This window comes from Mesoplodon densirostris, chromosome 3 (genome assembly GCF_025265405.1).
Source record: "Mesoplodon densirostris isolate mMesDen1 chromosome 3, mMesDen1 primary haplotype, whole genome shotgun sequence".
Classification (NCBI taxonomy): domain Eukaryota; kingdom Metazoa; phylum Chordata; class Mammalia; order Artiodactyla; family Ziphiidae; genus Mesoplodon; species Mesoplodon densirostris.
The window spans coordinates 152,100,439-152,168,569 of record NC_082663.1 but is presented as its reverse complement, the minus strand read 5'-3'; the positions used below and the strand labels follow the sequence as shown (position 1 = coordinate 152,168,569).

Here is a 68,131-nt window from a genome sequence, read left to right as displayed (position 1 = left end):
GGCCATCGCCTGTGTTGTATGGTTAGCGCGCAACCCACAAGGGCAAGCCTGTATGTGTGCACAGCACACACACTGGTGTGTGCACTGCAGGGTTCGCACACGCAGACACACGGGGTGTGTGTGCGTCCCCAGTGGCTCCCATGTGGGCATGTGCAGGCTGGGCCCAGCTCCTCCTTGGCACTGCCCGCCGGCCTCACCCCTCTGCCGAGAGTGCCCCGGGGCCAGGTGGAGCCAGGCAGGCCCGGAAACCTCTCGCAGCTGCTGTGCTCAGTTTCAGGGAAGCCACCCGCCGCCGGCGTGCTGCCCGCAGAGCCCACCTGCCTTTGCACCTGCCCCCTGGGCTTCCAGGAAGGCTCGGGGGAGGCCCTGTCCCCAGCCCTGCATGCCTGAGTCCATGGCCCAGACCCACCCGGTGGAGGGGGTGTGCAACCCCCTTTCTCTCGAACCTTCAGAGCCCCTCACAGCTGGGACCAGCAGAAGAGACTCAAGCAGAGAAGGGTCCCTCTCCAGGAGGGGAAACTGAGGCACACACAAAGCCTCCTTGCAGAGGGTCCCGGCTCTCAGTGGGTGCCCTCCACGCTGCTCCCACCCCAAATCTGCTGGCGTCAGGGGTCTGTACAGCAAACATTTGAACTTATAAAGAGTTTGCAGTCCTGGTGACCACACATGGTGCTGGCCAGTGCAGGTGTGCTGGTCTGAGGGTTTTTATCTGCTCGTGATACCTGCACAGACGCGGATATCTGAGGGTACAGACGTCTCCACTAACGGGCATCGGTGAGCGTGCATGTACCTCTGTACAGAACGATGCGGGCACAAGCTCAGGTGCCACACACGGTGGGTGTTTAATGTCAGCGTCTGCGTGCCCTGCGCGCTGGCACGCACGAAGGGATCCGCTCTCTGTAGGTGTTTGTAGGCAGGTGAGTGTCTGCACACAGTAGGCCTTGGCGCGCAGACAGGGGTCGGCCCACAGTAGCCTTTGCAGGAAGGAGAGGGGTCGGCCCTGCACGCAGATCAGACCCGGGCTGACCCAGTGGGCGTCTGCAGCCGGAGAGGAGCTCCCCACCGTAGGCCTCGTGCGCGCAGGCCCGCGCCGCCGCGGCCGGCTCCCCCCACCCCCCGCGCCCGGCTGGGCAGGTCAGGCGGCTCCGGCGGGGCGTGGGGCGGACGGCGGGGCGGGGAGGCTATTCCGGGCGCTGGCGCGGCGCCCGGCCCCTGCGCGCCAGGCCGCCCGGGGAAGGCGCCGCTCACAAAAGGAGGGTCTGTGCAGACGCCCCGCCCTCGGCCCGGCCGCCCGCCGCCAGGGGCTGGGAGGGGGGAGACGCCGCCGGGCCGCCGGGGCCGCCGGCGGCCTGGACACCACCCCTCCATGCCGGGGCGGCCGCAGACAGCGCGCCTGGCGGGCACCGCAGGGAGGCTGGCACCGCGGGGCACGGGAGGGGGTCGGCGGCCGGCGATGGGGGCTCCGATCGCGCACGGGCTGCGCGCCCAGGGCGCACCCTCAGGGGCGCCGGTGGGGGTCGGGACATGGGGAAACGAGGGGGACAGGCCCCTGCATTTCGCGCAGTCGGGGATTTCTGTCTCACACACCCGCCTCTGTCTCCAGTTACCCAATTTAAGGAACGAGGAAGCCGGCACTCCTGCCTGCTGGGGAGGGAGGGGCGTCTGGGGCCTGGGTCGGCGCCCCCCACCCCACCCCGAGTGGCTGGCGGGAGGGTGAGGTGGAGGGAAGGGGTAATAAAGGTCGCCCAGGCCCAGCGTTTTGCGAAGTGCTTTGGTGCATTCTCTGTTTTCGCCTCGCCACGTGGGAGGGCAGTTAGACTTTCCCTTTTGCAGAGGGGGAAACTGAGTCAAGCTTGCGCGCGCCGGTAGCCGGTTAACCGCTGAGACAAGATTCGAATCCAAAGCTCCGCGGCTGCCCCTCCGCGTCTGGCCTGAATTCTGCCCCTCCGCCACCCTGCCAGCCATCCCGGAGGCATTTATGGCGCAGCGGCACAAACACCGCTCCGCGCCTGCACGCCGGCGATTGCGCGCTCACGCCTGGGGCAGGCGCGCGCATGTGTGCAAAAGGGTCTTCGGCTGCCCCGCGATGCCCCTTACCCCGCCCCAGCCCAGCACAGCCCCGGACCTTGGGAACCCGGCGCCCGGGAGAAGGGGGTGGGTGGGAACCAGGAGGAACAACAGGGCAGGAAAGAATGGGGAGGTGCTGCGAAGGGACACCCCCCCCCCGCCCTCTTCCAGATGCAGCTGTGTGTGTGTGTGTGTGTGTGTTTGCGTGCGCCCGCTACTCCCCGGGCATCCTCGGCGGGGGTGTCACTCGGGTTGTGTGTCACTCTGGGTCTCTGGAGGTGGTCGCCGTGGGCCCCTGGGTATCTGTGCAAGGCTGTGGGTGACTGGCGAACTTGTCCATCTGGTGCCTCCCTCTCCACACTGGGGGGTGGGCTTGGGGGCGGCAGCAGGCAGGCCTCCCAGAATCTTTCGTGCACAACTCCAGGGGGCGTCATTCGCAGACTTTTCCCTTCCAGCTAAGACATGCTCCTCCAGCACTCCCCACCCGCCTGTGCCCAGGGCACCACTTCGACCCTGAAGATCTAACCGGGAGGCCACGGCCTCTGCCCGGCCCCTGTGGTCAGGGAGAGGGAAAAAAAGAGCAGGTGAGGCAATGGGGGAACGGGGGGGGTGGGGCACCGCCGGCGAAGGGACCACGGGCTGGTTTGCAGAGGGAAGGGGAAAGCTGAGGACAAGAGGGACAGGGCCAGAGGTCCCACCCCGACCCCGGGGAGTAAGCAGAGAAGCATTAAGTAGAAGCCCGTCCCAGAAAGCACGTGGTTTCCTTCTGCAGCTTCCTAGAAAGGGGGAGCCCCCGCTCCGGCAGACATGGGTACCCCCAGGGGCGCCATCTTACCTACTGAATGGGAGGAGCCAGAGATGTGAAGCTGAGCCGGGGGCTCCTGTGCACCCTGAGGTCTGAGAGCCACTCTTCCGAGATGCTAGCTACCCACGTCTCCTTAGCCACCCGAGGGTACAAGCCCCAACACCACATAGCTGTCCTGAGGCCTTTCCTGAACCCACTGTGTGCAGGCACGCAGTACCAGGGAGTCGAAGCCCCCAGGAACAGCCTGGAACAGGGAAGGTGAGGTTGGTGGATAAATAAATCCCGCCCACCACTTCCTCTCTGGCTCGTGTGTGTGTGTGTGTGTGTGTGTGTGTGTGTGTGTGTGTGTGTGTGTGTGTGTGTGTGTGTGTGTGTGTGCGCTGGAGGCTGCGTGGTCCTTTATCTGTGTGTCTGAGGGCAGTGGCCCAGGATTGTGTTTTCATTCGTTCAGGGTTACTTGGGCCGCCGCTGGGACTAAGTTGGGAAACCTGAGCAGACAAGACACAGAGAGGTGTCAGTTGCATGTGAGCCTAGGGGTCTCACGTGTCCACATGTGTGACTGGGAATTCAGGTTTGGGTAATATTGGGGGGTTATGGGTTGAATCGTGTCCCCTCGAAAGATGCGCAAGTCCCGACCCCCAGTACCTGGGAACGGGAACTAATCTGAAAATAGGATCGTTGCAGATAATCAGGTTAAGATGAAGTCCCCAGGGTGGCCCTGATCCATCGTGACTGGTTTCCTTATAAGAAGGGGATATTTTTGGGGAATTCCCTGGCAGTCCAGTGGTTAGGACTTTGCACTTTCACTGCCGAGGGCGCCGGTTCGATCCCTGGTCAGGGAACTAAGATCTCGCAAGCCACGTGGCACGGCCAAAAATAAATAAATTAAAAAGAAGGGGACATCTGGACACAGGGACACACATAGAAGGAAGAGATGTGAAGATACAGGAGAAAAACATCTAAGAGGCAAGGAACACCTGAGGCCACCAGAAGCAAGGGAAGCCTGGAGAGATCTGCCCCACAGCCCCAGAAGGAACCAGCCTGGCTGACACCTTTTCTCAGATTTCTGGCCTCAGGAAGTGGGAGCCAATAAATCATGCAATAATCATGGCACCCCAGTTAGTCAGGAGCTCTGGGTCCCAGGCTCACTCCGGGGACTCCAGGACCATGAGGCCCGGCCCCATGTGCATGTGAACTTCAGGGACGCCATGTAGCGACACAGATCCAACCACCCAAACACGTAGCCACGCAGTTTCAGAGACCAAGCCCTACTCACAGGGACACAGGCAGAGAGGCAGATGCTGCCATGCACAGGTAGAAGGAATCAAATAGTCGCATACCAACCAACCCTTCTGGATGGCTCTCCCTTCTGCTCTAAGTGCCTTACATATCTTCACTCATTTAACACTCAGGACGCCTGAGAGATGGGCACTCCGATTAGTATGCCCATTGTACAGATAAGGAAACTGAGCCCAAAGAGGTGAAGCAATTTGCCTAAGAGCGCAGGGCTGGCAGCCTCCACGCCAGGTTCCAGCTTCCCTGGAGAGGTGGTGTCACTGCGTCTGGCCAGGACCCAGCACTTGGCTGGTCAGTGTGTCTCTTAGGGACAAAACAGTCTGTTCCAGGGAAAGAGGTGACTGATTGGGTCAATCTCTGGTTATATGTAACTCCGGATCCGGGCTTGAATCTTCGGGCCACAGCATTGAGGAAGTGCCAAGTGGGTCCCAAGAGGGGCTTGGCCACGAGGGGCCTGGAAGCTAAGAAAAACACATTTCTCCCAACCCTCTTGAATCTGCAGCCTAACACAGGAGACGGATAAGGAGCAAAGGATGGCAGGATGAAGTTGTCATTACAAACAGGGCGGGGCAGGGGAAATGGGCAGAGCCAGGAGGCAGGCTCTCAGGGGTCTTATCTGGAGGGCTCCCTGAGGAGGACATCTGAGGTGAGGACAAGAGGGTGCCGGGTGTTAGCTTGCGGAAAGGGAGGGACGAAGGGTTCTGGGCAGAGGTTAGAGGGCCAGGTGTGCAAGCAGCGTCTAGGCCCAGGGTGTGTGTGCCATGCCGCATGCCAGGGGTGGGGTGGGATGAGGGTGCGGTGCCTTCCCAGATCCTGGGCTACAGGGAAGTGCTAGTGCTGCTGGGATTCCAGGTACACACACTGGGGCCCACAGACGCAGGGCGGGCACTACGAGCCCAAACTTTGGTAGTGACACACCCTGCAAAGTGGATGAGCCCCCAGATGTCATGCAGGTGAGAAAAGCCAGACACAGAAGGCCACAGAGTGTGTGCTTCCACCTGTATGAAACGTCCAGAACAGGGAAATCCACAGAGATAGAGAGTGGATTCGTGGTCGTCAGGGGCTGGGAGAGGATGGGGGTGACTGCTCATGGGCTCATGGGGACTGGGCTTCTTTTTGGGGTGATGGAATGTTCTGGAACTAGATCACGGTGATGATTGCACAACTGGGTGAATATACTAAAAACCACTGAATTATACTTTAAAGGGGGTGAATTTTATGATATGTGAATTATATCTCAAATATACATATATATGTATATATATGTGTGTGTATATATATATAAGTTCTAACTGAATTACTACCTGTAAAAAGCAGAGAATAACAGTACCTACCTCGTGGGGTTGTTTTCAGAAGGATAAGAGATGGCAGGGCTGAGGGGCTGGCCCAGTGCAATGTCAGCTACTATCATATCACCTCTCCCAGTATTGCTGCCCTATGTGACTGTCTCACTCCTGGCCCCCCAGCCCAGTCCCCAAGTCCAGCGGGACATTATGGGCTTCATGACTTGCTCACAAGGCCAGCCCCCTTTCCCGGGCAGGGAGTGTTCAAGGAAATAGCGGGAAGCGTACATACCATTGAGGCCTGGGGACAGGGAGCACATCTGTATTTACATATGTCCACATGCGTGTGATTCTGTGGTCGTGTCCACTGTGGCGTGTGTGTGCACAGGCCCACGTGGGGATAGACGCTTGACGGAGGCGGCATGTTTAGGGGACAGACTTGGAAAGGGAGCTCAGAGAAGCCATGTGTCTAAGGGGATGGGGTGAAGCTGGAGTCTGAGCCCTCCACGCAGAAGTGCTGGGGGGACCCATGTGGGCAACAGTGTGTATGAGGTCTGGGGAGCTGTGTGTGCGTCTCCAGGTGTGCCTGCGTGTGTGTGTGTGTCTCAGGCCCGAGGGTGCAGGTGTGGATGGAGGTGAGCGTGGGTGCCCTGAGAGGAGGGCCATGCACACCCAGCTGGAGAATAGCGTCTTCCTGCACTGTCCTGCTCCTGGCACCCAGCCCCCAGCAGTGGCAGCCCCGGGGAGGGGGCACCTGCAGCAGTGACCGAGCCTTTGTGACCTGTGGCCACTCCTCCCTGAACTCTGGCGGTGTGGGGGGGAGTGTATTGGGGTGCAGCCTGCCCCCTCTCCCTGTCCCCCTGGGTTTTCAAGACTCCTGACCAAGCCGTGGCTCCTCCAGTCTGGACCTCAGGCTCCTCTTCTGGAAAATGGGACAACGGCATCGTCCTCAGTGGACAGTGGTCAAGTTAAGGGTGTCAGCACCCAGCGACGACCGAATCAGCCGAGCTGCTGTTATTACCTCCTCCGAACAGCCGTTGGATTCTGGGTTCGGTCAGGAAGACTCAATGCTTTTATTAACGACAGCAACAACAACAGCAAGAGTAGTAATAACGTTAATGAGAATAATGGGAGAACTGATATCAGAACGTAAGAGCCATGACCCTGCAAGTTCGCATGTTCGCGCGGTGGCAGCGGCGAGAGCTGGAATTCACCTCTCCTGGGAAGCCACGCCCCCTCTGAGAAGCCACGCCCCGTCGGCGTCGTCAGTTAACCCCTAACCCTAACCTGCAAAGTAAATGAGCCAAATATCGAAGTTGAAATCAAGACAGGGTCAGGAACGGTGCCCGCAGAGAGGCAAAGGGACAAATCGGCTAATCCTATCTTGATTTACAGTTTTGGTCCCCAAGGGATATTCTCTCTCTGTCTCTCTCTCGTTTTTTTCTTAGGTTTGCATTCGAGTTAGAAATATATTGCTTGAAAATATTCTTTATCTTGCCCACTGAGTTTTTGGTCTCCTGCTGTCTTAAATTTTGCACGGAAGGCGTGTCCCTCTCGCCTCACCCTAGTCTCGGCTCTGCTAATTCGCAGGGTGGCTGTGAGGATTAAAGGAGATGCTTCTGGAAATTCAGGGGACAGTAATAGTGCTGATAATAGTTGTAGTTGTAATAATGGCTAATCCTTTTTATACATTCTGAGTCAGAGGAGCTAATCTAAGGAATATAGGTTTCATTTAACCTCAACAATCTATGAGGTAGGTAGCATTATTATCCCTATTTTTCAGAAGGAGCAACTGAAGGCACAGAAAGGTTAAGGTACCAGCTCAGGGTCGCACAGCTGGGGTCCCACCCATGCCCAGTATCTCCTTGGACCCCAGGGGCCTGGGGTCTTGCCCCCACTGCACCGGGGACTTAGGGAGGAGAGAGTCAGAGGTCATGTGGCCCTTTTGTCTGGCCAAGGTCAGGATGGGGACAGAGTAGCCCACACCCGCGGGCGGAGCCGGCCGGGAGCTTCTCCTGGGTGCCCCGCCTGCCTCGACAGGGGGAAGTCCAGGTCACCGTTGGAACAATGGGCTCAGCCCTGTCCACCTCAGTCCTTCCCCATTGATGCCCCCCACTGAGGTCCCTCAGCCTCTGCTCCCCTTCCCCTCTCTGGGCCCCATCTCAGGGATCCTCCCCATCTACCCCCTACCCCCTCGCAGTCCCTTCTCCACCCCTCGGGGCTTCAGTCCCCTCACCTCCCAACTCCAGCAGGATCCCCTCTCTCCCCTCAGACTCCTCCCTTCTCTCCTGGAGCTCGTCTCCTCACTCCCTTCCCCCCCACCCCTACAGGGATTCCTTCGGCCCTTCTCCCCCTCCCGCTCAGGGTTCCCCCTTGCCCCACCCCCATCCCTAAACCCCTCCTCTTCAAACTCCCACCTCCCCCCCTCAGGGCTCCGGTCTCTCCACTTAGAATCTCCCCTCCCCCAAATCCCTGCAGAGATTCCTTCCAACCCCCTTTAGACCCTCTGAGTTCCCCTTTCCCCGCTCCACCCCGCGGGGCTCGGGAATCTCCTCTTAGCATCTCCCCTCCCCCGCCCGCAGAGGGATTCCGCTCCCCGGGGCTGGCGGGGGCGTTGTCCCTACTCCAGGCTGCATCTCATTTTCCTCCCTCCCCACTCCCGATCTCCCCTCAGGAGGGATTCCCGCCCCTCCCCCCTCGTCTCCCTCTGGGATTTCCCCCTTTCTCCTTCCCTCCCCCATCCTCCCCCGCTGGGGCTCCCCCCAGCCCCGTGACTCCCCGGGGGCCGTCGGGGTTTTCCTCACTCGCCCACGTGGGGCTCCGTGGAAAGGTCGCGGCCTACGTCTGGCCCCTGGGTTACCTCCCCACCCGGTTCCCAGGCCCCGGGGTGCGGGGCAGAGGGGAGGGGTGTTGCACGGGCTCCGCGAGTCCACCCCGCAGACTCGGCGCGGGAAGACTGAGGCCGGAGTTCGGGCTGGGCCGCGCTCCCAGTTCCCTGCCCTGGGCCAGGGGAGTCACCGCGCCTGCGAGTTCAGGGGAAAAGGAGGTGGCCGGCCAGGCCTCACAGTTTCGGTTTAGAGGCAAAACGCAGCAGCGTGCCAAGCCCAGCTGGGCCGGGAGCACGACTTCCTGGGGTATTTTTCTGCTTGTTGATTTTAGTTTGGGGAAAGAAAAAAAAATTCTTTTTTTTCTTTAGTGCAGTGCAGAGGCCCACCGTGGGAGGGAGAAGGCCTGGGTGGGGGGTTGCTCTCTGGGGGATCCCCAAAGCTCTTCCTGCAACGCCCAAGCCCAGGGGCAGCTCTGAGCTCCAAGCCCACCTCGCTGTGTGGTCGAGGTGGCCCCTTGACCTCTCTGGACCTGGGCTGCGGTGGCAGCCGGGCGGGCAGGGGCTGCAGCCAGCCCCCAGGGGTGCGTCTATATGTGCCCAGAGTTTGGGGTTGGCTCAGCGAGTAACAGCGGCGGCACGGCGGCCAGGTTTCGTAATAAACCGGTCTTTTAATTGCTCCGGGGCAGGAGGAGGGGAGAAGAAAAAAAAAAAAGAGGCAAAGATTTGTTGGACTTGGGTGGCGCCGGCTGCAGAGAGAAGAGGCACTGTTTTTGCAAGGAGCCTGGAGCAGCTAACTCGGACTTAAGTAACACTTCCTGGTGAGCCTGCAGGAGGTGGTGTGGGCGGCGCCAGTGCTGTTGGAGCGCAGGGGAGGTGGAGGTCCTGGTCCCGCACTGAGGCCGGCGGTAAATACACAAGAACCCAGAAGATTTAACAATTTATTACAAGGCCATTATAGTAGAAGTAAAAATATATGTATCTGTAAGCTTCCCATCTTTCTTTCACCGATTCAAGTAACAAGTGCAAGTAACAAAATAAATTGTCTATTTAGTTTGCAGACTGGGAGTTCCCCGGTACAGAGCAACATCAGCCCCGGCTCCCAAGTCCCAAAGTACTGTCCTGGCCAGGGTGCGGACCCTCGGCCCACCAAGGCCCGTTTGCACATGTCAGCTCTGGTCTCAAGGAGGGGGGCGGGTACTATCAGTCCCACCCCACACCTGAAGTGTGGAGTCTCGGCCCTCCTGTGTGGGGGGGGACAGCTCCCCCACTCCAGCTTCTGCTCTGTCGCCAGGCCTGAGCTCCAGGGTCCCCTCTCTTGCTGGCCTGGGTCCCATCTTCTCCTCACACGGTGGCCGCTGCTGGCGCTGTTCCAGCCCCGGCGCCCTGGGGTGGCCGCGCACTCCCTCTCCTGTCTTCAGCCTCCAACGATCCTGCCCCCGATGGTCTCATAGGTTGGGTTGTTTGGGGGGGGTTCTGGGAGGGAGGGGGGATCAAATATTTATTTTATCGTGTTTTTTGGCAGCAACAGGTTCTGACGCCGGGCAGGGTCTCAGCGCTCCTGAAGGGGGATGTAGGGGACCCACTGGTTGTTCTCCCTGCTCTCTTCGCAGTAACTGGCAACCTCCACCAGGCCGTGGCTTTTCCAGGCGTCTGTGTGAGGGTTCTGTGGGAAGGCGAGAAGACGGGGTTCAGTGGGAGCCCCAGGAGTGGCTGGGGAGCCCCCCTCTCCCAGGGCCCCTTTGTGGAAAGCAGGCTGGCTCAAAATAGCTCGCTGGGTGACTAAGGCCCCGAGACCCAGCCGGCTGCCCACGGGGACCTGCCGAGCATGGCTGAGCGCTGAGCTGGTGCAGACCCGCCAGCTCGACTTTGTTGACAAACACGGGCCCAGGTGCCGGGGTGGGGAGGGTGCGGGGCGGGGCCGAGGCCCAGCTCACCGTGACCAGGAGGCAGTGCAGGTCCCGGGCCTCGGTGGTGCCCTGGGTCTCGGCCGGCTCGCCCAGCAGCTGTGCCAGGCGCTGCATTCCTGACACCCGCACGATGTCAATGTCGTTGTCACAGCAAAAGGACTGGATGAGCGTGAAGTGTATCTGCAGGGCGATGTCGTCCTCCTCCTCCTCGTCAATAGCCAGGAGGCACAGGACCACGCTGTCAGGGTCCCTGAGGAGCGAGAGTGGGATGGTGGGTCAGCTGGGGACTGGGGAGGGGCCACCGTTATGGCGGGGAGTTTGCAAAACCAAAGAGAAACTGCAGGTGCGCAAGGGATCGCGTCTGCAAGCAGACAGATGGTGGGGGAGAAGACATTCGGTTCAAAGGATGGCGGGGTAAGGCAGGGGCACAGACGGGGTGACTGCCTGCAAATGATGCAGCACCGGGATACTGCAGCCTCGACCCACAGTAGGGACACGGGGGTGTCCCAGCCCCATGCAAGAGAGGGATGCAGCACGGAGCGTGCAGAGCGGAGGAGGTCCCCACCCGCGCCCAGCCGGAGGCCGGGGTCTCACTCACACATTCATCAGCTTGGCCGACTCGTACACCCCCACGGTGAGGCGGTCCTGGCGCTGCGCAGCCACCAGCAGCTCCTCCACCGCGGCGCTCACCGTCTGCATCCTGGGGCCAAGGGAGACGGGGGTCAGCGCCGGGCCGGCCACGGGGCGCTCCGGTCCCCGCCCGGCCCGGCCGACCTCAGGCGGCGGGGGCCCCGCTACTTACTTCTGCGCCGCGTTGTCGCACGCCACGAGCTCTTCCAGTGTCATGTTGCAATTATAATCCACAGTGGAAAACAGCCCCACGACCGTTCCAAGGGAGAAAATGCAAAGTCCGAGGCCGGAGAGCCCAAAGTCTTCCTACGGAGCCCAAGCGTTCGTCAAGACCTTCGGAAGGCAGCGAAATCCTTCCCAAATAAGGCGGAAAAAAATTGCAAGTGCCTCAGCAAGAATAATCCAGGGAGCTGCAAAGGAAAGTCTGACGTTCTCAGCTTCAGCGACCTTAGCGCGCGGCTGCCGGCGCCGCAATTTATAGACTTGTACAAACAGGGGCGTGGCCCCGGTGGTTCATCCGCCCCTCCTATTGGAGAAAAAACAAAGGCGAGAGAAACCCGCGCTGCGGTTGGCCAGCGGCGGGGAGGGGGCGGGGCGCCGCGAGGGGGCGCCCCACGTGGGGGCGAGAGCCGGGAGGAGGGCGCTGGGCGGGGGGTGGGGAGCCGGGGGAGCTTGAGTGCCAGAAAAGAAAAAAAAAAAAGCAGAAGTTTTCTCCTGATTTCCCGGCAGCCGCGCCGCGTTTCGGGGCGCGCGCGGGATTTCCAGCGCGCGAGGCGGCCCGGACTTTCGGGGGGGCCTGGAAACCCCGGAGAGTCCCCGGCCCGCGCCTTTCCAGGTTCTGCTGGGGTTTTGCACGGAGAGGGAGTACGGTTTGCAGCCTGATCCTTTCTAGGTGGTGGTGGCGGGAATCTCCCCGGGCTTCAGGGACCCCAGACCCTGGGTGACTTTACTTTCTGGGCCTCTGTGTCCCTATCTGTCCAATGGGAATGCAGCGCTGGCCTCTTTGGATTGCAGTGAGTCCTAAATAAAATGAGGGGTGCACGGTAAACATTTAACAAGAGGTGGTGGTCGCTGGAGGCCGCCTCGAGGTACCCAGAAACGGGGGCTGCAAAGCCTAGGGCCGAGACCGGGCGCCCCCTCCCCACCCGCGTCGAGTTTCAGGGTGGGGCGCGCGTGGGAGGCGCAGGTGTCTCGGCCTCGCTGGCTCCGCGCCCCCTGCAGGCGCCTCGCGTTGCAAGGTCTGACCGCACGTCCGCCTCGCACCTGACCGTAGGGGGGAAATCGAGGCCCGGGAGAAGCGAGGGGAACCGGTTCCTGCGTGCGTCGCGCGCTGCCACCTGGGCGCGCTTGCAATGGTGGTCGCCGCCTTTATTTCCTCCCTCCGGAGCGGGCGCTGAATGTACCTAGCGCTCACTGGGCACCAGGCTCCCCGTATCACGGTTCATTTAACCCTCAAGGACGCGGGAAGCAGGCGCTACTCTCATCTGCAGGATGCAAAAGGGAAAACTGAGGCTTGGTGAGGCCTCCACTCCCCCAAGCCCCCGGTTAGTTCGTGCTGGAGCCACACGTGTGCGCCAGCCACGGCCGCACGCTGGGACGGCCGCCAGCCTCGCCATCTCCCCTGGAAAGCAGTTCACGAGCCAGGCGGGCAGGCCCGCGTGGGACTGGCTACTACTGCCGAACGGGGGCTCCCGATGACTCACAGCTGCGCCCCCTCCCCCGCCAGCCTGGGGTCTGGCCTCCGCCCCGCGGCTCCGTTCCCCCAGCTCCGCTGTCCGGCTGACGCATCGCGCCGCCTCCGCGCCGCCCACCGTGGGGGCGCGAAATGTCCCGGGGGCTGAGGGGCGCAGCGGCGCCACCTGGTGGCCGCGCGCGGTCCCTGCGCCCCCAGCGCCGGAAGGGACAGACCGGCGGGGGCGGGATGAGGGGGAGGAGGACTAGGACTGGGGTGGCAATTGCAATATTTTAAATACGCAATATTTTATATGTGAAACATGTATTTAATAACTTTATAGTTGCAATATTTTTTAAAAATCAAACTACTGCCCAGGGGCGCCTGCTTTTGTTTTTTTGTTTTTTAAATTTGGTTGTGCTGGGTCTTAGTTGCAGCTCAAGGGCTCCTTAGTTGCGGCTCCAGGGCTCCCTAGTGGCAACACGTGGTCTCCCCAGTTGCTGCATGCGAACTCTTAGGGATCCAGTTCCCTGACCAGGGATTGAATTCAGGCCCCCTGCACTGAGAGCGTGGACACCCAGCCACCAGGGAAGTCCCCTGGGTTTTTTTTTTAATGGTAAAATATGCACGATATTCATCATTTCGATCACTTGTAAGTATACCGGTCAGTGGAATTAAATACATTCACGATGCTGGGTAACAATCATCGTGATCTTGACCCAAAACTTTTCTATCATCCCCAGAGTAAACTCTTGGGAATTAGACATGAATTGCCCCCAACTCCTGACACCCACCATTCTACTTTCTGTCTCTATAAATTTGATCCTTTAGAGACCTCCTATAAATGAAATCATACTGTATTTATCCTTTGGCGTGTTATTTTACTGAACATAATGTCCTCAAGTTTCATCCATGTTGTTCATCCATGTGTGTTTCTGCATTGCCTTCTTTTTGAGGCTGAATAACATTAGACTGTAGGGAGGGGCCACATTTAGTTTATCCATTCATCCGTTGATGGACACATGGGTTGTTTCCACCATTTGGCTGTTGTGGACGCCGGTTTTTGTCAACAAAGTTTTATTGGAACAAAGGGCAGGGTATAGGATGAGGGGAGTGAGGTATTCACCTCAGACACAAATTTTAAGGGAATGCCACAAAACTCAGTCATCAAGATAAACAGTATTATAAAGACTTCCCTGGCGGTCCAGTGGTTAGGACTCTGAGCTTCCACTGCAGGGGCCGCAGGTTTGATCCCTGGTCAGGGAACTAAGATACCACAAGCTGCATGGTGTGGCCAAAAAAAAAAAAAAAGGATATTTTTTATTTTAAAAATTTATGCCAAAATATCCCCACCCATGATGAGCAAAAATCAAGGTTTTGTATACAGACACCATCTGACAGGGTGGGGGGTGGAGGGCAGGGAGGTGAGTTGTGCACATGCAAGGTCAGATCCTGTCTTTATTTGCAGTTTTGAACTTTTATTCATCATGGATTTTTTGGTATTGATTTTGAGGATTGAGTTCTGGGCATCCCCTTAAATTTTGCTCCTTAGGTGAGTGCAGCCCTGAGAATGTCCCTGTCTGCTCCTAGGAGAGAGAGGTGACCCTGTTCACAGGGGAACCCTCACCACCCTCATGGAGAACATGTGAGTTGGCGACTTCCCCAGCCAGGAAACCGGGCATATCTGCACCTGCATTGCAAATGAGATCCCTTGTCTCTAGAATTGATAAACCTAAGCGCTTTAAAATGTAATTTTGCACTGCATTCAAGATAGGCTTAACAGCAAACTTTTCTTGAGCATTTACTACGTGCTCAGCCTTTTGTAAGCAGTTTCTCCTTTGATGCCCATGAAGCAGCACTTGTGTGATGGTTGCAAGTTTATAGGGGGTGGAATAGAGACTCGGGAAGATGGTGCTGTTCATCCAAAGGCATGGAGCTCAGAGTTGTCCAGGGATATTCCAAGATACTCCAGCTATTCCAAAAGGCAGGGGTTAGGATGGGATGTTTGGAGTCTAGAGGGAAAGTGAGGGAAATTGGGGGGTGCAAAATTTAAAGGGGCACCAAAACCTTGCTCATCAATATAATCTTTTTCTCTCATTTTTTATCAAGCTAGAAATCACATACCATAAAATCCACCTTTTAAAAAAATATTTATTTATTTATTTTTGGCTGCATTGGGCCCTTGTCACCGTGCGCAGGTGCTCTCCAGTTGTGGCGAGCAGGGGCCACTCTTAGCCACGGTGTGAGGGCCTCTCACTGCAGTGGCCTCCCCCGTTGCGGAGCACCAGCTCCAGGTGCGCAGGCCTCAGTAGTTGTGGCATGGGGGCTCAGTAGCTGTGGCTTGCAGGCTCTAGAGCACAGGCTCAGTCGTTGTGGCACACAGGCCCAGTTGCTCTGCGGCACACGGGATCCTCCTGGACCAGGGCTCGAACCCGTGTCCCCTGCATTGGCAGGCGGACTCCCAACCACTGTGCCAACAGGGAAGTCCCAAATCCACCCTTTTAGAGGATCTAGTTCAGTGGGTTTCTGTAGAGTCACAAGTTTGTGCAACCATCACCACTAATCCCGAATGAGATAAATATATTTTTTCCTTTTCTTTTTTTTGGCTGAGCCATGTGGCTGGTGGGATCTTAGTTCCCCGACCAGGGATTGAACATGGGCCCTCAGCAGTGAAAGCACAGAGTCCTAACCACTGGACCGCCAGGGAATTCCCGAGGTAAATTTTTTTTAATGTGATAGTTTAAATCATAATGCACACCAAAACACCCATGATGAATGGAATATTAAAATTTCCCATCAAGACAGGGTCAGTGACAGTCCCTTACCAAGCCATATTGGAGCCCCAGATGAAAGGAGAACAGTATGATTGATCCTGTCTTGATTTCAAATTTTGATAATGTAGTCAGCATGGATTTTTTTGCATTTAAAAATTTTTAAAAAAATATTGCATTGAAATATGATTTTTCATTGTGACTGAGCTTTGGCCTCACCCTCGTTCTGGCCCTGCCTCTTGGGACCCTGCCTTTAACCCCCACCCCAAGCAAACCTGGGAGACAGGAGTGATGTTACCAGTGGACAGAGGGGAAACCAAGTGTCTAGGAGGTTGGGGCATTGGTTTTGCCTTGGGGGGGTGGATCAAGGTTCTCTCCCAGCATGGCAGCTGGAATGCTGCAGGGTTAGGAGTCCCAGGGCTGGGGAAGGACATTTGAGAGGTGAGTTCAGAGCTGGAGGCCCCTTTGCATCATAGGAGGTGTTATGGACCAAAAGTTTATGTCCCCCAAAATCCATATGCTGAAGCCCTAACCCCCATAGGATGGTGTTTGGAGGTGGGGCCTTTGGGAGGGGATGAGGGTTAGGTGAGGTCATGAGGGTGCCCCCCCGCTGCCACCCCGTAGGATTCGTGCCCTTGTAAAGAGAGGAAGAGAGACCAGAGCTCTCTCTGCCATGTGAGCTCACAGGGAGACCAGGAAGCAGGCCCTCACCAGGAACTGGCCACTCCAGCACCCTGATCGTGGGCCTCCCACTTCCAGGGCGGTGAGGAATCATGTCTGTGGTTTAAGCCCCAGACTGTGGTGTTCTGTTACGGTTACTCAAGCCAGCTAAGACAGGAGGGGTGTGAGGGGCAGGGATGAGGAGAACGGGGGCTCAGGGCAGGGGTCGGGGGTGACCAAGGAGACTTCTGACTGCCTAGCTTTGAATCCCCTCCTGACCAGCTACATGAACTTGGGCATGGCATCCCGCGCACGAGACCCCTGTGCCTCAGTTTCCCCCTCTGCAAAATGGAAATAATAGCGTTATCTAGGAATGTTCTGAGCACAAAATGCATTCAATCTGGTCCACACTTAGGAGAGGTCTCTGTGCGTGGTAACTGCCCTCTAAATGGGGGAATTAGGGACTTCCCTGGCAGTCCATTGGTTAAGACTCTGAGCTCCCAACGCAGGGGGCACAGGTTTGATTCCTAGTTGGGGGAGTAAGATCCCGCATGCTGCACGGCATGGCCAAAAGATAAAATAAAATAAAAAACAAAACTTTAAAAATAAATAAATAGGGAATTCAGGCGTTGATTGAAGGCCTACTGGGTGCTGATTCAGCACTGGGCGGGTGGTAACGCAACTACTTCAGGTGGAGTGGTCAGGGTGGGCTTCTCTGAGGAGGTGATATTTGAGCTGAGACCTGAGTGATATAAAGAAACCAGACCGAGAGGAGATCAGGAAGGTGGGCTTTGGGGGCTGCAGGTGGGGTCTGGATTCGACCCGGGGTCAAAATAGCAAAGGAAGCCCTTGGCAAGCTTGAAGCAGGGGAGGGACTGGCCTCTGACATCATTTTTCTTTTTTTTCGAAGATGAACAAGACATGATTCCGGTCCCCAAGGAGAGGCTTCCGGGTTGAGGTGAGTCATCATCTGAACTTCTAGACGTTGGAAAGACAGGATGGGCTGGGAGGAGGTGGAAACAACACACACCAGGTGGCAGAGATATCAAGGGCAAAGGTGAGGAGGCGGGGAGGCCGGGGTCACATCTGGGGATACTGAGGAGGATGGCGGTGGGTCAGGAGTGGGGGAAGCAGCCACAGCAGGAGGAGGCCGGGATGTCTGTGACTGTGACATCTGGGGGAAGGGCTTGGTAGGGGCATCTCTGCTCTGAGGTCAAGCTCTCCTGGTTCAAATCCCACTCCATCCCTCACAAGCTGTGTGTCCTTGGATTGGTGACCTAACCTCTCTGAAGCTCCCTCCTTTCCTGGGAAAATCAGGTTGTCGAAAGGCTTACAAAAACCCACGACTGAGGCTGGACTTGACCTGTAGAAAGTGCTCCATACACCTCCCGTACAGCACTTACCTTGAAAGCCCCTTGAAGCCACGCCCTCCCTCCCCAGACGTCAGTCAGTGCCCCCCATAGCCGGCTCTCCCTGCAGTACCCAGAGGGCTCCCTCCAAAACCATCTGCTCACCCTCCAAACAAAGCCCCAGGGGAAACCCATTCCCGCTGTTCTCTGAATGTGCCCGCGTGGTCTTACCCCAAGGCCTCTGCCCTTGCCAGTTCCTCTCCCTGAGCACCCTCCCCTGCCCGTGCCAGCTTGCCATATCCCCCTCTCAGTGCCACCTCCCCTGGCCACCTGTGAAATGTTTCACGCCCCCACCCACACTTCGACTCCCTCTTTTTTCCTTAGCACACAACACCGTCTAACATACTATGCATGTTCTTATTCATCCGAATCATTCCGTGCCTTCACTCAAATGTTGGCTTCACCAAGCAGGAGTTGCCATCTGTTTTGCTCGGCATGGTGTTCCTAGTATACAGTAGGTGCTCAATAAATAGGTTCTGGTCGAATGACTGAATGAGACCCCAGCAACAGGCTGAGGGGCTCAGCATTACGTTAAAAGATGCATTTTGGGGCTTCCCTGGTGGCACAGTGGTTGAGAATCTGCCTGCTAATGCAGGGGACACGGGTTCGAGCCCTGGTCTGGGAGGATCCCACATGCCGCGGAGCAACTAAGCCTGTGCGCCACAACTACTGAGCCTGCGCGTCTGGAGCCTGTGCTCCGCAACAAGAGAGGCCGCGATAGTGAGAGGCCTGTGCACTGCGATGAAGAGTGGCCCCCGCTTGCCACAACTAGAGAAAGCCCTCGCACAGAAATGAAGACCCAACACAGCCCCACCCAAAAAAAAAAAAAAAAAAACGATGCATTTTGGGGAGTTCCCTGGTGGCCTACTGGTTAGGATTCCGGGCTCTCACTGCCATGGCCCGGGTTCAATCCCTGGTTGGGAAACAGATCCCTCAAGCCGCACAGAGCAGCCAAAAAAATGCATTTTTTAAAAAAGGAAAAAGCATGATTCTCACATGAATATCCAATCGATGTGCGTCAGAGATTGCATGGAACTCGTAAATAGTGAAGAGACATGTAAGATGTCTTCTAGGCCATCCGGTGGCTGAAATGAATTTGTTTAGTCAATGCAAAATGGATACAGGACACCACCTAGAGGGGTGGGATAGGGAGGGTGGGAGGGAGATGCAAGAGGGAGGAGATATGGGGATATATGTATATGTATAGCTGATTCACTTTGTTATAAGGCAGAAACGAACACACAATTGTAAAGCAGTTATACTCCAGTAAAGAAGTTTAAAAAAAAACCCAACAGGGCTTCCCTGGTGGCGCAGTGGTTGAGAGTCCGCCTGCCGATGCAGGGGATACGGGTTCGTGCCCTGGTCTGGGAAGATCCCACATGCCACGGAGAGGCTGGGCCCGTGAGCCATGGCCGCTGGGCCTGTGCGTCCGGAGCCTGTGCTCCGCAATGGGGGAGGCCACAACAGTGAGAGGCCCGCGTACAGCAAAAAAAAAAAAAAAAAACCCAACAATAACAAAATGATACAGGACAATCATCATTTTTCCATCAGATAATTTACAGTTCTATGGATGCATGGAGTTTAGCCCATTATTTGCTTAGAAGACATGGTTCCCATAAGACAATCTCCACTTCAGACACCAGCTGTCAGCTGGGGCCCTTGGGACCACCTTCACTTGGACCAGCTGGCTACAGATTTGGGGTCCCCATGACTACCCTCAGGTTCCATAATTCACCAAAATGACTCAGAACTAGCAAAGTGCTCAATGTACGGTTAGAGTGTAATAGTCTCCTAACCAACATGTTGGCAGAGCTGTTTCCTCCTGGAGGTTCTGAGGGGGAATCTGTTCCAGGCCCCTCCGGTGGCTGCCTGTGGTCCTTAGCTTGTGGACACATTCCTCCAGCCCCTGCCTCCATCTTTACCTGGCCTTCTCACATGGCCTCACCTCTCTGTATCCAAATCTCTCTCTTCTTACAAGGACACCAGGCATTGGACGAGGGCCCACTCTGATCCAGGATGACCTCATCTTTTTTTTTTTTTTTTGACTGTGCCACCTAGCTTGTGGGATCTTAGTTCCTGGACCAGGGATCGAACCCGTGTCCCCTGCAGTGGAAGCGCAGAGTCCTAACTACTGGACCACCCGGGAAGTCCCCAGGATGACCTCATCTTAATTGAACCAATTATACCTGCAAAGACCCAGTTTCCAAACAAGGTCCCATTGACAGGTTCCAGGTGGGGTGTGAATTTGGGGGGACACTATTCACCCCAATACAGACAGTGAAGATTTGGGGCTCCCAGATTGGAGGGGGACCAGACGTGCAGCCAGGTCAGCCACCAAGAGTGAAGGGCTGTGAGGTGCCCTGCATGGGGTGCAGAAGGGGTCGGAGGTGGGACTAACTTCACACCCTCTCTCTTCCCCAGTAACTAATCCATCAACTTTGGCCCCCAGACAGATCTCAAATCGATCCCCGTGCTCCATCTCTTGGTGCACCACCAGCAAGCCCACCCCTAGTATTTGGGACCCATTACAAGAATTCAAGAGGGCTGCACAACCCATGGCTAAGGGCTCAACAAATTATACACCAAGTTACACACTGCCGAACAAAATAGAACTATCCTCCCACCAGACAAAGTCTCCAGTGGATTAAAGATGGCAGTATCAGGACCACAGTGAGATACTGCTTCACACACACTGGAATGGTTACGGTCAAAGACGGATAATAACACAGGTTGGGAGGATGTGGAGATACTGGAAGCCACATGCACTGCTGGTCAGAATGAAAAATGGTGCAGCCACTTCCCTCCCCTTTATCTGGGCTGGGTCTGTGATGGCCTTGACCCGTGCAGTATGAGGGAGGTGACACTGCCAGCCATGTCCCTTAGCTTCAGGAGGACGGCATGTACTGTCCTGCTCTCAGGGAGTCCTGAGAAATCTCATAGGAAGTTTGTGCTGCATCAGTGGGCCCTGGAGAGACCCTGAGTCTACACAGAAAGGGAGAGGGGCTGGCGAGGCACCAGACCGACCACAGAAGGAGCCCAGAGCCCCCAGCACCGTTGCCAGCTGGACACCACGCAGGGCCCCCTGTCAACCCCACATGGGACAGAAGACCCGCCCTGCTGAGCCCCACCTGTATTCCCAACCCATGAAATCATAAGACATAGTAAAGTTTGGGTGTAGTTTGTTACACAGCAACAGATTAGAACTGAAACCTGCAAAGCCTCCTGGCAAGTCTGGTTCACATTTAGAACTCCCAGACTCCTGGCAGTTCTGCCATGGAATGTGGCAGTGTGGGCAGAGCTGGCCCCAAGCTGGTGGCCTGCTGCCTGTTTTTTTTTTTTTTTTTTTTTTTTTTGCGGTATGCGGGCCTCTCACTGTTGTGGCCTCCCCCGTTGCGGAGCACAGGCTCCGGACGCGCAGGCTCCGGACGCGCAGGCCCAGCGGCCATGGCTCACGGGCCCAGCCGCTCCGCGGCATATGGGATCCTCCCAGACCGGGGCACGAACCCGTATCCCCTGCATCGGCAGGCGGACTCTCAACCACTTGCGCCACCAGGGAGGCCCCACTGCTGCCTGTTTTGAGGGTCTCAAAATCCCAGGGTTGGTCCTGTATTGTGAAGGTCCTCACCTGCACACGGAGGGCACCTCAGCTCACAGATCCACACTCCCCACAAAACAGCTGCCCTCTGCCACCCCTGGGTCCTGGGAGTGTACAGACTGGGGGCACTGCCTTCCTTGGGGGGAGGCACCCAGGCTTGGGAACAGGGGATTCCTGAGTGCTGGGTACTGGAGCGAGGGCTGGAAAAGGAGGTGTGGGGAGAGGTCCAGAAAGGGGACAGGCGGGCTCTAAGTGAGGCACTGACCCCAGCCCAGGCCACTGCAGACCCTCACCTCAGTGACTTCTCAGCATCCTCCCCACCTGTGCTGGCCAGGCAACTACAGCAACCTGAGGCTCCTGCACCCTTGAAATATAGCCAGAGCCACTGAATTTCGAATTGAATTTCATTTTAATTAATTAAAACCCACAAACAGAAGTGGTGTAAAATACTTTTTCCTTAAAGACAACTTTATTGTTTCCTTAAACCACTGAAAATTTAGCACCCAAGTTGTGATAGGCTGTGAGTATGAAAAACACACTGGATTTCAAAGACTTGGTGTGGAAAAAAGAATGGAAAATATCTCCTCAATAATTTGGTTAATTATTGGAAAAGAATATGAAAAAGAGGGAATTCCCAGGGCTTCCCTGGTGGCGCAGTGGTTGGGAGTCCGCCTGCCGATGCCGGGGACACGGGTTCGTGCCCCGGTCCGGGAAGATCCCACATGCCGCGGAGTGGCTGGGCCCGTGAGCCATGGCCGCTGAGGCTGCGCGTCAGGAGCCTGTGCTCTGCAACGGGAGAGGCCACAACAGTGAGAGGCCTGCGTACCGGAAAAAAAAAAAAAAAAAAAAAAGAGGGAATACCCTGGGGGTCCAGTGGTTAGGACTCAGTGCTTTCACTGCCGAGGGCCTGGGTTCGATACCTGGTACCTGGTCGGGGAACTAAGATCCCACAAGTCTCGCACTGCAGCCAAAAAAAAAAGAATATATATATTTATAACTGAGGGACTTCCCTGGTGGTGCAGTGGTTGAGAATCCGCCTGCCAATGCAGGGGACACGGGTTCGAGCCCTGATCCGGGAAGATCCCACATGCCGTGGAGCAACTAAGCCTGTGTGCCACAACTACTGAGCCTGTGCTCTAGAGCCCACGAGGCACAACTATGGAGCACGTGCACCACAAATACTGAAGCCCGTGTGCCTAGAGCCAGTGCCCGACAACAAGAGAAGCCACCGCAGTGAGAAGCCTGAGCACCGCAACGAAGAGTAGCCCCCGCTCGCCGCAACTAGAGAAAGCCCACGCGCAGCAACGAAGACCCAATGCAGCCAAAATAAATAAATAAATAAAAATAAATTAATTATATAACTGAATCACTTGGTTATACAGCAGAAATTAACACAACATTGTAAATTAACTATACTTCAATAAAATAAAAAAATAATTTGTGTATGTCGATTACAATATTGGTTAGAATATTTTGGGTATGTCAGGTTGAGTAAAACATTAAAAATTAGGGACTTCTCTGGTGGTCCAGTGGTTAAGACTCCGCGCTGTCAATGCAGGGGGCACGGGTTCCATCGCACATGCTGAGCGGGGCCAAAAGATTTAACAAAAAAAAATTGAGATATAATTGACATACAACCTTGTGTAAGTTTCACGTGTTGATTTGATACATTTATATGTTGCAACGTGATTACCACGAGCAGATAAATACCTCTATCCTGTCACATAATTATTGCATAATTATCGTTTCTTTTTTGTGGTGGGATATTCTGTTTCTATTGGAACCATGTTGTTCTACACAGCAGTCTGAGGGAGGTTGTTTTTTTCACTTTTGAAACACAAAATACATCAAACACACAAAAAGCATCTATAATTTATGCGTGCAGCTAAGAATAGAAACATTCACAACCGCCCAGCTTTCAAAACACAACCACTATGCTGACTTCTGGGTTGATCACGTCCCCACTTTTCCCTTCAGTTCTCTAACATTCGTAGCACACTGAAATAACGTATCAGCTAGTTTAGCTGGGTTTCGAATTTTATAAAAACGGAAGCATACTGTAGATACTCTTCTGCACTTTGCTTTTTTTGCATGATCTTATGTTTGGGAGATCATTCTGTGTGTTAGTTTTCCACTGCTGTATAATATTCCACTGTGTGAGTCTACACAAAGGTATCGGTGTGTCCTGTCTTTTGTGTGTGTCCTTTTTTTAGTTAAAAAAATTTTTTGTTGAACTACAGTTAATTGACAATGTTGTGTTAGTCTCAAGTGTACAGCAGAGTGATTCGGTTATACATACATATATTCTTTTTCAGATTCTTTTGCATTATAGGTTATTACAAGATACTGAGTGTAGCTCCCATTGGTCTATATGGGCTATCTGGGCCATTTTCAGTTTTTGTTTCCCTATTACAACAAACAGTGAGGGTTTCAAAACCCAAATCAAATCCTCTCTTACATGATAAGGAACCAAGACAGCCCCTGGATAATGGCCAGCCAGGACATGAATCCTTCCAAGATCAGTACAAATGCCCTTGGGAGTCGACCCTGCCCCAGGGACGCCTTGACTGCAGCATCATAAAGCCTGGAGCCAGCCCACCCAGCTAAGCCCCACCCAGCTTCCCAACCTGTGGAAACTGAGATAAGAAACATGAGTGGCTTTAAGCTACTGTGTTTTGTTACCCAGCACTAGATGACTAATACACGGGTGTTACATGTGTTTCCTTCTCTAATACTGTACTTGTCTCCACCCACTGGAAATTCTTATTCCTTGCCATGTCCACCATACTGGAGTGTGATTTTGTGCTGGCTGGTGCCTCTCCCTGGAAGGCTTCTCCCAACCTGTTCACCTCGTTGGTCCCCTCCTTCTCTTCAAGTCCTTGCTCAAATGCCACCTTCTCCAAGAGGCCCACCCTGTTTAAAAATGCACCCCCTAGCTCACATGCTCCCAAGCCCCTCACCCTGCTTTTTCCACACCCCCCCACCTTATTATATTCTAACATGCCATAAAATTCACTTATTCATTAGGTATCTGTTTCCTCTGTCTTCCTACTTCATCCTTGTCAGCTTCCCAAGCGCAGGGATCTTTGTTTTGGACATTGATACAGCCCCAGTGCCTGACAGGTGGAGATGTCAATCAGTATTTGTTTGTTTTTTTGGCCACACCACGGGGCATCTGGAACTTACCTAACCAGGGATCGAACCCGTGCCCCCTGCAGTGGAAGCGGGGAGTCTTAACCACTGGACCACCAGGGAAGTCCCAATATTTGTTGATTTCATTATTCCGGAACCCATTTAACAAACAGCTGTCCCTCCGGCCCCAGCGCTCTCCTTGCCCCCAGATTTCAGTTGGGATTTCAGGGTTCCAGCCCCAGATTCCTGAGTTCTGATCCTAGATTCCAGGTTTAGCCTCCAGGCTCAGGAATTGGGGTTCCAGAACCCGCCCTCCTCCGGGCTCTGGAATCAGGGCCCTCCAGATCCAGGGTCCGGAATCCCAGTTCCCCAAAACAGGCTCCCGAATCAGGGTGCCCAAAATTCAGGCTCTGGAATCTCTGCCCCCACCAGATCCGGAATCCACAGCCCCCCAGGTCCAGGCTCTGGAATGAGCCCTCCCCCACCCAGTCCAGACTCCAGAATCTGCGGTCCCTCAGATCCAGGCGCCGGAATTCAGGATCAAGGCTCGCGATCCCGGCTGGGAGCCAGCGGCAGCCGTTCCGCTGAGATTTTGAAAAATCTGGCGCCAAACTCCGGCGCGGAGCTTGGGCGGCGGCGCAAAGCGGGAGGGATAGGGGACAGGGCCTGGCCGGACCTTCTCGGGTTCGGGGATTTCTCGCCCACCGCCCGCACCCTCCACCCCCAAAGCAGGCAGCAATTAGCCATTAACTTTTCTAGCGCCCTGGGATCAGAGGGTCGCAGGTTCGAACCCCGCTTCGTCCCGCCCCTGCTGGGGGTCCCGAGACAGGTCCCCGGATCGCCCCCTGCCTCAGTTTCCCGTCCTGGAAACGGGCCGAGCGCCACCCCCCGCCGCCGCCGCGTGTCGCGCCTGGGGAGCCCGCAGAGTGCCCAGGCCTCGGGATCCGGCGAGGGGAGGGGGTCTGGCCGCAGCTGTCGCCGCGCCGCCCGTTCAGCGCCAAAATTTGAAAATTGCCAACACCTCCCAAACTGAACAAGGGGAGTGGAAGCTCCTGCCGCACCCACGGGAAGCGCAGGGCTTTCTGGGAGTTGGAGTCCGGCCCCCGGGGGGGTCCGCGGTTGGTGGGGGGCGGAGGGCTCGGGGCACAGGTTAGCACGGAGAGTAGGGGCACAGCCGCGGAGAGGGGGGTTGGGGAGGATGGGGCGCGGGGAACAGCATTCCTGGCGGAGGGAACAGCACAGGCAAAGACCTGGAGACGGATGGGGCACCCATGTGCCAAGAGGGGCCAGCTCGGTGGGCGGCCTGTGGGACCCTGCAGGGCCTTGAATGGCAGGCTACTGGGTGGCCCGGGGCGATCGTTAGCGGGACCTGTGATGGGGAGGGGGTTGCAGCTAAGTCTGGGGGTGGAGGGGAGGAAAGGTGACCCCATGCCACCCCCAAACCCAAACCTCCATCATTTTTCTCCCCTCAGGCCCCGGCCTCCTGTAGTATCACTTATTCCTATTTTGCTTTAAACGCCCTCACGTTGTACCAACTGTGTTTTGCAATCGGTGTTCCTACCGTTATGAGGGAAAGCCGACGACATACGGTCCCCAAGTACGAGCTAGTTTTTGAGAGGCTAGTCACAGCCTAGCCAGGGACTCGTGCCTGCCTGGGTGCTGGGGCAGGGCAGGGGGCTTTGTTTCTGGTAAGAGGGGAATGTGAGTGAGTATCAGGATTCAAGACAGGAGGAAAAAAAAGAAAAGGGCTTCCCTGGTGGCGCAGTGGTTAAGAATGCCCCTGCCAATGCAGGGGACACGGGTTCGAGCCCTGGTCCGGGAAGATGCCGTGGAGCAACTAAGCCTGTGTGCCACAACTACTGAGCCTGTGCTCTAGAGCCCGCCACAACTACTGAGCCCACGTGCCACAACTACTGAAGCCCGCGCACCTAGAGCCTGTGCTCCGCAACAAGAGAAGCCACTGCAGTGAGAAGCCTGCACACCGCAACGAAGGGTAGCCCCCGCTCGCCGCAACTAGAGAAAGCCCGCGCGCAGAGGGGAGACCGCCCCACCCCACACCCCAGAGGGCAGGTAAAGGAATCCAAGTTCTCAGTGTGTGATTTGCTGGGGTCCCCGAGGAAGGCTGTTTGCACCAAGTCCCCCGAGGTGAGATGTATGGGGGGGGGGCGGTTCTCAGGGCAGAAAGAACAGCGGGCAAGTTTCAGGGTTAGAGGAAGGAAGTGGTTCTCCACTGAGGGTGATTTTGTCCCCTTGATGACATGTGGCAACATCTGGGGACATTTTTGGTTGTCTGGATCGGAGGGGGTGGTGGTGCTGCTGGCATCAGGTGGCTGGGGTGGGGGGAGCCCAGCGATGCCACCTGACATCCTACAATGAACAGGATGGTCCCCCACAGAGTGATGGGGCCCAAATGTCCACAGCACCGAGTTGGACAGACCCTGCTGTATCATTTTGCCTCTTCTAGGCATTTTATATGAGTGGACTCATACACTGTGTGACCTTTTGTGTCTGGCTTTTTTTTTTTTCGGGTGAAGTAGAAAATAATAGCTTTATTGCTTTGCCAGGCAAAGGGGGACACAGTGGGCTCGCACCTGCCAAAAACTGTGTGTCCCAACCTGGGGGGATTTGGTGAGGAGTTTTATAGCAATAGTTCAAGGCGGGGCTGCTGATAAGGATTAGGGTGTGTGAAGGGCCTGTGCTCCATTAATCTGGGCTCAGGTGGTCCCTTGATGAGCTTCTCAAGGTTACCAAACTGTGACCTTCTCTCTGGAACATCTTCCATCTGGTGGGGGGTTTTGTGCTGGTCTCAGGACTTAATGAAGCTCAGGTTCTTGATGTCTCGTCACAGAAAGAATTCAGTGAGGGACAAAGCGATAGGTAAGAAGTGGATCTATTAAGAGAGAAACACACTCCACAGGCGGACTGTGGGCCATCTCGAAGGCAAGAGAGGCCTGTGTCTGCCTTCTTTCACTGAACATTTTTTTTTTTAAATGGAGGTATAATTGACATAACATTATGTTAGTTTCAGGTGTACAAACTAATGATTCGATATTTGTATATCCTGGGAAACGATCACCACCATAAGTCTAGGTGACATCCATCACCACAATAGTTACAGGGTTTTTTCTCATATGATGAGAATTTTTAAGATCTACTCTTTTAGCAACTTTCAAATATGCAATATAGTATTATTAACTACAGTCACCATGCTGCCCATTACATCCCCATGATATTTATTTTATAACTGGAAATGTGTACTCTTTGACCCCCTATGACGCACTTCATACCCCACACCCACGGCTCTATTCATATGAGCTTGGGCTGTACACGTGAAACTAACACGACATTGTAAATCAACTATACCTCAAAACAAAAACAAAAACAAAAACACATATACACAAAAGAAAATGGCAAAACTTTGCTTATGGACATAAAAAGAAATTCAAATAAATAAAATAATTTAAAAGATGATTCAGGCCTTCCCCGGTGGTGCAGTGGTTAAGAATCCGCCTGCCAATGCAGGGGACACGGGTTCAAGCCCTGGTCCGGGAAGCTCCTACATGCCACGGAGCAACTAAGCCTGTGCGCCACAACTACTGAGCCTGCGCTCTAGAGCCCGCAAGCCACAATTATTGAGCCTGCGAGCCACAACTACTGAAGCCTGCGCACCTAGAGCCTGTACTCCACAAGAGAAGCCACCGCAGTGAAAAGCCTGCGCACCGCAACAAAGAGTAGCCCCCGCTCGCCGCAACTAGAGAAACCCAGCACAGCAACGAAGACCCAACACAGCCAAAAATAAATAAAATAAAATAAATAATAAATTAAAAAAAATAAAAAGATGATTCAGGGTTGACAGCAATTCAGGAAAACAGACAATCTCACACATTGTTGCAAAAGTGTAAACTGGTAAACCTCTTCAGATGACAACTTGACAGTATCTACATGAGGCTGGGGTATTTTTGATTTTTTTTTTTTAACTCCACATATCGGTGAGATCACTGAACATATTTCTGAGGTTCCTTCACCACCCCACCTTTAATTTTTTTTTCTTTTTTTTTTTTTGCGGTACGCGAGCCCCTCACTGCCGTGGCCTCTCCCGCCGCGGAGCACAGGCTCCGGATGCGCAGGCCCAGCGGCCATGGCTCACAGGCCCAGTCGCTCTGCGGCATGTGGGATCTTCCCGGACCGGGACACGAACCCGTGTCCCCTGCATCGGCAGGCGGACTCTCAACCACTGCGCCACCAGGGAAGCCCCCCACCTTTAATTTTAATGAATCTCCAAAGAGGTAGGTAGGTAGGTTATACAAGAGGGGAAACTGAATCCCGGAAAGAAACCCGGTGTCACGCATTGGCCCAGCTGGGATTTGGAGCCCGGCGGTTTGGCTCTGGGACAGCGCGGGAAACTGAGCGGGGAGACTACAGCTCCCGGCGTGCCGCGCGCGGCGCCGGCCGGACTACAAGTTCCAGGCAGCCCCGCGGCGGCGGCGGCGGCGGGCTGCGGGCGCCATCTTGGTCGGCGGGTCGGATTGAATGAGCCCGCCGAGCCGCGGCCGCCGTGCCGAGCCGCGCGGACCCCGAGCCGCCGCCGCTGCTGCCGCCGCCGCCGCCATGGCCACGCCGCCGCCTGGCCGCGCGGGCGGGCCCGCCACGCCGCTGTCGCCCACGCGCCTGTCGCGGCTGCAGGAGAAGGAGGAGCTGCGCGAGCTCAATGACCGCCTGGCGCACTACATCGACCGCGTCCGCGCGCTCGAGCTGGAGAACGACCGGCTCCAGCTCAAGATTTCCGAGCGGGAGGAGGTGACCACGCGCGAGGTGGGCGCTGGCGCCGGGGGCTCCCGCTGGGGCGCGCCGGGCTTTCAAGGTCCCCGGGGGCTTCGGGGACGCCCCTGCGAGAGGGGGAGACTGGGGAGGGCCCTGCCCACCGAGGCGTCCCCAGGGGGCTTCGGGGGCCCCGGCGAGGGTCGCACGCTTGGTTGGGCCCCGGCCTCTGAGCGTCCCCGTCGGGTTTCGGGGACCCCTCCCGTGCGAGAGGTGGAGACTGTTTCCGGCCCCGCCCATCGAGGGGTCCCTCGAGTGAGGGGTGCACGCCGGGGCGGTCTTCTGCCTCTGAGAGTCCCCGGGGAGGTTCGGGGGGCCTGAGTGAGGGGTAGAGGTCTGGACGGACGCTCACAAGGGATTCCCCAGGGGTTTCTACCCTCCCTCCCCGTACGAGAGGTGGAGACTGGCGCCGGCCCCGCCCCCCGAGTGATCCCCTGAGAAACGTGCAGACTACGGCGAGTCCCGTCCTCTGGTGGGTCCCCAGGGTGTCTGGGCGGCCCCGAGTGAGGGTGCACCCTGGAGCAGGTCCCCACCCACCGGGGGTCTCCTGGGTGTTTCACGGATCCCATGAGTCTGGGGCTGACCAGTCCCCTGAGGGGGGTTGGCCTGAGTGAGGGGTGCAGACTGGGCAGGTCCCCTCCTCTGAGGGATCCCCAGGGGACCTTGGGGGTGTTGTGCCTGGGCAAGTGAAGGGGGGGCCTTCCTGGGCGGGGGGAGATGGGGCAGGCTCTGCCCACCAAGGGATTCGGGGAGCTCTAGGGGGCCCCTGAGTGATGGGCTGTGAGCCAGGGTGGACCCCACTCCTAAGGGAGTTGTGGGGAGTCTTGGGGGATGTGTCTGGGTGTTTGGGTGTCCTAGGAGAAAACGGGGGAGGTTTTTGCGTCTCTGGGGAGACTGGGAGGCTCAGACCCTCTGAGTGGGCCCTGAGGAGGGATGGGGGTCTCAGGGGGTGTCTCTGGGGTGAGTCAGTGGTCTCTGTTCTCCTTGGAACTTTGCAGGGGTCCTGTAATGAATCCTGGGGAGTTCAGTGATTGGGGTGGGGTTAGGCAGGAGGTTCGGTCTTTTACCAGGGCCTGGCGTGGGTGGGGGTCAGAGGGGGGGAATCTGATGTCTCGCAGGCCCCATGGGAAATTTGGGAGGCCCTTAGTTGGGCCCTGGGACCCCTTGGCTGGTGAGCAGGAGCCTGGTAGTCTGGTAGCCCCTGCCCTGTCCTGGGGGATGCGAGGGGAGGGGGAGGCATGAGTTCTTGGGGAACCAGCAGGAAGTTTTGCTGTAGACTGAGGGAGAAGGGGCTGGACAAGCCCTGTCCCCTAAGGGGATGTTAGGGCTGGTGTCTGGGGGTCCTGGGTGGGGTGTGTCCGGACTGGCTGCCAACCTAGTGCCCTCCTTTTCTCCCACCAGTGCCCCCCCCAACCCCAGGGCAGGTCCTCAGAATAAGGGGGAGAGATGGCCACCATGTGGTTCCCCTGTGGGCCCCGTGCAAGAGTCATGGTCTGAAGCTGACACTTAGCGCTCTGAGCCTTGGCCTCCCACTCCGGAGAATGGGCCCAGTGACCGACTTCTGGGAGGAGAGCTTCAGCGGGGTGGGGAGGTGGGGGGGGTCATTTCTGGGAGCCACGTACCCTCTGTGATCTTAACCTCTCTGGGCTCAGTGCCTCTTCTGTAACCTGGAAATAATAATAAATACCTACTTTGGGGGCTTGTTTGTGGGGCCACAATGAGTTCACATTTGTTTTGTAGAATAAAAGCAATGAAATGAAGGATCCCGTGGGTTCTGTTGTCCCTGTTTCATGGTCCCTAGGATAGGGATGGGCCCAGAAAGTGTGGCTTGGGCCTTCAGGGAGGTAGAAGTCTTGGTGGCTGGTGGTGCTGTATTAGGTTGCCTGAGATTGGATTAAGGCTCGGGATCCAAACCCTGCTTTTAATCTGTGACCTTGGGCAGGTCCCTCAGCCTCCCAGAGCCTTGGTTTTGTTGTCTGTACAATGGGGCTGGAGTGGCCCTACCTAGAGTGTGGCCACTTGCTTCAGCAGTGCGTGCATGTCCTCGGGATGCAGGCCCAGGTTCCCCCTGCCAGGCTGGTCAGCGCCCGGGGTCATTCCCCCCAGCCTCTTGTCCCACCTGCGGGCTGAACCACCGTGCTGACCTTTGGGGGTGGCGGCCTAGTGGGCCCGATGGACGTGGGGTGCTGGCCCCCACTGGATGGATGTTGTGCCCGAGAGCGCATGCAGGGGCTGGGCCTGGGGAACTTGATGTGTCTGGGCAGCTGCCGAGGTTGGTTGGGATGCAGGACTGCTGGGTGGGAGCAGGGGAGCCCGACCCCACGGTGAGCACCCTCCAGGGCTGTGCTTAGGATCTGGGGCCACCCAGGTGACAGGCGTGTTTGCAGCGGGAGTGGGGAGTTCCCACTAGCTTGCTGTCCTAGAGCTTGGGGGTGAGATGACAAATGCCCCTCTCAGCTGGACAGTGGAGAGAGCCGGTAACCTACTGGAGCAGGAGGTGGTGTGGTCACGTGGGCTGCGCGGAGGGAGTGATCTGCAAGTGGCCAGGGCTGCGGAGGGGCGGGGCTTGATGGGCGGGCCAGGCAGGTTCAGGGAGCCGCCAGGGCTCAGGCTGGCAGAGTGGGCGGATGCGGGGGGGGGGGGCGTGGTGGGCGTGGTGTGTCAGGCTTCCCAGAGGGCACTTTACCTGTTCAGCAGCTCCTCACCTGGAAGGAATCTGCCCCCAGGGGACACTGGGTGATGGCTGGGGACATCTGTGGTTGTCACACTTGGGGGGGGCCAGGGATGCTACTCCACACCCCGCAGGGCCCAGGAGAGTCCCCCACAGAGGATGATCTGGTCCCAAATGCCATTAGTGTCAAGGCTGAGAAGCCACTTAAAGAATCCTGTGATGATGCAGTTTACAATGTTGTGAGCACACTGTGTGTTTGTAATCAGTCTGAAGGGTCCAGGGGCATAAGGTAAAAAGTCAGATTCCCATCCACAAGCCTGGGCTGGCTACTTGTAGACTCTAGCCTTTCCCATCGGAAGTCAGATGATGCATCTTCTGGCCGGGTGAGCAGTACTGGGGCGAATGCCACGTGCAGATGTCACTGGAGGGTTTCTGGGAGGCTGGGGGCTGGCCAGATTTCTGTTTGAGGAGGATCATGGGTGCTGAGGGGGCAGGAGTGGGCCAGGGAGGGAGGGGGGTTCTCCGGGGAGCCTCCCCAACCGGATGTTGAGTTCCTCTGGGCTTCGCTTTCTTCCCCCTTGCTGCCCAGGTGTCCCATTGCTGCGGGGGTCGGGGGGTGCTCCCCAGGTGGACCCCGGGAGCAAGAGCTGAGCTGGGCTCTGGGAGTTTGGGGAGGGCCAGTGTTTGGCTGTGGTTCTCAATCCCAGGGCAGTTTTGTCCCCCAGGGACGCAGGCAGGTCCTCACAGGGTAAGTCTGGGACCCCAGGAAAAGGCCACCTCGGGTGACGTGAGCCCTGCTCCTCCACGGCAGCACATTTGTTGGCATTTCCTCAAGCTCGGCGATTGTGCAGCACCGGCCGTAAAAGACAGAACTAAAGGCCCAGGCTGTGCCCGGGGATTCCCACAGGACTGTCCCAAGTGTCACAGTGCAGGGAGGCACAGGCCTGCCCGGAGACCCCCCTGTTCACTGGTCTGAAAGAGCCTTTGTGACATTGGCCATCTGCGTGTCCTCCTCTAGATAGAATTTTCTCCATCGTCCCAGTGCTGTCGATTGGGTTCGGCAGATGTTTTCTGGAAAGGGCTGGAGTTGTTCTCAGCTTTGTGGGCTGATGGTTTCAGGCTTGAGCACTCAGCTCGGCCGTTGTGGTGGGGAAGCTGCCCTGGGCAGTACATGGAGGAATGTGCAGATTGCCTGACAATAAAGCTTTATTTATACACACTGAAATGTGCACTTCATATGGGTGCCTGTGTCACGAGATACCTTTTTCTTTTTTTTTTTTTTTTTTCACCCAGCCAATTTGAAAATATAAAAACCCTTTTAGTCCCACAGGCTGGACAAAAACAGGTGGTGGGCTGGAATTTTGGCGCCTGGGCCTGAGTTTGCAGTCCTGGCTGTAGAGGATTGCCTTACTAAGACACATAGATGGGTGTGCACATGTGCACACACGCCCAAAACGCTGTGAGAAGCAAGCACAGACACATCTCGGGTCATTGTGCTACACAGACACTGCATTTTTACAAATTGAAGGTCTGTGGCAACCCTACCTTGAGTAAGTCTGTTTCCAGTTTCTTCATTTGTGTTATTTGTTATGGTGATCTGTGATTAGTGACCTTTGATGTTACTATTGCAAATAGATTACAACTTGCTGAGGCTCAGGTGACAGCATTTTTTAGCAATAAAGTATTTTTATTTTTTTTAATTAAAAATTTTTTTATTTATATATATATTTGGCTGTGTTGGGTCTTCGTTGCTGCTCACAGGCTTTCTCTAGTTGCAGCGAGCAGGGGCTACTCTTCGCTGCAGTGTGGGCTTCTCGCTGCAGTGGCTTCTCTTGTTGCAGAGCACGGGCTCTAGGCACGCGGGCTTCAGTAGTTGTGGCTCACAGGCATAGTTGCTCCGCGGCATGTGGGATCTTCCCGGCCCAGGGATCAAACCCATGTCCCTGCATTGGCAGGCGGGTTCTTATCCACTGCGCCACTAGGGAAGTACTAATAGAGTATTTTAAAATAAGAGCTGTGCATTGTTTTTTTTGCCACAAGGCTACTGTACAGTCAATAGACTACAGGGTAGTGTGAGCATACTTTTTTTTTTAGCTGAGCCATGCGGCTTGTGGGATAAAGATCCGTTCCCAGGGATCAAACCCACGCCCTTGGCAGTGAAAGTGCGGAGTCCTAACCACTGAACCACCAGGGAATTCCCTGGGCATAACTTTTTAAAAAAAATATTTATTTATTTATTTGGTTGTGCCGGGTCTTAGTTGCAGCAGGCAGGCTCCTTAGTTGCAGCTCGCTGGCTCCTTAGTTGTGGCAGGCAGGCTCCTTAGTTGTGGCACGTGAACTCTTAGTTGCAGCATGAATGTGGGATCTGGTTCCCTGACCAGGGATCAAACCTGGGCCCCCTGCATTGGGAGCGCAGAGTCTTAACCACTGCGCCACCAGGGAAGTCCCCTTGTCTATAACTTTTATATGTACTGGGAAACCAAACAATTCGTATGACTCGCTTTATTATGATACTCGCTTTATTGCAGGGGTCTGGAACGGGACCCTCTGTGTCCCTGAGGTCTGCCTGCTCTTTAACAAGACCCCCGAGAATCACCCAAGATGGCCTAAGACAAGTGAGGCCCTCGCCTTGGGCACGGAGTCTAGTGGGACGCCCACATTCTCGCTCACGGAGATGAATGCACAATGTATTTTGAATTGCTCGAGCTTACTTCTTCTTTTTTTTTTAAAAAAATTTTTATTTATTTATTTATTTGTCTGTGTTGGGTCTCCATTTCTGTGCGAGGGCTTTCTTCAGTTGCGGCGAGCAGGGGCCACTCCTCATTGCGGACCGTGGGCCCCTCACTGTCGTGGCCTCTCCCATTGCGGAGCACAGGCTCCAGATGCGCAGGCTCAGTAGTTGTGGCTCGCGGGCTTAGTTGCTTCGTGGCATGTGGGATCTTCCCAGACCAGGGCTCGAACCTGTGTCCCCTGCATTGGCAGGCAGATTCCTCACCACTGCGCCACCAGGGAAGCCCCTCGAGCTTACTTCTTGGGTCAGTGTTAGGTGTACAGACAAAGGTCGAGGGCGGTACCGGGTCCCCATCAGCACCTCGCGTCAGCGTGTCTCATAGCTCGCTCTCTGACAGTGCTGCATCACTTTAGCTTTGCTCAGGTCTCCTGAGCTGAGCCACCATCCTCTCTGCCCCAGGACCCCTCAGGACCCCTGTGATATCCAGGTCTCCCGTCTCCTGGGCCCCTGTGGGCTGTGCTGGTTCCCCACCTTTCCTGGTTCCTGGGGCCCTTGGGCAGCTGTGAGGTGGGGACAGGAGTGTCCCCATTGGGGTTCATCTGGTGTTTTCTCATGGGCAGGCCGGGTTAGGGGCGTGAGTGGTAACTTTTTTTTTTTTTTTTGGCTGCCCCGCGTGGTACATGGAACTTCCCCGACCAGGGGTCGAACCCACACCCGCTGCAGTAGAAGCGCAGAGTCCTAACCACTGGACCACCAGGAAAGTCCCCATGAGTGGTATCTTAATGGGATATTTTAAAAGTTGAAATTATTGCTGATGTCCACTGTGGATAAGCATCAGGCGTATGTGCAGGATCTCGTGCTGGGTTTCCTGCCCCCTGAGCCCCAACAGTTTCTGTTTTGATCTCGCCTTGATTTCCTATCGTGTTGGTCCATCTGCACCCCTCGTGCCATGAGGGGAGGCTGGAGAGACAGGGCCCCAGTAGGAACCCAGCCTGTGGGGCCGGAGATCTTGTCTGAGATCCCTGCCTAGGTGCCAGGCCCTCCACTGCGGTTAGGAAAGTTCTGGAAGGTGACTGGATGGGCGGGGAGAGAGGGCAGAGACACATCCCCTGCGTGTCCCCCTCTCGGAATTGCCCCCAGTGGACTGCTCTGCCCTGTACCTTGACAGGTCAGGAGAGGGCAGTGTGCTGTCCCGTGCCTCAGTTTCCCCATTTGTGAAATGGGGCTAAGAGCCCATACCCCCCCTACCTGTGGGATGAAATGACGAGGAGTGCTGGATTGAGTTGGGAGAGCCAGGCGCTAGCTGGAGAGGGTGGGAGTCTGAGGTCAGACTGGCTGTTAAATCCCACCTCTTCTGGATTTGTTCTGATCTGCCTGGGACGTTCCGGTTTGAACCCTCAAAAATCCCACATCCTGGAATCCCCTCGGTCCCAGGCAAACGTGGATGGTGGTCACCCAGCCAAGTGGCAGGCCCTTGGCAGCTCCCCTGAGCCTCGTCAGCTCAGGGGCCTTTCCTGTGCAAGGGAGGGGAGTGACCCTCCCAGGCCTTAAGCTGACCTCCGACCCCTGGCACAGACACTCACTGCTCTGCTGTAGTTTTGTGGCAAATGGTGCCACTTTCAAAGCCAGCAGCCTTGTCACCCTCTGTCTGCCTTCTGTGTCAGCCCCCGAAAGTGTTTTAACTACTTTATTGAGGTATAATTCCCATCTCATGCAGTTCACCCAGTTAAACTCTGCTCTAAGTTCAGGAGTGGTTAATATATTTAGAGCTGTGCAGCCACCTCCCCAAAGGAAACCCCTTCTTGGGGAGGGGCAAGATAGGGTAGGGGATTAAGAGGAACAGACCATTATGTATGAAGTAAATAAGCTACCAGGATATATTGTACAACACAGGGAGTAGAGTCAATATTTTTTAGTAACTATGAATAGAGTATAACCCTTAAAAATTGCAAATCACTGTGTTGTATACCTGTAACTTATATAATATCGTACATCAACTGTATCTCAAAAAACCCCCAACAAAACAGAATTGCATGGTCTTCCCTGGTGGCGCAGTGGTTGAGAGTCTGCCTGCCGATGCAGGGGACACGGATTTGTGCCCTGGTCTGGGAAGATCCCACATGCCGCGGAGCGGCTGGGCCCGTGAGCCATGGCCGCTGGGCCTGCGCGTCCGGAGCCTGTGCTCCGCAACGGGAGAGGCCACAACAGTGAGAGGCCCGCGTACCGCAAACAAAAAAACCCCAAAAAACAAAAAACAAAAAACCCTCAGAATTGCACTAAAAAAAAAAAAAAAAGAAGCCCCGTCCCCATTAGTGGTCACCCCCTCACCCTCCTCCAGTCCCTTGACATTAACCCACTCTGTCCCTGTGGATTTGCCTGTTCTGGATGTTTCCTGTCGATGGAATCACACACTGTGTATCCTTCTGTGTCTGGCTTCTCTCACTGAGCATCGTGTTCTCAAGGTCTGTCCACATTGGAGCGAGTGTCAGGGCGTCACCCTTTTTCACAGCTGAGTGATTCTCCCATGTGTGGAGGGACCACATTCTGTTTATCTGTCATCTGCTGATGGGCATTTGGGTTGTTTCCACTTTGGGGCCATTAGGAGTGATGGGGCTGTGAACCCATGCATGCATGGGTCTTGTGCAAGGTGTGTGTTATTTCTCCCGGGTAGATGCCTGGGGGTGGAATTGCTGGGTTGGTGGTTGCTCTGTTTGTCCATCTGAGGAAATGCCAGACTGTCTTCCGTGGTGGCTGTACTGTTTTAATCCCCTGGCCATGCGTGGAGGTGCCGATTCCTCCCTGTCCTCACCAGCACTTGTTATCGACTGTCCTTTCCACGGTCGCCATCCTCGTGGGGGGAGGTGGTGTCTCACTGTCCTGTTGGTTCCAGATATTTGTAAACACGCTCACGGCCCTGTGCCCCTCGGCGTGGGGCAGGTCGGGCAGGGAGGCTGATGGGAGACCTGAGGTGTGTGCCCAGCTGGCAGGTGCGACCTAGCAGCGGCCAGTGATGGGGGCCAGTGACCTAGACAGGCTGGGGTGGCCCAGGGCTGGTGGGGCAGTGTCGGGGTGAGCGGGAGCCGTGTTGGTGGGGAAGGGTGGGCTTCACCTTGGCCTGGCTGTCCCCCCCAGGTGAGCGGCATCAAGACGCTGTATGAGGCGGAGCTGGCTGATGCCCGCCGGGTGCTGGACGAGACGGCCCGAGACCGGGCCCGGCTGCAGATCGAAATTGGGAAGCTGAGGGCCGACCTGGAGGAGGCCAACAAGAGGTGGGGCTGCAGCCGGCGCGATGTCGCCTGATTCCGGGGTGCACGGGGGTCCGGGGCAGGGGTTGTCGCCCTGTGCGAGGTGGCGGCTCCCATCTGAGCAGGGCCCCCGGCTCGGGCAGCCCTCCTGGGAGCGGGCCATGTGGGTTCTGGGGGCCGCTGGGTGGGTGGGGGCGGCCTCTGTGGCCTGGCCCTTTGGGCGCCCCGTCTAGAGCCTTTATCCCTCAATATAATTTGGCCCCAGGAAGAGTTAAAACCCAGCAGCTCTCCTGGGACTGAATCCCTGGTAGCTGGTAGCCCTGTGCCCCTTCCCTTCCCCAGAGAAGGGGTGCCCCAGGTCACAGAGCCCAGCCGGGGAAGCCGGGGGCGGCGGGTGACCTTCTCTTCTCGTTCTTGAGCACCGTCTCCCACCTGCTCCCGAGTAAAAGGCTCAGGAAATTTGGAGGACAAGGCGGTGCTGGTGGTGATGGTAGCAGAAGGAATAACATGATGTAAACTCGTGGAATGTTTAGATAAAGGACTCTGTGAGGGACACCAGATCTCCTCCCTGCTGACGGCGACCCCAGCAGGTCCTGGCTGGCATCAACTCCGGTTACAGGGGAAGCCGAGGATGAGGTGTGGGGAGGAGTCATCCATGGTCCCTCGGCATGGCAGGGACCAGGACTGAGGCCTGGACCCGGCCTCCTGAGTCCCTGTTCCTGAGTCCCTGTTCATAGTCCCAGCAGCAGCTGACTGCCACCTTCACGTTTGCAGGGTTCTTTTTCATTTTTTTCTGATTAGTAGACTTTTAAATTATCATTAATAGATATTTTTTTTTGTTTTTGAGGAGTTTTAGGTTTACAGGAAAATGAGTGGAAAGTACAGGTTTGCCCAGACCCCCCTCCAGGGTCCCCGATGGCGACCACCTTGCAGTAGTGGGTGTGCCGCATTGTTACGACTGAAGAGCCAATATTAGTACATTCTTCTTGGCTGAATGCTGTAGCTGACATAGGGGTTCTCCGTTGGTGTCCTGCTGTCTCTGGGTTTGGACAAACGTACGCTGACACGCGTCCACCATCATAGTATCACACAGAGTAGTTTCACTGCCCTGAAAATCCCCTGTGCTCCACTGACTCATGCCTCCCCCCAACCCCTGGAAACCAAGGGTCCTTTTTTTTTTCCCAAGGATCCTTTTACTGTCCCCACATAGCTCTGCCTTTTCCAGAATGCCCTGGAGTTAGGATCACTGTGTGTCGCCTTCTCAGACTGTCTTCTCTCACTCAGTGATGTGTTTCTGGTTCCTCGTGGAACAGAACAGAGAGCCCAGAGACAGACCCACACAGTATAGTCACCTGGTCTTTGATGAACAGCAAAGGCAATCTGTACACTTTTTTTTTTTTTTAATCTGTACACTTTTAAAACAGCCAGGTAAACTGGATATCCCATCAATTTATTACTTTTTTTTTTCCCCCTTTTTGGCTGCACCTCCCGGCTTGTGGGATCTTGGTTCCCCGACTGAGGATTCAACCCATGCCCTCAGCAGTGAAAGCGCGGAGTCCTAACCACTGGACCACTAGGGAATTCCTAATTTATTACTTTTTTTTTTTTTTTTTTTGCGGTACGCGTGCCTCTCACTATTGCGGCCTCTCCCGTTGCGGAGCACAGGCTCCGGACGCGCAGGCTCAGCGGCCATGGCTCATGGGCCCAGCCACTCCGCGGCATGTGGGATCTTCCCGGACCGGGGCATGAACCTGTGTCCCTTGCATTGGCAGGCAGACTCTTAACCACTGTGCCACCAGGGAAGCCCACTTTTTTTTTTTTTTTTTTTTTTTTTGTGGTACGCAGGCCTCTCACTGCTGTGGCCTCTCCCGTTGTGGAGCACAGGCTCCGGATGCGCAGGCCCAGCGGCCATGGCTCACGGGCCCATCCGCTCCGCGGCATGTGGGATCTTCCCAGTCCGGGGCACGAACCCGCGTCCCCTGCATCGGCAGGTGGACTCTCAACCACTGCGCCACCAGGGAAGCCCAAGCCCACGTTTTTTAATTAAAAAGGGACTTGAGCTTCTTGGAGAAGATTAGGAGAATTCTGGAATTCCCCCAGCCCCTCTCAGGCCTGGAACCTCCCAGACACCTTTAACCTGCGTGTTGCTCCTCGTCTGGGTCGAGAGATCACGTGTCTTTCTGCTTATCAGAGTCATAGATACTCCCTGGCGAGAAAGCAGATAATGCATTTAATTTAAAGAGAAAAATGAAAGTCTCCATGAGCCTCCACCCAGACAGAATCTCCGAGGCCGATCTGGTATACTTCTTTTCCACCTTTTTAAATTTAAACTCAAGGTGGACGCCATCAGACAACACAAGGCTTTCCTGACCTCGAGCCTGGTCATCGATGGCACCTGTGTCGTGATGCCATCCCAGCCCCTCGGCCGTGTTCCAGGCTCCTGTGACAGCTTCGGGTAGCAGCTGTGCCCGCCGTCGGGCACCCGGGCTGGTGGCTTTTACTTTGGCCCCTGCTCTGGGAGGAAAGCTTCCTGGGCTGTGGGCACTCACATCTGCAGGTGCTTCACCCAACAGCCTCGCTTCCTGCTCTTCGGCTCAGAGCCCTCACAGACAGGTGTGGGTGGCACGTGACAGCAAGCAAGGTGAACCTCCTGACAGGTTACAGTGGTGCTTTTCTTTTCTTACCGAATATATCGTGAAAACCCTGTGATGATGGAAACGCAGGTGGTCGAGTGGAGGACTGACAGGCGGGGGGCTCCCGCCTGATCCTCCAGGAATTAGGGCTCCAGGGCAGGAATCTGCTTTCGCGCTGTGAAGCTGTTAAGAAGCAGGCACTTAAGCCAGTGAGGGCTGCTGGCATTCCTGCTTTCCGGACCATTCTGTGTCGTTCTGCAGAGCCCTAGAATGGGGTGAAGATATCTAGAAATCTGTCACGCTTCCTGATCCCTCTGCTGCTGTCGCCCTCGCCTCATGGCTGACCTTGACCTGCCCGCACGCCTCACCCCAGTCCTCTGCACTCTGCTCTGCCCGACGCCCCGATCCTGCCAAAGACAAGGCCCAGCCCCTGGCTTCACGGCTCTGGCTCAAGGGCCACGCCCAGCAGCTCCCGCCCCACACACACCCCTCCCCTCCCGCTTCATCCAGCCTCCCAACGCACCTGGTCACGGCTGAGGGCAGCACGTTGCACCCATGAGAAAGTTCTCCATGAGGACAGGGGTGTTGGCAGATGTACCTCTAGTGTGAGGACGGTCTTTCCACGAAGCTGGTCCTCAGGAATGATGTGTCAAATGGTTCTAGTTTCCCCAAACCCTCCAGGGATGTGTTGTTTGCAGCCCCACGCCGTGAGTGGAAGAACCAGGACTGTGTGGCTTAAGCTCAGGAATGTGGGCTGCAAGGCCCCCAGACCCTCATAGAGGCCATTGGTGCAACACCTGCACGGAGCTCCTGTGAGGACGGGGTCAGCCTGGAGGATGGAGTCACCGGACTTCATGCCCCGTCCCGTTGAACTGGTGTGGTGTTCCCAGTGGTTGTCACCCAGGGTGGTCCTGCCCCCAGGGGACACCGGGCATTGTCTTGGGGACGTCTGTGGTTGTCAGGACCAGGGAAGGGGGTGGGCTGCCAGGGCTGCTGCTTCACCTCCTGCAGTGCCCACCGGGAGAGACCCTGGGTGTCCCCACTGCTGCCGGGCAGTTTCAGTTCCTTGGGGAAGTGGGCAAGCAAGCTGTCAACCCCAAGGAGATTTAGAGCAGCGTTCAGAAGTGTTCCCCCTTTTTTTTTTTTTTCGGTATGCGGGCCCCTCACTGTTGTGGCCTCCCCCGCTGCGGAGCACAGGCTCCGGACGCGCAGGCTCCGGACGCGCAGGCTCAGCGGCCATGGCTCACGGGCCCAGCCGCTCCGCGGCATATGGGATCCTCCCAGACCGGGGCACGAACCCGTATCCCCTGCATCGGCAGGCGGACTCTCAACCACTTGCGCCACCAGGGAGGCCCGTTCCCCCTTTTTTAAGAGTTGTGTATTAGAAAAATCTATTTGGCATCTTAAATATTTCATGTTGGAGGTAATTGTCTGTTAGAAGCTGGGCAAGCCCGCCTGAAATAGCTTAAATTTACAAATGAGATCGACTTTTCAGAGGCCGAGGTTTTAATTTGTTACTTTAATAAATTATACACAGGGAATTCCCTGGTGGTCCGGTGGTTAGGACTCAGCACTTTCACTGTCAAGGGTGCGGGTTCGATCCCTGGTCAGGGAACTAAGATCCTGCAAGCCGCGTGGCGTGGCCAAAAAATAAATAAATAAATAATACATTTTAAAAAAAATCAGAGTTCTCCTCTAAATAACCCTTCCTGTGCCTAAAAGTCTTGGAAAAGGACATGAGAACCCACGTCTTGAGGGTTATTTTGAGCGGCCGGCGGGGTCCCCCTGGTACAGAGTGGGTTTGAAGATGGAGCACCTTTGGTGCCAAGAGGTGAGGCTCTGCTACTGAGAGGGATGCTAGGTCGGGGCCCGGGGCCCAGAGGCCCACGTGAAGTTGGCCTTGGGCATCGGGGCTGCCTGCTAACTTGTGCCCCTGACTTGCAGCGCAAAGAAGAGGGAGGGCGAGCTGACGGTGGCCCAGGGCCGCGTCAAGGACCTGGAGTCCATGTTCCACCAGAGTGAGGCGGAGCTGGCCGCCGCTCTCAGCGACAAGCGAACCCTGGAGAACGACGTGGTGGAGCTGAGGGCCCAGCTGGCCAAGGTAGCTGTGGGTGGGCTGCAGGCCCCCGAGGACCGCCTGCTGAGGCAGACAGCGTCACCAGCTGCTTGTCCCACGTCTCCAGGCGGAAGATGGGCACGCGGTGGCCAAAAAGCAGCTGGAGAAGGAGACGCTGATGCGTGTGGACCTGGAGAACCGCTGCCAGAGCCTGCAGGAGGAGCTGGCCTTCCGCAAGGACGTCTTTGAGGAGGTGGGGCCCCGCCCGGCAGAACCAGGGTGCTCCCTCCTTCCCGCGCCACCCTGATGCCCGCCTCTGTCGTCACGTGGCCGTCTCTCTCTGTCTCTCCCCTGCTCATCTGTGTCTTCCAAGGACACTTGTCCTCGGATTTAGGGCCACCCGGATGATCCAGGATGTTCTTGAGACCCTTAATTACATCTGCAAAGACCCTTTGTCCAGGAAGGTCACACTCGCAGGTTCTGGGGACCAGGACATGGGCACACTTTTTGGGGGGCCGCAATTCAGCCCCCTGCAGATCCTCCCCCGCCATCACCTCTATCTAATTCCAGAACATTCCATCACCCCAGTAGAAGCCCCGTCCCCATAGGCAGTCACCGCATCCCCCTCCCCAGCCCCTGACAACCACGAACCCACTCTCTGTGTCTGTGGATCTGCCTGTTCTGGACGTTTCCCATCAGTGGAATCACACGCTGCGTGTCCTGTGTCTGGCTTCTCTCACTTCTCTTGTGTTCTCAGGGTCCATCCACGTTGTAGCGAGTGTCAGGGCTCACCCCTTTTCATGGCTGAGTGATGCTCCCGTGTGTGGAGGGACCCGTGTGTTGATCGGACGTCAGCTGGGAGACGCTGGGCGGCCCGCTCTTCAGTGGTTGTGAATTGTGCTGTGGGGTGTGAACAGGCGACCTGGCCCCTCCCAGAGGGTCACGGTTGGCACAGTTTCGTGTCCTCGGTCCAGCCCCTGGTGGGTCGGGGATGCTGGTGAGCAGGCCGGGGCGGTGAGCGCGCGGCTGTGTCCCCAGGAGGTTCGGGAGACGCGACGGCGACACGAGCGGCGCCTGGTGGAGGTGGACAGCAGCCGGCAGCAGGAGTATGACTTCAAGATGGGCCAGGCACTGGAGGAGCTGCGGGCGCAGCACGACGAGCAAGTGCGGCTGTACCGCCTGGAGCTGGAGCAGACCTACCAGGCCAAGGTGCGCGTGTGCTGCCCTGCCCCGCCCAGCTCCGCGCCCAGCCCCGCCCCGCGCGGGCTCTCACGCAGTCCCGTGTCACCGCAGCTGGACAACGCCAAGCTGAGCTCTGACCAGAACGACAAGGCCGCCAGCGCCGCTCGGGAGGAGTTGAAGGAGGCCCGCATGCGGGTTGAGTCCCTCAGCTACCAGCTCTCTGGCCTCCAGAAGCAGGTGACTCGCCAGAGCCCCCTGACCCCTCCTCAGGCCCCGTCCCGTCCCTCCCGCCGCCGTCGGTGCGGGGAAGAGGCCCAGAGGTGCCCGGGCTTCCCCCGTGACGCGCGCGGACCCCGCCCCAGGCGAACGAGGCCGAGGACCGGATCCGGGAGCTGGAGGAGACCGTGGCCGGGGAGCGGGACAAGTTCCGGAAGATGCTGGACGCCAAGGAGCGGGAGATGACGGAGATGCGGGACGTGATGCAGCAGCAGCTGGCCGAGTACCAGGAGCTGCTGGACGTCAAGCTGGCCCTGGACATGGAGATCAGCGCCTACCGCAAGCTCCTGGAGGGCGAGGAGGAGAGGTGAGCGCGGCGCGGCGGGGGCGGGGGTGGGGCGAGCATGCTGTCCCAGGCCGGGCGGGTTGAGTCACCAGGCACCCCGCGGCCCCGCCCCCAGGCTGAAGCTGTCCCCCAGCCCGTCGTCGCGCATCACCATCTCGCGGGCCACATCGAGCAGTAGCGGCAGCAGCATGTCCGTGTCTGGGCGCCTGGGCCGCAGCAAGCGGAAGCGGCTGGAGGTGGAGGAGCCGCCGGGCACGGGCTCCAGCGGCACCAGCTCGGGCAGCAGCTTCCGCCTGGCCCAGCAGGCCTCGGCCTCGGGCAGCATCAGCATCGAGGAGATAGACCTGGAGGGCAAGTTCGTGCAGCTGAAGAACAGCTCGGACAAGGTGAGGCCCCCACCCAACCCGTGGGGAGCCCGCTGGGTCTTCTCAGAGTCGTGGGCCAACGCCCGTCCCCTTTGCCAGGATCAGTCTCTGGGCAACTGGAGGATCAAGAGGCAGATCCTAGAAGGGGAGGAGATCGCCTACAAGTTCACGCCCAAGTATGTGCTGCGGGCCGGCCAGACGGTCACGGTAGGTGGCTGCGGAGAGGGAGCGGGCAGGAGGATGTGAGGTGTGACTGGGATGGGGTGGGGGGACCGAGGTGTGGGGGGAGAGCATTACAGGAATGGAGCTCCGGCGCTGAGAACAGCTGCCTGCTGTCACAGATCACCTGTGTGCCAGTGTTTCTTCATCCGGGCTTCCCTGGAGCCCTTGGGAGGGCTTAAGTGATGTGCTGGGGGTCCATGGTGGAGGTGGGGCTGAGTCCAGGCTGTCTGGGCTGTGAGTCCAGGCACTGGCGAGACACATGACAGCCAACAGGCATGGACTCTAGGGCTTCCGATTCCAGCCTGGCCCATTTGCCAAGATGAGAGCCCTGGTCACTGTGAACCTCAGTCTCTTCTTCCATACCCTGGTGACTGTCATCCTTAGCCAGGACCCAGTAGGGCCAGAAGGATTAAACGCCCAGGGCATCGAGGGAGCCTGTGATAGAGGGCCGGCTGGTGGTACATGCCACTGGGACCGGAGCTGACATTAACCGGGAAGCCCTCCTGTGTCCCCAGGTATGGGCAGCCGGTGCAGGGGTGGCTCACAGCCCCCCGTCCACGCTCGTGTGGAAGAGCCAGAACAGCTGGGGCACGGGCGAGAGCTTCCGGACCATCCTGGTCAATGCTGACGGGGAGGTGAGCACCTCCCTCTGCCTCGGTCCTGGGGTCCCTCCTGGGGTGGGGACTTGGCCAGCAGGGCAAGTGAGCGCAGCCTGGGCCTGGTCCTGGGCATCCGAGCATCCTGACCACCTCGCCTGTGGGCTGGGCCCCCAGCACCTGGGGTGGCTGTCTGCAGCTGCTGTGTCGTCTTGCATAGGAAGTGGCCATGAGAACCGTGAAGCAGTCCTCAGTGGTGCGGGAGGCCGAGGACGGGGAGGAGGGTGAGGACGAGGCGGCCGAGTTTGGAGAGGAGGATCTTTTCCATCAGCAGGTAGAGGCTCCCAGGCGTCACACGCACACACGCACGTGCACACGCCTGTGGGCCCTGTTTACACGGCTGCCCTGGGCACCACCTAGGTCTCGCCCTGGCTCGGCCAGGCCGCAGAGCTCACAGCCAGAGGCAGGCCGTGGAGCCAGCTGCCCTCGCCTCCTGGGCTTGCTTGTTGTGTGGACCTCAGGGTACTGGCCCGGGCACCCTGGGAGTTGGGTGTTCAAAGCCTATTGCATCTCAAAGTGACTCTGGTGCAGCCCTGAGGGTTCTCAGTGAATCCCCTGTTACCACGTTTCCTCCAGAGTGGGGTGCTAGTGGTTTAATAATGGCTTTGGGGGGAAGGTGGGGAGCCAAGGAACCACACTGAATGAGACATAAGTGCAAGACTCTTCGGGGTCTGAAACAATTGTACCGTGTTCTGTAGCTCAGAACAGAGATGAGGGAGACATGGAGGGTTCTGGAACAGGGACCATTGAGGCTGGGGTCATCTTGCCGGGAGCTGAGCTTCTCAGGGTGGCTCAGGCCCTGCCCCGGTTCAGCCCCTCCTGGAGGGGGCTGCGGGCCACCAGCTACCTTCCTGGCCTCCTCACTGGTGCCCTCCTTCCTTGCAGGGGGACCCGAGGACCACCTCTCGAGGCTGCCGCGTCATGTGAACCGAACATGCCTCATCACACGTCTTTCTTTATCCAGGGCCACTGAAAACTATTTTTATATCATTGGCTTCTTTAGTCCTTGGTACATTTCTAGAGAGTTTTTAAGCAAACTGCCAGAGCGTGGGGGTGGGTTTCTGCTGAGCTTTCCTGTCGCTGGGTTTCCCTGGGCCCTTCATCACCACTGTCCAGAGTGTTAAGTGCCCCGTTCTCACCTTCCGGTTGAGTTTGGGGCCCAGGAGCCGAGTGGCTAGTGGTCTTTGGGCTGGGAGTCCAGGGGACCCGTCCACCGCTTTGGTCTCAGCTGCAGCCTGGGGTCAGGGCGGGAGAGGAGGCCTGAGGTGGACAGAGCGGAACTGCGCGTAGGAATCCAATAGTTGTTTGTTTTATTAAGCTTTTAAAAAAACCAGATTCAGAATCCAGGTTCTGACCTGGTGGGGGGAAGGGGCACCCTGTGGAGTTTTGGTGGCTCAGCCAACCAAGCACCGGAACGAGGGAATCGCAGGCTTTTACCGTCAAGGCCTGGGCTTCGGGGTTTGTCACAGTTTCTGCTCTGCTCTCAGGAATTGGGGTGTGTGGGGTCGGCCTCCTGGCTCCCTCTCTGGCTGCTGGAGCCTCACGTTTCTGGGGCTTTCTGCAGTTGAGTTCCTCACCTTACGGGGATCCGTTCTAAGACTTGTCCTCAGGTAAGCCTTGAGGGGACAGGTGTGACAAACTCAGAAACAAATGCCTTGGGCTCCAGCACGAAGTTCACCTGTAACCACCGCTTCCCACCCTCCCGTCGGAGGAGGGTGACTTCAGGGCGAGACGCTGGACTCCCCGTTCTCTGACACTGTGCCTTGTGCATGGGGCACGCTGACTCACGTGTATTCTTGGGCATATACTAATATCCCGGCTTCCTCTGTAACTTCTTGTTGAAATGGTGTTTCTGAGACAGACCTGCCAGGGCCAGTTGACCCCTACGGGATGGCTCCGTGTCACGGTCCAGCTTCTGGCTGCCTGGAGGGCCCCTCCCTGCATCAGCTTACCTTCGACGCCTCTGCCACGTAGATACACAGAAGTTATTTTTTTAACGGATATTTATTTTTTTACATCGGTCAGTACACACATTGCCGGTATCCCACCTCAGGGGCTCATGTATGCCAGGGTCACCAGGACAGTCCCCAGAGGGGGTGGCATTGGGGGGCCTGTCTCTGTGGACTCTGAGGCCCCAGACGGCAAACTTCTTTCAGAAAGCGCAGCTCAAGTCTTAAAAGACGCAATACTGAGCCATGGAGCAGCCCGCCTGCCTCCTTTCCCTGGGAATCGATCATGGCGACAAGGGCCCGAGGCCTGAGCCCCAGGCCGGGAAGGTGCCAGTGGCCGACAAAACTAAGCTGCTGCTGAGTTTAGAATCCCCTACAGACTCTGGCTTTAAGTCCGAGCATCTTTCCATGGCCACCTGAGTCCCTGGACTGCGGGCTGTGTTTCCCCTGTGGAGGGAGGCATCTCTCACCGGAACAGCTCCTCGGGGACGGGGGAGCCCCTGGAAAGCGTTTCCTACCCTGGCAATGCGCCCCCCTGCCCCCCAGTGTGCACTTGCCCAGGAGTGCTTGCAGACCTGTGAGGTCACAGGCTGTCTTCCTTCTCCCAGATGTAGTAGGAGCTGAGGGAGCCGTGAGGGTCTGGGGAGCCTGATGAGATTCTGGGAGAGTGGGGCTAGGTGGCCCTCAAGCAAGTGGGAACTGCACTGGCTACATCCTTCAAGGTATTTTGGGAGTCTCTGGGGATCAAAGGTCTGTCCTGGAATTTGGGGTCTGAATTGCTGAAGCAGTTTTGCAGGCTGGGCTGGAGGACAGGAAGGAAGGGAGAGGGCCCCACCCTCCCTGCAGGCCCAGAGGTCTGGAAAAACAGCCTAAGGGCTGCCCTAGTGCCTGCAGAGCCCCCTGGCTCACTGGTAGGGGTTGTTCCCAGCAGATGAATTTTCTTGCCTGCTTGAGATCTTGGGTGGAGCCTGGAAGTGGCCCATACAGGCACTGGGATGCCCTTGGCTGGTGGGGGGAGGGTGCACTGGACTGGTGGCCACTTGTGGCTGGAGGCTGGTGACCGTCATTGGTAATCAAGTATTTGAAAGCACGGAGCAGAGTCCAATGTTACAATGTCAGCCAGGGCCTGGGAAATCGAATTTGCATTTGTCCTTAAACATACTTAACATTAAGCCACTTAAAATGATGCAGAAGCGATTCTTTTTTTCTAAGCCCCTGTCATGTGATGAGGAGCACCCTTCTGGGGAAAACCCACTCTTGCCAGCCCTGGGGAGGGACGGCCTGGGGGATGTGGCCGGCAGGAACCAACCCCTGGGAGACACCAATGCCTCCCCCCCCCGCTCCCCACCCGCGGTCTGGGCGCTCAGCTGTTTCCACAACAGCCAAGTTCAGACTTGGGCTCGTTTTTCCCCACACCGTCTACCCAGCAGTTCTATTTATATCAGCATATCCGAGCTGGGATTGACATTCCTCAAGAACATTAAAGCTACTGGAAAGGTCTTAATTCTGAGCCCAAAAGGGATCATCAGCACTACACGCTAGTGGGCTCGGTTTCAAGAACTCGGCTGTTTAGACACGTTTCAGAGATCTGTTGGTGATTTTTATGATGCATGCCAAACGTGTGGTCTTTTGTTTTCTCCGATGATTTGTAATACACGTTTTATGACTGGAAACTTTTTTATACAACACTCCAATAAACATTTTGGTTTTAAATTCTCCCTGAGTCTACTCCCACGCCAGGCTGCTGAATCAGGAGCCCCAGCCCCTAGTGAAGTGGGCGTCTTAGGATCCTACCCTCTGACCCCGCGGCCCCCTAGTTTTCTGCATTCTTTTTTTTTTTCTCGTCTGCATTCTTTTCCCACCTGATTCCACTGACACTCCGCAGTGCTTTTGGTCACGTGACGCCCTGGTTTAACACCCCGCCCCACAGCCCAAGGCGCAGTGTAGACGCGCCCACCGCCCCGTGCGCAAGTGCGGAGGGACACTTGGGGGGCGGAGCTTGAGCGCGGAGGGGCGGGCCTCTGGCCCCGTGTCCCTCCCTTCTCCCCGGAGTCCTTCACGGGAAACCGACTCTGGACCGCTCTTGTCTGCGCATGCGCGGGAGGCCCCGCGCGGCCCTATTGGAACTGTAGTGCCGCCCCCAGCCCGCTCGGATTCCATTTCCCGTGGGGCCCTGCGGTGTCCGACTTCCGGCGTGTGTGCGGGTGGGCGCACGCGGCCACCGTCCGGTTGACTTTGCGGAGCCATGGAGGGTGGCTTCGGCTCGGATTTCGGGAGCTCCGGCGGCGGGAAGCTGGATCCCGGGCTTATCATGGAGCAGGTGAAAGTGCAGATCGCCGTGGCCAACGCGCAAGAGCTGCTGCAGGTCCGGGGCGGGGGCGGGGGGCCGAGGGTGGCGGGGTCCGCCGGGGGCCGGCGTCGCAACTGAGGGCTCGCGTGTCCCCACAGAGGATGACGGACAAGTGCTTCCGGAAGTGCATCGGGAAGCCGGGGGGCTCCCTGGACAATTCGGAGCAGGTAAACGCGGGGGGCCGGCGGGGTCGCGGGCCCGGACCCGGCGGGGAGGCCTCTGCGCATGCACGCGGACTAACGGGGCGACGCGGTGGGGCCGCGGCGCGTGCGCAGTCCGCTGCCGGGGGGTGGGGGCGCTGGCCGCGGTCCAGACCTGAGCCGTGCGCCCTCCCCGTCCCTAGAAGTGCATCGCCATGTGTATGGACCGCTACATGGACGCCTGGAACACCGTGTCCCGTGCCTATAACTCGCGGCTGCAGCGGGAACGAGCCAACATGTGACCGCGACGCGCCAGCAGGCCACCCCCCCAGCCTTGCCCCAGCCCCGGACCCATTTCCGTAAATGCTGTTTGTGAGGCGGGGGCCAGCCTGTGCGTACTGCCTGCAAGAAGTTTATGAGAACAAGATTGGTGCTGGGACAATTGGGACTCTTCCCGGCCCCTCCGCCTACATGCACACGTGTTAGTGGGTGTAGCTTGGGTTTTGGGAGACCCCTGGCCCCGGTGCCACCTCCCCTTGTGCGCCGGTTACCGAATTAAGTCCTGTGGATCCTGCTGGGGCCGCAGCAGAGTTGACACAGCACGAGTAGTATTCAGTGGCCGAATAAATGGAACAGCGGGAGCTAAGTTCACAGCTGAACTTCTCACCCACCTGGCGAGGGGGGTTTTAATTTTAAAGGGAGGAGTGAGGTTAATGATTGGGAGGTACACGCATTAGTCTACTGGGGAAGGGGAAAGGCTTTTTTGAGGGAGTTGGGGACACCGTTTTTATCCTGTTTTGGTCTTTAATGTATGTACTGGCCTCTGGTAGGTGTGTCATTTAATATGTTAATATAGTAAAATCAACACATAATGAGGTTCAGGGTCTGTTGGAGGTTGGATTTGCCGCCATCTTGGTCCCAGCTGGTTCCACTTGGTTTTTTCTTTGTGCGTGTAGCGTCGTCTCTTATCTCTGGACCCTTTAACTTACAGATTTATGTTCACTCCTGCTGAAGGTATGGCGGGGAGGGTGGCAGGTTTTGAGCAAAGACCTGGCTTAGGTCTGGCAACAAAATTCCCCCTTCCCTTGTAACTGCTCCTCATTCTTGAGGGGGCGCTGAAGGGCGAAGGTTTGATTTCTGAAGCTGCTTTTTGCTGAACGTGGGTGTAGTTTTTTTCTGGATTAGAGGAACAGAACTGTTCCCTGACTAACCTAAAATAAGTTTGTCACCAGGACGCAGTCCCAGTTGCTTGTATCCGTGTGTTAGTATCATCTGAAGTTTGATGGTTTCAAGCCATTTACTAACGAAGTTGACAAGGCAGTCAAGGAGACAAGGCCCGAAGGTGAGCCGGAGGATGATAGCAGTTAGTGGGCCAATCAGTGGAAGAAACCAGTTCAGCTGCGGGGGCTCTGCGTGACCATATCCCAGATGGAGCTTGGTTCTTGAACTTGTGTGTTACATCTATGTAACCACTGAGCTTGTTCATAGATCTCTTTTATGTTGATCTCAGTCTGACCAGAGTTATCAACGTACATGCGGCAGATTTCATTCAAAACTGCGTAGACTTCCCTTTGTTCAGCCAGGAGATAGTCAAGGGCTAGCCTATTGTCGAGAACAACGTTTGCTAGTGAGTCTAGAGAAGTACGGGGCCCTTATAAGGCAACCTCTGTGTTTTCAGACGAATTCTCAAGGATCGGCGTGAGATCTTTTTTTTTTAAATTAATTTATTTTTGGCTGAGTTGGGTCTTCGTTGCAGTGAGCAGGCTTCTCATCTTGGTGGTTTCTCTTGTGGAGCACGGGCTCTAGGTGCACGGACTTCAGTAGTTGTGGCGCACGGGCTCAGTAGTTGTGGCGCACGGGCTTAGTTGCTCCGCGGCATGTGGGATCTTCCCGGACCAGGGCTCGAACCCGTGTCCCCTGCATTGGTAGGTGGATTCTTAACCACTGTGCCACCAGGGAAGCCCCCCGGTGTGAGATCTTGTAGAGTGATTTCATGGTATGTGAGACCTCCCCAGGGGGCCACCAGTCGGAGAGCTATCCCTGCTCCTGCCCGAATGAGTCCCATTGCCCTTTGATCTCAGTGCTGGGTGATACTGATGTTATGAATGGTTATACCTAGGTTCCTAAAACTTGGCTGGCCTAGTGTGCATTGTTTCATAAATAGGGCATTATTTAAGCAAGGAGAAGCTAGAGCCCACCCCAGAGAAGGGAAGGAGTTGGGGTTGTTCTGATGGGGCAGTTGGTTTATTCTCGGGCCACAAAGGAACCAGGTACCCAGGGGGAGAGCATACCTAGTGCACTTCTGAGGAATTGAACCACCTCCCTAAGTGGCTAGCCCAAGAGGGGGTTCCCTTGCAGTGTGAGGGGAGAGGCCCACCTGCGTAGCAGGGGTCATTGGGGGGTTCTTGACTAGTGGCTTTTCCCCAGGCCTCAGCAGGGCCCCACACTAAACCCCAGACAACTGGCGTCTTCCCTCCCCCATAAGCACATCTCCTGTCTGGTCCCTGTGTGTATTCGTTGAGTGGGCGCAGAGGGCACCAGTGGGTGAGATTTCCATAGGAGTCAATCCCGGGGCACTTAAATTATGGGGCAGTGGAAGAAGCAGTGCTCAGAGTCCGGAGCAGCCCCAGGGTATTACTGCAAGTTTCTCCCTTTGGTAGGGGCTGCTGACATGGGCAGTGGCAGCAAGATCGCACTTTAGAGTGAGTGCTTTGTATTTGCTGGAGATGTTAATTTCAGGGATGAGATCCAAGCAGGAAAGCTGCGTTCAAGAGGGGTAGATGTAGCAGGTCCGTTAGCCAAGGTGAGAGTGAGGCTGTCATTCTTAGGGGTAAAATGTAACACCTTTAATCCACGGGCATCACTTTGTGGGTGGGGGTGACAGACCAGCACTGGGATAGAGTCTGTCCACCGGCTGTAATCCCCGAGAAATGTACTATTGCGTTAAGCTCTCATTTCACGTGGACAGTTACAAGGGACAGGCTTAGCCAACTGCTAAGCCTGTCCACCACATTACTTATCTATCAGTAAGTTCTTCCTTTTGAAAGGTAACTTAAGGGCTATAACAGGTTCACAGGTGTATGGAGTGGGGGGCTCAGTAACTCCTTCCTCAGGTATGGGTGCTGCCTTCACTCTGGTATGGTGGGTCCACGGGGCTGTGCCGTGTAATTGTCAGGCAGTCTGAGTGGTCAAGATTACTAGCTAAGGTCCTGTCTACTTGGGGTCTAACTGGTCTTGTGGTTTTCCAGCCTTCTGGGTTCTCAAATAAACCCAGTCCCCAGGGGAGAAAGGATGGAAAGTGATGTCAGAGAGGGAAGGCAGTTCCGGATCCCTGTAGGCGTGTAAAGCTTTGCTTATTTCCCCTTTCTATAAGGCATATTTCAGTCGCTCCAAATCCCTCAGGTTGGTCTTGGAGCCAGGTCCTTCAGGAATGGTCCTCCAGTACATGAGCTCATATGGACTCAACCTGAGCTTTCCTTTGAGGTCTATTTGCATTCTTTTTTTTTTTAAAATAATTTTATAAATTTATTTATTTGGGGCTGAGTTGGGTCTTCGTTGCTGCGTGCAGGCTTTCTCTAGTTCTGGCGAGCGGGGGCTGCTCTTCATTGCGGTGTGCGGGCTTCTCATTGCGGTGGCTTCTCTTGTTGCAGAGCACGGGCTCTAGGCGTGTAGGCTTCAGTAGTTGTGGCACGTGGGCTCAGTAGTTGTGGCTCTTGGGCTCTAGAGCGCGGGCTCAGTAGTTGTGGCACATGGGCTTAGTTGCTCCGTGGCATGTGGCATCTTCCCTGACCAGGGCTCAAACCCGTGTCCCCTGCATTGGCAGGCGGGTTCTTAACCACTGCGCCACCAGGGAAGTCCGCTATTTGCATTCTGAAAGGTGCTGTGGGGAGAAGGGACATCCAGGGTTGATAAGTGTCTGGACCTAGTTTCTCTAAGTTCCTTTTTTTTTTAAATTTTTTATTGGAGTATAATTGCTTTACAATAGTGTGTTAGTTTCTGCTTTATAACAAAGTGAATCAGTTATACATATGTTCCCATATCTCTTCCCTCTTGTGTCTCCCTCCCTCCCACCTTTCCTATCCCACCCCTCTAGGTGGTCACAAAGCACCGAGCTGATCTCCCTGTGCTATGCGGCTGCTTCCCACTAGCTATCTTTTTTACATTTGGTAGTGTATATATGTCCATGCCACTCTCTCACTTTGTCATGGCTTACCCTTCCCCCTCCACATATCCTCAAGTTCATTCTCTAGTAGGTCTGTGTCTTTATTCCTGTCTTACCCCTAGGTTCTTCATGACATTTTGTTTTCTTAAATTCTATATATATATGTTAGCATACGGTATTTGTCTTTGTCTTTCTGAGTTACTTCACTCTGTATGACAGACTCTAGGTCTATCCACCTCATTACAAATAGCTCAATTTCGTTTCTTTTTATAGCCGAGTAATATTTCACTGTATATATGTGTCGTATCTATCCATTCATCCGATGATGGACACTTAGGTTGTTTCCATCTCTGGGCTATTGTAAATAGAGCTGCAATGAACATTTTGGTACATGACTCTTTTTGAATTATGGTTTTCTCAGGGTATATGCTCAGTAGTGGGATTGCTGGGTCATATGGTAGTTCTATTTGTAGTTTTTAAAGGAACCTCCATACTGTTCTCCATAGTGGCTGGACCAATTCACATTCCCACCAGCAGTGCAAGAGTGTTCCCTTTTCTCCACACCCTCTCCAGCATTTATTGTTTCTAGATGTTTTGATGATGGCCATTCTGACTGGTGTGAGATGATATCTCATTGTAGTTTTGATTTGCATTTCTCTAATGATTAATGATGTTGAGCGTTCTTTATGTGTTGGCAGTCTGTATATCTTCTTTGGAGAAATGTCTGTTTAGGTCTTCTGCCCATTTTTGGATTGGGTTGTTTGTTTTTTTGCTATTGAGCTGCATGAGCTGCTTATAAATTTTGGAGATTAATCCTTTGTCAGTTGCTTCATTTGCAAATATTTTCTCCCATTCTGAGGGTTGTCTTTTCGTCTTGTTTATGGTTTCCTTTGCTGTGCAAAAGCTTTGAAGTTTCATTAGGTCCCATTTGTTTATTTTTGTTTTTATTTCCATTTCTCTGGGAGGTGGGTCAAAAAGGATCTTGCTGTGATTTATGTCATAGAGTGTTCTGCCTATGTTTTCCTCTAAGAGTTTGATAGTTTATGGCCCTACATTTAGGTCTTTAATCCATTTTGAGCTTATTTTTGTGTATGGTGTTAGGGAGTGATCTAATCTCATACTTTGACATGTACCTGTCCAGTTTTTCCAGCACCGCTTACTGAAGAGGCTGTCCTTTCTCCACTGTACATTCCTGCCTCCTTTATCAAAGATAAGGTGACCATATGTGTGTGGGTTTATCTCTGGGCTTTCTATCCTGTTCCATTGATCTATCTTTCTGTTTTTGTGCCAGTACCATACTTTTGATTACTGTAGTTTTGTAGTATAGTCTGAAGTCAGGAAGCCTGATTCCTCCAGCTCCATTTTTCGTTCTCAAGATTGCTTTGGCTTTTCGGGGTCTTTTGTGTTTCCATACAAATTGTGAAATTTTTTGTTCTGGTTCTGTGGAAAATGCCATTGGTAGTTTGATAGGGATTGCATTGAATCTGTAGATTGCTTTGGATAGTAGAGTCATTTTCACAATGTTGATTCTTCCAATCCAAGAACATGGTATATCTCTCCATCTATTTGTATCATCTTTAATTTCTTTCATCAGTGTCTTATAATTTTCTGCATACAGGTCTTTTGTCTCCTTGGGTAGGTTTATTCCTAGATATTTTATTCTTTTTGTTGCAATGGTAAATGGGAGTGTTTTCTTGATTTCACTTTCAGATTTTTCATCATTAGTGTATAGGAATGCCAGAGATTTCTGTGCATTAATTTTGTATCCTGCTACTTTACCAAATTCATTGATTAGCTCTAGTAGTTTTCTGGTAGCATCTTTAGGATTCTCTATGTATAGTATCATGTCATCTGCAAACAGTGACAGCTTTACTTCTTCTTTTCCAATTTGGATTCCTTTTATTTCCTTTTCTTCTCTGATTGCTGTGGCTAAAACTTCCAAAACTATGTTGAATAAGAGTGGTGAGAGTGGGCAACCTTGTCTTGTTCCTGATCTCAGTGCAAATGCTTTCAGTTTTTCACCATTGAGGACAATGTTGGCTGTGGGTTTGTCATGTATGGCCTTTATTATGTTGAGGAAAGTTCCCTCTATGCCTACTTTCTGCAGGGTTTTTATCATAAATGGGTGTTGAATTTTGTCGAAAGCTTTCTCTGCATCTATTGAGATGATCATATGGTTTTTCTTCTTTAGTTTGTTAATATAGTGTATCACGTTGATTGATTTGCATGTATTGAAGAATCCTTGCATTCCTGTAATAAACCCCACTTGATCATGGTATATGATCCTTTTAATGTGCTGTTGGATTCTGTTTGCTAGTATTTTGTTGAGGATTTTTGCATCTATGTTCATCAGTGATATTGCCCTGTAGTTTCCTTTCTTTGTGACATCCTTGTCTGGTTTTGGTATCAGGGTGATGGTGGCCTCGTAGAATGAGTTTGGGAGTGTTCCTCCCTCTGCTATATTTTGGAAGAGTTTGAGAAGGACAGGTGTTAGCTCTTCTCTAAATGTTTGATAGAATTCACCTGTGAAGCCATCTGGTCCTGGGCTTTTGTTTGTTGGAAGATTTTTTATCACAGTTTCAATTTCAGTGCTTGTGATTGGTCTGTTCCTATTTTCTATTTCTTCCTGATTCAGTCTTGGCAGGTTGTGCATTTCTAAGGATTTGTCTATTTCTTCCACGTTGTCCATTTTATTGGCATAGAGTTGCTTGTAGTAATCTCTCATGATCTTTTGTATTTCTGCAGTGTCAGTTGTTACTTCTCCTTTTTCATTTCTAATTCTATTGATTTGAGTCTTCTCCCTTTTTTTCTTGATGAGTCTGGCTAATGGTTTATCAATTTTATCTTCTCAAAGAACCAGCTTTTAGTTTTATTGATTTTTGCTATCGTTTCCTTCATTTCTTTTTCATTTATTTCTGATCTGATTTTTATGATTTCTTTCCTTCTGCTAACTTTGGGGGTTTTTTGTTCTTCTTTCTCTAATTGCTTTAGGTGCAAGGTTAGGTTGTTTATTCGAGATGTTTCCTGTTCCTTAAGGTAGGATTGTATTGCTATAAACTTCCCTCTTAGAACTGCTTTTGCTGCATCCCATAGGTTTTGGGTCGTCGTGTCTCCATTGTCATTTGTTTCTAGGTATTTTTTAAATTTCCTCTTTGATTTCTTCAGTGATCACTTCGTTATTAAGTAGTGTATTGTTTAGCCTCCATGTGTTTGTGTTTTTTACAGATCTTTTCCTGTAATTGATATCTAGTCTCATAGCGTTGTGGTCGGAAAAGATACTTGATACAATTTCAATTTTCTTAAATTTACCAAGGCTTGATTTGTGACCCAAGATATGATCTATCCTGGAGAATGTTCCATGAGCACTTGAGAAAAATGTGTATTCTTTTGTTTTTGGATGGAATGTCCTATAAAAATCAATTAAGTCCATCTTGTTTAATGTATCATTTAAAGCTTGTGTTTCCTTATTTATTTTCATTTTGGATGATCTGTCCATCGGTGAAAGTGGGGTGTTGAAGTCCCCTACTATGAATGTGTTACTGTCGATTTCCCCTTTTATGGCTGTTAGTATTTGCCTTATGTATTGAGGTGCTGCTATGTTGGGTGCATAAATATTTACAATTGTTATATCTTCTTCTTGGAATGATCCCTTGACCATTATGTAGTGTCCTTCTTTGTCTCTTCTAATAGTCTTTATTTTAAAGTCTATTTTATCTGATATGAAAATTGCTACTCCAGCTTTCTTTTGGTTTCCATTTGCATGGAGTATCTTTTTCCATCCCCTTACTTTCAGTCTGTATGTGTCTCTAGGTCTGAAGTGGTCTCTTGTAGACAGCATATATATGGGTCTTGTTTTTGTATCCATTCAGCCAATCTGTGTCTTTTGGTGGGAGCATTTAGTCCATTTACACTTAAGGTAATTATCGATATGTATGTTCCTATTCCCATTTTCTTAATTGTTTTGGGTTTGTTATTGTAGGTCTTTTCCTTCTCTTGTGTTTCTTACCTAGAGAAGTTCCTTTAGCATTTGTTGTAAAGCTGGTTTGGTGGTGCTGAACTCTCAGCTTTTGCTTGTCTGTAAAGGTTTTAATTTCTCCATCAAATCTGAATGAGATCCTTGCTGGATAGAGTAATCTTGGTTGCAGGTTTTTCTCCTTCATCACTTTAAATATGTCCTGCCACTCCCTTCTGGCTTGCAGAGTTTCTGCTGAAAGATCAGCTGTTAACGTTATGGGGATTCCCTTGTGTGTTATTTGTTGTTTTTCCCTTGCTGCTTTTAATATGTTTTCTTTGTATTTAATTTTTGACAGTTCGATTAATATGTGTCTTGGCGTGTTTCTCCTTGGATTTATCCTGTGTGGGACTCTCTGTGCTTCCTGGACTTGATTAACTATTTCCTTTCCCATATTAGGGATGTTTTCAACTATAATCTCTTCAAATATCTTCTCAGTCCCTTTCTTTTTCTCTTCTTCTTCTGGAACCCCTATAATTCGAATGTTGGTGCATTTAATGTTGTCCCAGAGGTCTCTGAGACTGTCCTCAGTTCTTTTCATTCTTTTTTCTTTATTCTGCTCTGCAGTAGTTATTTCCACTATTTTATCTTCCAGGTCACTTATCCGTTCTTCTGCCTCAGTTATTCTGCTATTGATCCCATCTAGAGTATTTTTAATAAATTTTCATTTATTGTGTTGTTCATTGTTGCTTGTTTCATCTTTAGTTTTTCTAGGTCCTTGTTAAATGTTTCTTGAATTTTGTCTATTCTATTTCCAAGATTTGGGATCTTCTTTACTATCATTATTCTGAATTCTTTTTCAGGTAGACTGCTTATTTTCTCTTCATTTGTTAGGTCTGGTGGGTTTTTATCTTGCTCATCTGCTGTGTGTTTTTCTGTCTTCTCATTTTGCTTAACTTAGTGTGTTTGGAGTCTCCTTTTTGCAGGCTGCAGGTTTGTTGTTTCCATTGTTTTTGGTGTCTGTCCCCAGTGGCTAAGGTTGGTTCAGTGGGTTGTGTAGGCTTCCTGGTGGAGGGGACTAGTGCTTGTGTTCTGGTGGATGAGGCTGGATCTTGTCTTTCTGGTGGGCAGGTCCACGTCTTGTGGTGTGTTTTGGGGTGTCTGTGGACTTATTATGATTTTAGGCATCCTCTCTGCTAATGGGTGGCGTTGTGTTCCTGTCTTGCTAGTTGTTTGGCATAGGGTGTCCAGCACTGTAGCTTGCTGGTCGTTGAGTGAAGCTGGGTGCTGGTGTTGAGATGGAGATCTCTGGGAGATTTTTGCTGTTTGATATTACATGGAGCTGGGAGGTCTCTTGTGGACCAGTATCCTGAAGTTGGCTCTCCCACCTCAGAGGCACAGTGCTGACTCCTGGCTGCAGCACCAAGAGCCTTTCATCCACACGGCTCAGAATAAAAGGGAGAAAAAGTAGAAAGAAAAAATTAGTAGAAGTAGAAAGAAGGAAGGAAGGAAAGAAAGGAAGGAAGGAAGGAAGGAAGGAGGGAAGGAAGGAAAAAAAGAAGATAAAGTAAAATAAGATAAAGTTATTAAAATAAAAAATAATTATTAAGAAAAAATACAAAACGGGCGGATAGAACCCTAGGACAAATGGTGGAAGCAAAGCTATACAGACAAAATCTCACACAGAAGCATACACATGCACACTCACAAAAAGAAGAAAAGGGGGGAAAATCATAAATCTTGCTCTCATGGTCCACCTCCTCAATTTGGGATGATTCATTGTCTCTTCAGGTATTCCACAGATGCAGAGTACATCAAGTTGATTGTGGAGATTTAATCCGCTGCTCCTGAGGCTGCTGGGAGAGATTTCCTTTTCTCTTCTTTGTTCGCACAGCTCCCGGGGCTCAGCTTTGGATTTGGCCCCGCCTCTGCGTGTAGGTCGCCGGAGGGCGTCTGTTCTTCGCTCAGACAGGACGGAGTTAAAGGAGCAGCTGCTTGGGGGACTCTGGCTCACTTAGGCCCGTGGGGAGGGAGGGGCATGGAGGTGGGGCGAGCGTGCTGGGCAGAGGGCCGTTGTGAAGTTGCACCAGCCCGAGGCGCGCCGTGCGCTCTCCCGCTCTCCTGGGGAAGCTGTCCCTGGATCCCGGGACCCCGGCAGTGGTGGACTGCACAGGCTCCCGGAAGGGAGGTGTGGATAGTGACCTGCGCTCGCACACAGGCCTCTTGGCAGCGGCAGCAGCAGTCCCAGCGTCCCACGCCTGTCTCGGGTCCGCGCTTTCAGCCGTGACTCGCGCCCGTCTCTGGAGCTCCTTTAAGCAGCGCTCTTAATCCCCTCTCCTCGCGCACCATGAAACACAGAGAGAAGAAAAAGTCTCTTGCCTCTTTGGCAGCTCCAGACTTTTTCCCGGACTCGCTCCCGGCCAGCCGTGGCGCACTAGCCCCTTCAGGCTGTGTTCACGCCGCCAACCCCAGTCCTCTCCCAGCGCTCCGACCGAAGCCCGAGCCTCAGCTCCCAGCCCCGCCCGCCCCGGCGGGTGAGCAGACAAGCCTCTCTGGCTGGTGAGTGCCGGTCGGCACCGATCCTCTGTGCGGGAATCTCTCCGCTTTGCCCTCCGCACCCCTGTGGCTGCGCTCTCCTCCGCGGCTCCGAAGCTCCCCTCTCCTCTACCTGCAGTCTCCGCCAGCGAAGGGGGCTCCTAGTGTGTGGAAACCTTTCCTCCTTCACGGCTCCCTCCCACTGGTGCAGGTCCCGTCCCTATCCTTTTGTCTCTGTTTATTCTTTTTTCTTTTGCCCCAACCAGGTACGTGGGGAGTTTCTTGCCTTTTGGGAGGTCTGAGGTCTTCTGCCAGCGTTCAGTAGGTGTTCTGTAGGAGATGTTCCACCTGTAGATGTATTTCTGGTGTATCTGTGGGGAGGAAGGTGATCTCCGTGTCTTACTCTTCCGCCATCTTCCCCTCATCTCTCTAAGTTTCTTTTGAGGGTTTGATTTGTTCTACTTTTCCTGAGGATGGTGGTGTCCAAGTGGAGTATAAACCCCATGTCATTCCTAGAGCTCTAGAGAGTCCCTTAGTAATTTGGGAAACAAAGGCGGGCCCACTGTCACTCTGGATGGACTTGGGGAGTCCAAACCGAGGGATTATTTCCTTGAGCAGGGCCTAGGAGACCTCTAAGGCAGTCTTGGTTCAGGTGGGAAACGCCTCCATCCAGTCGGAGAAGGTGGCAGTCACAGCCGGCAGAAATCTGAAATTTCCTTGTGCCTGGGGCATTACTATAAAATCAGCTTGCCAGTCTTGACTTGGACATGTGCCTTCATATTGGGTGGTAGTTGCTGCCTTGACCCCAGTGGCGGGTGTAAGTGTTGGGCTTATTCCGGAGGCAGATAGGGCACGCTTCATCCCCCTGTTTAAGGAGATGGCGGAGATTGGGGGTAGTCATGGACTTGATGAGCCATTGATACAGGCCTCCTGCCCATAACGTGTGCTCGGGCCAGCTTCCCTGGTGACCTGCAGTGCAGAAGCCGACCGGAGGAACTGTCACCCTGGGCATCCTGGGCTTTTTTTTTTTCCTCGGCGGTACGCGGGACTCTCACTGTTGTGGCCTCTCCCGTTGCGGAGCACAGGCTCCGGACGCCCAGGCTCCGGATGCCCAGGCTCAGCGGCCATGGCATGTGGGATCTTCCCGGACTGGGGCACGAATCCGCGTCCCCTGCATCGGCAGGCGGACTCTCAACCACTGCGCCACCAGGGAAGCCCTATTCTGGGCTTTTAAGATAGCCCCATCCCAAAGCCTTTTCCCTTTTTTTTGGCGGGTGGATGGGAGTTAGCGTCTGGGGGACCCGGCAGGAGCGGCCTCGGAACTCTTTCCCCACCTTCTGCTGCTTGTTTAACTGCCCTGTCTGCCCTCTTATTTCCTCTTATAATTCCTGCTTCTCTTTTTTTTTTTTTCTGCTTCTCTCCTTTGATGGCTTCTGCGGTGGATGCCTGCTGCTTCCGCAGGCAGGAGTGTAGTCTCCAGCAGCTACATCATTTCTCTCTCATTCTTTTTTTTTTTTTTTTTTGTGGTATGTGGGCCTCTCACTGTTGTGGCCTCTCCCATTGCGGAGCACAGGCTCTGGACGCACAGGCTCAACGGCCATGGCTCACGGGCCCAGCCGCTCCGCGGCATGTGGGATCTTCCCAGACCGGGGCACGAACCCGTTTCCCCTGCATCGGCAGGCGGACTCTCAACCACTGCGCCACCAGGGAAGCCCTCTCTCTCATTCTTAATCTCTTGTTCCCTGAGGTCCGCGTTCCCCTCCCCCTCCACATGGCCTCATGAGCGTGTAGGTATTGCCAGCTTTCCTTTCCCCGGCTCTAGTGCCCCGATTAGGACAGTTAATCCGGGCAGTTAACGGGGCCTCTGAGCAGAGCGGCCAGAGGGCAGAGCTTTAGCCTGCACCCCTTGAGCGACGGAAACCACCTGGGCCACCATGTCCTGCCTTTCGTGTCCGGTCTTTCATAAAGCTCCTCCCGTGGGAGAGCCACTCTGAGTCTGCATTCTCTCTAGGGGAGCTCTTCAGGTCAGGCCGACGGGGGTAACCCTGTTCCATAGCTTTCTCACGACCACGGGTGAATCTGGAGCCTGGCTGAGGTGGCAGGGGGGCAGGGTGAGGACACTACAGGGCCTCAGTCACGGACGTGTTGTCTAGAAGTGCGGCTGGGACTTGCAGGGTTATGAGGGGCTGGAGGTGGTGGGAGTACCAGAGTACCAGATGGGCAGGGCCTGTCCAGAGGTTAATTTGTCAGCCTCTCTGAAGAGCTGAGAATTACCAGCTCCAGCCCGTAAGCACGGGGGACACCCTTTAGCTACGACCCCAAGTCAGAGGTCCCAGTTTTGTGAAAGCTCCCCGGGGCAGTTCCTCCTCTCTCATGTACATATAGATGGAGGGGAGGGAGGGGATGGCTCAGGTGGGGAAGGCGGGGCTGGCTCTCACAAGACGGCTTTTCAGTTCCAGGAGTGCCCGGTCACAATTGGGGGTCCATTCCAAAAGTCAAGTTTCTTCCCTTTTAATTGTTCACACAAGGGCTTAGCAATTAAGCCAAAGTTGGGAATCCCTATACAAGCATCCCCAGGAAACCCTGGAGCTGCTTTCCCTTACTAGGGGTGCCTGCCGTCTGGCACATCAGCCCCTTCCTCTCCTTAGATGGCGCCCTGTGCCCCTTTTCTACTATAAATCTTAAGTGTTCTACCCGCTGGAGGGGGAGCTGGGCTTTTTCCTTTGAAACGTCCCGTCCTCTCTCCGCCAGATGATTGAAGGCGTTAGCTGTGTTACAGTCGGAAGGCTCTTTGGTGGGGCTGGTGATTGGATTGTCGTCCGCATGCTGAAGTATAGTTCCCTGTTCTAACTCGAGCTCACCGCGATCTTCAGGGCAGAACCACCCAGCAGAGTTGTTTCCTCATGCTCTCGGGGTTCCTGCCTTTCGATTGCAAAATCTTAATGAGATTTTCGGGTTAGGGGCACACAAAGAAGGCATCTGTTAGTCTAACAGAGTACCAGGTCCTCTCAGGGTTTAGGGTAGAGTAATGTGCACGGCTTTCGCACCACAGGGTGAATCTCCTCCGTAGCTTCATTTATGGCCCAGGGGTCCTGAACTGGTATCTCCCATTCGGCTCCTTTACTGGCAGAATAGAAGGGTTGCCGGGGCACTGGCAGGGTCTGAGAAGCCCTTGCTTGAGTGGGCTTTGTGCCCACCAGGGCTTCTTTGCTTAAGCGGTGTTGCTCTGGGTGATTGTGGCCGGGTCGCAGCTTGATTAGGACCGGCGGTGCCCTCCTGGCTCTGCCCACAGTGTTGCAGGACCCTACAGAGGGATTAACCCCCTTAAGGATAATTGGGCCATTTTTAAAAATATTTAATTAATTAATTAATTTGGCTGCACCGGGTCTTAGTTGTGGCACACAGAATCCTCCTTGCGGCACGCGGGATCTTTCATGGTGGCGCATGGGCTCAGTAGTTGCAGCGCAGGGGCTTTGTTGCCCCATGGCACGTGGGATCTTAGTTCCTCGGCCAGGGATGGAACCCAGGTCCCCTGCATTGGAGCGTGGAGCCTTACCCCCTGGGCCACCAGGGATATCCCTGGGCCATTATTTTTGGCCGAGGGCAGTCGCACTAGGGCTCCAGAACGGAAGGGGGTCTTAGGTGTTTCAGTGGTAAGGTTTTTGTCTCAGATAAAGCGTAGCTGCCAATCTGTATAGTAGGTCTCTTCCTATTAGAGGAATTGGGTGTTCCGGGACATAGAAAAGTGAGATAACATTCTCTCTTCCAAGCCACACTCAAAAGAGCTCTGGACTTCCCTGGTGGCGCAGTGGTTGAGAGTCCGCCTGCCGATGCAGGGGACACGGGTTCGTGCCCCGGTCCGGGAGGATCCCACGTGTCGCGGAGTGGCTGGGCCCGTGAGCCATGGCTGCTGAGCCTGCGTGTCCGGAGCCTGTGCCCCACAACGGGAGAGGCCACAACAGTGAGAGGCCTGCGTACCGCAAAAAAAAAAAAGAGCTCTATAAAATTACATTCCTGTGACTCCCCTTCCACTCCCATCCTTGTACAGTTTTCTTTGGTCATCCTGCTTTGTTGGGTGTTCAGGACTGAGTAGGTAGCCCGTGTGTGACTAGAATGTCAACCGTTCTACCCCCGACGGTCAGGGTCAGCCGAGGCTCCTTCAGGGAGCCCCTGGGCCCCTTCAGCCCTCTTTTTCTTCCATGTGTGGGACCAGCGAGGGTGGGCCGGGGCACCGTGGTCCCCTTGGCTTCCTTCCGAGACCTTTGGGGCGCCCCCTTCCAGTGGCTCTGCTCCAGGCACTGTGCACCCTGATTGGCTTTGAGCCCTGCTCTCCACTGTGGGTGTGGTCTTCGAAACCCTGGCGACTCATCGATGCCACAGGGTCCCTTCGGTGGTGGGGAGGGGGGGAGCATCGTCACTGGCCGGCTGGTTGACCCTGAGTCATGGAAGCCAGAATACTGGCAGTTGGTTCTGCTCGTCTGTCTTCCTTGGCATCCGCCCGCAGATCCCGGTTGTTGAAGTCCCGAAATGCTGGCTCCAGCCCTGGGAAGTGGGTCTGGGGGCCCTGTCTCCAACTTCTGTCATTTTCTCCTCGTGTCTGGGCGCTCTGGGAAGTGGAATGGGCCTTGAGAACGGCCTGCCCTGCCCCTGACCCCAGGCTCACATCCGTGTACACGCCGGCACTCCTGAGGCGTTCCAGGAAAGCCGGGGGGGGGTCTCTCTTCCGCCCCGGATGATCCCTGAACCCTAGTCCCTTTATGGGTTTCTTTTTCGCCAAATGAATGCCCTTCACAGTCACACCCCTGAAACGCGTGAGGTGCTGCCGGCCGTTTTCCTCTCGGCAGCCCCACCCAGGGTCCGTGCTGGGAACGGCCTGGATTCCAGGCTGGTGTAGAGCGTGTCTTGCATTATTATTATTATTATTTTATTTATTTATTTATTTATTTTGCGGTACGTGGCCCTCTCACTGTTGTGGCCTCTCCCGTGGCGGAGCACAGGCTCCGGACGCACAGGCTCAGCGGCCGTGGCTCACAGGCCCAGCCGCTCCGCAGCATGTGGGATCTTCCTGGACCGGGGCACGAACCCGTGTCCCCTGCATCGGCAGGCGGACTCTCAACCACTGGGCCACCAGGGAAGCCCTGTCCTGCATTATTTTGATGGGTCTCATCAGCTTCCTCCCTTGCACTAGTTATAATCGGTGCCTTTTCTTACCCGGAGAATAAGATGTTCAGGAGGGTTTGGACAGCCGCCAAGTGGGGAAGTGGGTGTGAATATTCCCTGGACTAAATTAAGGACTCCCTCAGGGTATCCTTCAAACCCTTGGATCTATCCTTCCAGTTATGTAGATCTGGGAAGACAAGGGTACGTACATATGATCAGACTGCCCCCTCCTCTGGGGACATCCTGAAGGGGGAATAGCCCACTGATTCCAAAGGGCTGGTACTGAACGCGGCTACGGGTGTGCTGTGGACTGGTCCCCGAGGGAGCTGTGGAGAGATGGAGGTGGGAGAGTCGGGGAGGGGGCAGCAGGTAGCGGGGGGTGGATTAGGGGGAGTAGAAGGCATCAGGGAACCAGGAGAGGTAGGGGTAGATGACTCAGGAGTCTCAGGTGAACTGTCAGAAGGGGAGTAGCTGCCCTTGGTGGAGGGAGGAGGTCATGAGGACCCTCAGGCTGAGACTCCAATACCTGGAGAGAGATTAGAAGTAACCTCGCGTTTTGGGTTTTTTTAAAATTTTATTTATTTATTTTTGGTTGTGTTGGGTCTTCGTTGCTGTGCCTGGGCTTTCTCTAGTTGCGGTGAGTGGGCTTATTGCAGCGGCTTCTCTTGTTGCAGAGCACGGGCTCTACGTGCACGGGCTTCAGTAGTTATGGCACATGGGCTCAGTAGTTGTGGCTCACGGGCTCTAGAGCGCAGGCTCGGTAGTGGTGGTGCACGGGTTTAGTTGCTCCGCGGCATGTGGGATCCCCCCGGACCAGGGATTGAACCCGTGTCCCCTGCCTTGGCAGGCGGATTCTTAACCACTGAGCCACCAGGGAAGTCCACTATTTGCATTCTGAAAAGTGCTGTGGGGAGAAGGGAGTTCCAGGGTTGATAAGAGTATGGATCCCACACCAAGAGGTCTTGGCGCTCTAACTGAAACCTGAACCAGTCTGCATAGGGGCTGGAAGGGGAGGCGCTGTCTGAGAGGGCCTTGGTTATAAAGCCCCCTTTTAATTCAGCGACTTGATATTCCCAGACCCATTGTGGGGCTGTAGGAGATACTCAGTGTAGGTGGGTGCTTTCAGCCACCGGTCTCTGGAGATAGGGTGAAGGCGGAGTAGGAAATAAGGGTTCTCTCTCCAGTCAGGCGAATTGCCCGCAGGGCCCCCCTGGCAGGCAAGGAGGTCTGTTCAAAGAGGGCCTGTCCCTGCTCGGTGACAGGTAACCAGGCAGGGAGGCCGAATGCCCATCTGATATGTATCCAATTTTCTCTACTCTCAGCTACAAGTACCCAAGGCCTTCGGACAACGTGGAGGTCCTCTTCCTTCCCCAGCCAGGCAAAGTGGTTTTCCTGAAATCTGGCAAAGCAAGATTTTTAAAGGGTTTGTGTCTCAGAGAAGGGATCCCTAGGGACCTGCGATGGAGGGTAGCGGGAAGAGACCTGCCTGAGAGAGACGTGGACCCTGCCCGGGATGGCCAGTTAGGGCAAGAGGAACCAACACAAGATGCGCTCTTGGGTTTCCAAGTAGAGCCTAGAGGTGGGAACTCTGCAGCGGGTGGGGCTGAGCGTTCTACTGCGTGCTTCCAGTCGGCAGTGGGCCTGGTGCTCACCTACCCTGGTCCACGACCAACGCACCCTTTCACGAGAGTCTGTTTGGTGGTGAGCGCCCTAGTGGCCTGTAAGCGCTCAGCCTGTACCTATGGTTGCGGCACGTCTACTTCCAAGAGCGTTAGGACAGGCGAGGCCACACGGATCAGAGCCTGACGCTTCCCCAGGCCAAGAACAGAGACTAGGGCTCACATCACACAGATATGAAACAAGGAGGCGTTCTTGCCACGCCGTGGCCTCTGGAGGGCTTCCTGTTCAGTCCCGTCCCCTTGCCGGGAACCAGTCCAACTGGGCAACCAATTGTGCGATCTTGCCTCTCCCCTTGCCAGGGGGTTGGCTCTATTTAGATGACCAACTGCCCAGTCCAGTCCTCTAGACTGAGGTCTGTCTCCCACGAGACGACCAGGATCCTTTCCCTTCACTTGCCAACCCTCACAGCCAAACCTCGGCCGGAGCGGGGTCAGCACCCACCCCGTGTCAGGTGTCCCCTGGGCACTGCCCCAGTCTGTAGCAAGCGTCCTTGCTGTAGATACGCTGCGCGGGGGGCCTTTACCTGGGGAGCACTCCACTTGATCCTTGGCTGCTTTTAGATCTCAGACTAAATTCAGTAGCCCTCACTGGCCCAGAGGTTCAGAATTGGGGCACACTGCCCAGTTATTTAGCTGGCCTTGTCAGCCCTGGGTCAGTGAGTTCAGCCCTGAGTTACAGGACGGAATGGGCCCCACGTTGGGCACCAAAATTTGTTGCCGCATTAAATCGTATGGACCCCGCTCGCCTGGCCAAGGCTGGCTGCCTCGGGGTGGGGGTGGGGTCCTTTTTCCATTCGATTCGGTAGTGGGTGAATAGGAATCAGAAGCTGAGATGCGCAAGTTTTATTCAGTGGCCAAAGGCTGGAGAAGCGGGAGCTAAGTTCACAGACGGACTTCTCGCCCACCTGGCGAGGGGGATTTAATTTTAAAGGGAGGAGGAGTGAGGCTAATGATGGGGACCCATATGTAGTAGTCTGCGGGGGAGGGGCAGGACTTTTTGGAGGGAGTG

At 54.9% G+C, this 68,131-nt stretch overlaps 3 protein-coding genes across 6 annotated transcripts; 2 read left to right on the top strand and 1 right to left on the bottom strand.

Annotated features, from left to right (window-relative positions):
• Positions 1-9,202: 9,202 nt before the first annotated feature.
• On the bottom strand, positions 9,203-11,285 carry GADD45B (growth arrest and DNA damage inducible beta). Its single transcript, XM_060092415.1, has 4 exons — positions 10,988-11,285; positions 10,784-10,885; positions 10,213-10,435; positions 9,203-9,941 (listed from the first exon to the last, which is right to left on the bottom strand). Exons 1-4 carry the CDS (start codon positions 11,029-11,031, stop codon positions 9,828-9,830), a joined length of 483 nt encoding a protein of 160 aa, XP_059948398.1. The 5' UTR covers positions 11,032-11,285; the 3' UTR covers positions 9,203-9,827.
• A 17,270-nt stretch (positions 11,286-28,555) lies between these two features.
• LMNB2 (lamin B2) lies at positions 28,556-48,860 on the top strand. Of its 3 annotated transcripts, XM_060094714.1 has the most exons (12): positions 28,556-28,866; positions 37,407-37,543; positions 42,097-42,253; positions 42,336-42,461; positions 43,247-43,417; positions 43,502-43,627; positions 43,753-43,973; positions 44,068-44,338; positions 44,417-44,524; positions 45,055-45,174; positions 45,356-45,469; positions 46,081-48,860. In XM_060094714.1, exons 1-12 carry the CDS (start codon positions 28,585-28,587, stop codon positions 46,120-46,122), a joined length of 1,875 nt encoding a protein of 624 aa, XP_059950697.1. In that variant the 5' UTR covers positions 28,556-28,584; the 3' UTR covers positions 46,123-48,860. The 3 variants fall into 3 exon arrangements, with proteins under 3 accessions (XP_059950697.1, XP_059950696.1, XP_059950698.1); XM_060094713.1 differs by having other exon boundaries at positions 44,068-44,524; XM_060094715.1 differs by lacking the exon at positions 45,356-45,469 and having other exon boundaries at positions 28,654-28,866.
• A 447-nt stretch (positions 48,861-49,307) lies between these two features.
• TIMM13 (translocase of inner mitochondrial membrane 13) lies at positions 49,308-50,506 on the top strand. Of its 2 annotated transcripts, none has more exons than XM_060092414.1 (3): positions 49,308-49,464; positions 49,593-49,661; positions 49,838-50,506. In XM_060092414.1, the coding sequence occupies exons 1-3, from the start codon at positions 49,390-49,392 to the stop codon at positions 49,934-49,936; spliced, it is 243 nt and encodes an 80-aa protein (XP_059948397.1). In that variant the 5' UTR covers positions 49,308-49,389; the 3' UTR covers positions 49,937-50,506. The 2 variants fall into 2 exon arrangements, with proteins under 2 accessions (XP_059948397.1, XP_059948396.1); XM_060092413.1 differs by having other exon boundaries at positions 49,316-49,509.
• Positions 50,507-68,131: the final 17,625 nt, after the last annotated feature.

What these genes read in the sequence shown, in the direction of transcription:
- GADD45B (XM_060092415.1), bottom strand. Translation starts at nt 11,031, where the DNA reads ATGACACTGGAAGAGCTCGTGGCGTGCGACAACGCGGCGCAGAA. An exon ending in TGCGACAACGCGGCGCAGAA is followed by an intron (nt 10,886 to 10,987) that starts GTAAGTAGCGGG and finishes CCTTGGCCCCAG; the next exon opens with GATGCAGACGGTGAGCGCCG. An exon ending in TCGGCCAAGCTGATGAATGT is followed by an intron (nt 10,436 to 10,783) that starts GTGAGTGAGACC and finishes CTCGCTCCTCAG; the next exon opens with GGACCCTGACAGCGTGGTCC.
- LMNB2 (XM_060094713.1), top strand. Translation starts at nt 28,585, where the DNA reads ATGAGCCCGCCGAGCCGCGGCCGCCGTGCCGAGCCGCGCGGACCCCGA. An exon ending in TCTCTGGCCTCCAGAAGCAG is followed by an intron (nt 43,628 to 43,752) that starts GTGACTCGCCAG and finishes ACCCCGCCCCAG; the next exon opens with GCGAACGAGGCCGAGGACCG. An exon ending in TGGTCAATGCTGACGGGGAG is followed by an intron (nt 45,175 to 45,355) that starts GTGAGCACCTCC and finishes CGTCTTGCATAG; the next exon opens with GAAGTGGCCATGAGAACCGT.
- TIMM13 (XM_060092413.1), top strand. Translation starts at nt 49,390, where the DNA reads ATGGAGGGTGGCTTCGGCTCGGATTTCGGGAGCTCCGGCGGCGGGAAG. An exon ending in ACGCGCAAGAGCTGCTGCAG is followed by an intron (nt 49,510 to 49,592) that starts GTCCGGGGCGGG and finishes GTGTCCCCACAG; the next exon opens with AGGATGACGGACAAGTGCTT. An exon ending in CCCTGGACAATTCGGAGCAG is followed by an intron (nt 49,662 to 49,837) that starts GTAAACGCGGGG and finishes CCCCGTCCCTAG; the next exon opens with AAGTGCATCGCCATGTGTAT.